The 70420-nt window shown below is 43.0% G+C and overlaps 4 protein-coding genes across 4 annotated transcripts; all 4 read left to right on the plus strand.

The window, feature by feature from the left end:
• Nucleotides 1-11091: 11091 nt before the first annotated feature.
• LOC308081038 (sarcoplasmic/endoplasmic reticulum calcium ATPase 1-like) lies at nt 11092-14809 on the plus strand (the record flags this gene model as incomplete). Its single annotated transcript, XM_080457445.1, has 2 exons — nt 11092-13403; nt 14128-14809. The coding sequence occupies 2 exons, from the start codon at nt 11092-11094 to the stop codon at nt 14792-14794; spliced, it is 2979 nt and encodes a 992-aa protein (XP_080313571.1). The 3' UTR covers nt 14795-14809.
• A 6167-nt stretch (nt 14810-20976) lies between these two features.
• LOC308081036 (sarcoplasmic/endoplasmic reticulum calcium ATPase 1-like) lies at nt 20977-24710 on the plus strand (the record flags this gene model as incomplete). Its single annotated transcript, XM_080457443.1, has 2 exons — nt 20977-23300; nt 24025-24710. The coding sequence occupies 2 exons, from the start codon at nt 20977-20979 to the stop codon at nt 24689-24691; spliced, it is 2991 nt and encodes a 996-aa protein (XP_080313569.1). The 3' UTR covers nt 24692-24710.
• Nucleotides 24711-30760: 6050 nt separating this feature from the next.
• On the plus strand, nt 30761-34594 carry LOC308081037 (sarcoplasmic/endoplasmic reticulum calcium ATPase 1). The gene is made up of 2 exons (XM_080457444.1): nt 30761-33188; nt 33913-34594. Exons 1-2 carry the CDS (start codon nt 30877-30879, stop codon nt 34577-34579), a joined length of 2979 nt encoding a protein of 992 aa, XP_080313570.1. The 5' UTR covers nt 30761-30876; the 3' UTR covers nt 34580-34594.
• A 6933-nt stretch (nt 34595-41527) lies between these two features.
• On the plus strand, nt 41528-45367 carry LOC308081040 (sarcoplasmic/endoplasmic reticulum calcium ATPase 1-like). Its single transcript, XM_080457447.1, has 2 exons — nt 41528-43961; nt 44686-45367. The coding sequence occupies exons 1-2, from the start codon at nt 41638-41640 to the stop codon at nt 45350-45352; spliced, it is 2991 nt and encodes a 996-aa protein (XP_080313573.1). The 5' UTR covers nt 41528-41637; the 3' UTR covers nt 45353-45367.
• The last annotated feature ends 25053 nt before the right edge of the window (nt 45368-70420 follow it).

Here is a 70420-nt window from a genome sequence, read left to right on the forward strand (position 1 = left end):
TAACAAGAAACTTTTATTATGGCGATCCCTGGCACAAATCTGGGGGCCATAAAAATGTTTTTGAACAATTGTGCTAGAGCACTTGGGTCATTCAGAATGGAGCCAACACTGACAAACCTGCTAGACATGGCTGCACTCTGGGGATGGAATCATTCTCCAACTCCTGCCTCATACAAATAGCATCTGATGAATTAACAATGAGCCTAGAGACAGAGAAGCCATCTCTTGTCAAACTTGGACATGCTGTAGGGGGAGGGGGTTAGGGGTGAGATGGTGGTCTGGGACGATGGAGCAATATCCATCTGTCTGCTGAGACAGTGTGCAATGAGCTGCTCAGTACAGGGATAGAATTAAATTATTCTGCATTATTCTCTGTTCCCCATTTTTTTGGACCTTGATTATGATCCCATTAAAAATCTGTGTTAAGCATTCCATTATGAGGCACTATAGGCTTTTGTGGGTTGACTATACACCACTATACATCACTGTACACCACTCACTGTACATCTATTACATCACGGTACACCACTATTACATCACTGTAGATCACTGCACATCACTGTAAGTCACGGTACACCATTGTACATCAGTGTACACCACTATTACATCACTGTACACCACTGGGTGACTACAGTTGGAGTGTAATCAGAGATGAGTGTTTTTTTATTATAATTATTTTGTAGTTATAGTTAATTATTTGGGACAATATATGTCAAGAGTTTGACACCAAATATTCAAAGGTTTGAAAACCACTGCTCAAAACTGTGGCATATTCCATATTCAATCTAAAGACATCTACATTCACTCATATGCTGCAACCCAAGAAGGGCAGAATAGACATCAGGGTCTAATGTACTAGTAGTATTTGCTCCATAGAGATTGCCTTAAAGATATAAAGCAGATGGCCATTAGGTGAAACAGGCTGCACCCCAACCCATCTGTATGATGTGAATTGAGATTAATTGAATAGACTCGCTCTGATTCACTTCTAAACTGTCCTTGTCTAAGACCTCAGGAGGCTCAATAATTACTGGGTGTACTACAACAATGAAGTCTTCCTCCTGTCCGGATGCTATCAGATCTACACAGGGCAGTAAACAGAGTGAGATAGGACCCAAACCACAGGAACTGGAATGAATTAGCAGCTAAAGGACTGATACCTTGGTTCCTCTCTCTCTCTCTCTCTCTCTCTCTCTCTTCCTCCTTTGCAGATAAAAACACCAAAGCTCTAGACTCACATTTTAAATCCTGCAGTGAGCAAAATGATCTCTAAAAGCTTGGTTTTTCAGAATGTTTCATACAGTATATGGCGTGTTTTCCAAAACACTGACACACATGCATGCACAGACGCTGGAGTGTCCATGAGTGTCATTCCAGTACGTGCACGGCTGCATGTCTCCATGTATGGCTGCATGACTGGCTAGCTTCCTCTACCTATGCGAACAAAAGTGTCTCATGCAAATAGCAAACAGGAACAATCGTCTCCTGAACAAAGTGTCTGTTCATAAAGTTTCTGTGGGAACAAGCAGGAATCGATGCTAAAGCATTACAGATAAACATCTATAAAAATACTAATAATACTACATTAGCAATAATGCTACAACCGTATGAACAAGGGAGAGGGATGGGTTGTTTTGCATAGCAGCCAGCTGTATTCTCTCTATAACGCTGGTACCTACAGTGATGCAGGGACCAGGGGAGATTGTGGGCCTGTGAACGTTATTTAAGATGACAGTGTCCTTTTAGCAAACATGGCCCACAGCCTCCCTCCCATGAGCCCTCATATGCAGACATATGAGCGTACGTTATATGATTTTTGCCATAACGAGGATACACATCTATGCATACACATTATGTCTGCACACGCGCGCGCGCGTGTGCGCACGCACACACACACACACACACACACACACACACACACACACACACACACACACACACACACACACACACACACACACACACACACACACACACACACACACACACACACACACACACACACACACACACACACACACACACACACACACACAGAGAACTAGCTGTCTCCTGAGTCATCTTTCTCTGTACAATGATCCTTGTTAAAGATGCAGAGGCGTTGGTTGTACTGTAATGGCGGTCATAACCATTCCGCAGCAGTTAGTCTTAGTGCCACCTCAACCCTCCAGTCTGCTGGGACAGACACTTCACACACTGCTTTATAGCTTCATGACCATTAGTACGTCTGTTATACTGCCTTCAACCTCATCATTTACCTGACAAACACAACCTCAGCACATTCTCTATCACCTCCATCATTCCACCCTCCCCCCCCTCTCTCTCTCCCTCTCAATTCAATGGGGCTTTATTGGCGACAAAACAATGTACTCACACACACACACACACACACACACACACACACACACACACACACACACACACACACACACACACACACACACACACACACACACACACACACACACACACACACACACACACACACACACACACACACAGAGAGAGAAGTTGTTTCTTACTTAATGAATAATGATAGAGGCAGCTGGACGAGTTGTGTTGCAACAGGTGCGGGGGAGACATAAGTACATTAGTACATGTTATGGTCCTTAACCCATCTAGTATTAACCCATTGGTGCATGTACATATACATTATGTGTAGTGCGGATGATGTACTGTGGTAATGGGATCAGTACTGAGCGTAGTACTGAGATCAATACTGAGCGCAGTAGTGTAGAACTGGAATCAATACCGAGTGGTCTTGACGATGCTGACCAGCAACTCTGCTGTTATCTGGACCTTTTGTCTCTGCCTGCCCTGATAAATGCTGACACCAAGAAACCTGACACCTATATTGTGGTTGAGTGTGAGTGTGAATGTGTGTGTGTGTGTGTGTGTGTGTGTGTGTGTGTGTGTGTGTGTGTGTGTGTGTGTGTGTGTGTGTGTGTGTGTGTGTGTGTGTGTGTGTGTGTGTGTGTGTGTGTGTGTGTGTGTGTGTGTGTGTGTGCGCGCGCGGGTACACGTGAGAGGGTGTGTGTGTGCGTGGGTGTGTGTGGGAGTGAAGGTTCACTGGGGTGGATCATGCTGTGCAGCGGTTTGGCTGTCTGCCCTTTGAGACTAGATTAGGGGTCTTCAACAGGGGGTGCGGGACCCCTAGGGGGTCCTCAGAGATAAACACCAAAGCTCCAGCCTCACAAATAAAGTCTCTATATCACACACAGATTTGGCGCCAAATCTGTGTGTCATAGAGACTTTAGTTGTCCCCCTATTCTGGGGGGAACATTGGCTGAAAACAGCTGATCTACAGGCTCACAACGCGTCTGCAACGCGCAGTGACCTTGTAGATCGGCTCTTTTCGGCGAAGAGGAGGTTTGGTGTACAGGTAAAAAAGAGCAGACCAAGTACCGAGCCAAAGGTCAAGTTTACAAAGTATTGACATACATTTAACATGGATCCAATAAGTAGTGGGGGTCCCTGCTTCATCTCTCTCTCAGCTAAGGGGCCCTTGGCCTGAAAAACGTTGAAGACCCCTGGACTAGATACATTACAGATACAGACCTTACAGAAAAATACAATTACACAACCCCATTTTCACCCTGTATTTTCTGTCGAGGCAACACCGAAATACTCCAAATGAGCTCAGCGCCTTATCTCTCCCTTTTTCTCACACGTCCTAAAGGATTAACGCAGTAATCAATTTCCTTCCTCTGAAAACGGTTCTTTCTATAGATCTCAGCTTGTCCTCCGGCTACTTAAGTCATAATGAAGGCCTTTGAAGTTCCATTCAGTCCGCTGGTAGTGGAGCGACACAGTAACGTTGAGAACAGAGCGAACAACAGATCAGAAGCTGAACCAATAATGAGAAGAGTGAAAAGAAAAAGCAGAATGATTGAATGCCAGGATCAAATGGATGCTAAAAGGCTGTGTTCAGAGTGCACACACCACTAATTGTTTGGAATTCATCCAGCAGCTCAGAGCATCTTTAGATCTCCTCCAGCCGAGTCAAGGCCCAATGGAATTATTCATCTGGGCTCTAATAAGCAAAACCAGGCTCAATGCTGCTGCCTCCTTGCAGTGGCAAAACACTGCTGTGCATTCTGACAATCAGTGGCTAATGGTACAATTGGATTGCCCTACTTTAGGTTATAGATTCTCTGCGTCAAAAGTGAATGTTCCGCCATGTGGTTCTCCATCGTGCAGTGTTAAATGTATGAATACCACCACAGCTATACTGAGGATACTATTTCACTGGAGTGGAGCTTTTAAGTGATGTTGTAATACGTCACAACCGGGTCAGCCGACACCTTCACGTTCACATGCTTTATAGTCGGATAATTGAAATAAATTGATTATCTGCCATATGTGTGGCTGCTCATCTGTTATATTCAGTTACTGTTAACAGTTCCTTTGAGAGGACGAAGCGGAGGAGACAATTAAAGTGGATGTACATATTTTGTCTTACTGACAGCGTGCTTTCAATCCCACTCTCAATCTACTGCATATTCTCACTTTCCATCACACCCCACCCCCCTTTCATCTCACTCACACCCCACCCCCTTTCATCTCTCTCTCGCTCTCTCTCTGTTTTCACAACATACACAAGCTATAACAAAACAAATATTAACCAAAATAACATGCTATAAATAATAAATGCATACATTCATCCATACAAAATAAATGAATAGGGGTTTTCTATTTTTTTCTACCAATTCACTCTGCTGCAGGTAAAAGATATTCATATTCACATTATGAGGCCATACCTTATAGGCCAGTGAGTAAAGGATCAAACATTGATGAAACAAGGCCATCGTGTGTTCTCTATGCCCAAGGTAGGCTGGTGACATTAACACACAAAGCTGCATTTCCATATACTGTACCAGGACCTGGTGCGGTGCACCACCTGCATTTGCGGTCTTCCTTTCTTTACTGACGATTATTTTCTTTTGCTCCTTGAGCTGCAAACATGAAGGCCTGCATAAACAACAGTTTCACCTCACTGTTGTGTTACCTGTAATTGTGTTGTAACAATAAAGTTGATTTATTGATTGATGAGCATGACAGAAAGTCTGCAGAAGGGAAATAAAGAAAAGAAAGCAACAGGACAATTTCTTCCATCCACCTCCTATTCCTGTGATGTCTTTGAAGAGAATGCTTTGTTTAGCTGTGTTATCACATTATCAGCTGACAGGCAATTTGTTTGACAACGTTTCTGGCTGGGGAAAGTGTAGCACGCAACACAACTTTGTCTCATTCCCTTTCCATTTTTTTGGTTTTTTATCCATCTTTTCAGAGTGCTCATCAGTGAGTCAAGGACACCTCAATAAAAACCTGCAGAGCTCATCATGAATGTTCTCACACATTAATTGCCCACTGCACTGGAAGTGGAAAATGGAGGAGGAAGAACATTAGAATGATTTCATGAAAGGACACGTCACCCTCTGAGAGTTTAGAATGATTATGAAAGACGTTGGAGCGGTCTCAATAAGAAACTCTAGATGCATGGCTTAAACCAAGATCTATTTCAGCTTGGCCTCTGAACCGCCATTGGACTACTTGCCTTCTGACTCTGAGCCTTCATATAATGTCATTGCAGCTTTGGTGTTATTTTGAGTTAAGTTGCACTATGCTGTTTGTTGATTACTCAGTATAAAATTAAGCATCAGAATAAGTATGAGAATGACCAAAATTACCATCAAGTTGCAACATTGGATTGTCAATACATGCTAACGCAACATTTGTTGTATTCTTATCTCACTGGCAAGTGCAACAACAAACCAACACCCACAGCTGTATTGTTAAAGCATGGTCTCTGGTGTCAATAATGATTATACAGTTGAGTTCATCAGTGGCACTGTGATAATGATTTAGTGTTTGTTTTAACAGCAGTAAAACAGGCAGCCCTTATGTCACAGGGGGGCTGACGTCCTCTGTGGACAGGAACTCAAGGTGCTCTGCATAATGAATAAACAGGTGTTCCTGAAAAAAACACCTGTGGTCATTGCTCACCCCTTCCAACAGAAGGACAAGTGGTGGCATCTATAGATGCAGATCTAGAGTTGCTGTGTAGCACTGTCAATGTATTGTCTGATCTGTCTATGTATTGTGTATTTATGTTATGTTTTGTGATTTTTTTTTGTATCCTGATGGCTGCTTGGTACAAAATGAATTTCAGGACAATAAAGTATCTATCTATCTATTTATCAATTAATGATGACTGTCATTATTGCTTTAATTACACGTTGCAATTTTCAATACTGGAGGTACTGAGCTAAGCTAGTATAATAGACAAACATCTCCAGGCACGGTGCATAAACAAGCATATCTTGACCCTTGTGTTTTAAGACTAATACTATAGGCTACATTGAGCCTATTCAACAATCTATAATTTTTTATATGAATATCTGAAGAGACAGTTGATTTCTCTCATTGACACAAGATTGTGTCATATATTTACACAAACACAAACTGTAGACCAGTGTACACATCTCCATATAAAAGAAAAAAATAGATATATTCCATTCTATTGTAGAAAACTGGCTATGCCTACCCAACATTAAACTGAATTAACTGAAAACTACCAAGTAAAAACTAGTTATCGTTGCTGTCGGGTGGAAACCTTGTATGTACAAAGCAGTTACTTGAAAAAATGACCTGATCCAATGGAGTGTTATTTAGTCACAAGCTCTTCTTAATACTTGTTTTTCATTCACTATTTATAAAACCCACAGACAGACCTGACCACTTTTGGTGAATAACATTTACACAATAGCTAAAACAAGCTCTGGCAATTGCAAGAACACAAACTGTAGACCAGTCTATACATCATCCTCACTATCATCATTGCTGTCACTAGCAAATGTATCTTGACATTCTTAATCATTTTGGCAGTCAGCACTACACTGACATAGCTCCGTACAGAGTAGCTCCACTGATCTGCATGAAAATCTATGTGAAGAACAGTCTGCTTTACAGTGACATCTGACCATCTCAATGATCGCCTCTGGTGCTGGGAGGGATTCAGTTGTAACTGGTTCCAGCTGGCCATCCTCGTCCTTGTAGTAGCCATCTGTGATTTTGGAAGTGGCACCAATATGGAAAACTCTGAGTGCAGAGAGAGAGCCAAAGCTTTGCCGGCATTTCATGCCTTTACAGGAGCAGACAACCCTGAGAGATTTTCTAGGATAGGCAAATCTACCTGGTGGAACAGCTACCTCAAAGCTGGTGATGATGTCCTTGAGGCTCTGAAGATGCTTTCTCAAACCAGTGATGTGACAGAGGATCTGCTATCTACAGTAGCTAAGTTTGTATGCACCGAATGGGATCAAAATGGAAAACATCCCTGAACTGAGATGGCATCTATTCTGCAAACACATGGCAGAAGGGGACAAGCTTCCACCCACACTTGGTGCGCTCAAGCAGCATGTCCTAATAAGAGCCCATATCCAGGCCCGAGTGTGGAGTCAGGCACACATTGCTCAGCAGGAGTTCCTTGACCCACTCAACAGTGACTACTACAAGGACGAGGATGGCCAGCTGAAACCAGTTATAACTTAAGACTGTCAAGATACATTTGCTAGTGACAGCAATGATGATAGTGAGGATGATGTATAGCAGGGGTATTCAACTAGATTAGGCAGGGGGCCACAATTGTAAAATGACTTGAAGTCGGGGGCCACAAGACATACTGTACAAACAAAAAAGGTTCATGGTTTTACCGGAAACCGCTAAGAAATGTGTAACTGGTTGGTTAAACAGTTAATTTATTATGTTATTATTTTATTTACTTTGTGGTGCAAAGGCCCCCCTAAAGTGAGGCCTGGAGGTAGCCGTCCAGCCGCCATGACAGCTGCCCAATTCTGCCTAGCAAGTTATACATAAATAATTAAATAAACTGTGGTTTATAAAGTACTTGAAAGCCATACTTGAGTAAGAGAACATCCAAGATAATTATATATTTTTTGGAATATGGAATGTGTTCTTGGGCCACAAGACAACTCCCTGTGGGCCGAATTTGGCCCGCGGGCCGCCCGTTGAATATCACTGATGTATAGACTGGTCTACAGTTTGTGTTCTTGCTATTGCTGCAGCATGTTTTTGCTATTTGTGTAAAACATATTCACAGAAAGTGGTCAGGTCTGTCTGGGTTTTATAAATACTGAACAAACAAAAAGTATTAAGAAGAGCTTATGACTAAATAATAACTCGGATCAGGTATTTTTTTCCATTTTCTGAGAAGTAACTGCTTTGTACAAGGTTTCCACCCGACAGCAACGATAACCAGTTTTTACTTGGTAGTTTTCAGTTAACTTAACCGATTCAGTTTAATGTTGGGTAGGCATAGCCAGTTTTCTACAATAGAATGGAATATATCTAATTTTATTATATGGAGATGTGTACACTGGTCTACAGCTTGTGTTTGTGAAAATAAATGACACAATCTTGTGTAAATGAGAGAAATCGTCCGTCTCTGTCTCTTCAGATATTCATACAAAAATTCTAGATCGTTGAATAGGCTCAGTGTATATTAGTCTTGAAACACATAGAGATCGATTATTTTAGGCTCTTCTGACCTTCTTTTGACCTGAAAATTCACAAGGGTCAAGATATGCATGTTTACGCAGTGCCTGGAGATATTTATGGCTATTATACTAGTTTAGCTCATTACCTCAGTATTGAAAATTGCAACTTGTCATTAAAGCAATAATGACAGTCGCCATTAATTGATAACTTGTTACACTCCCACAAAGCTACACTGTATACATCAAATGGCTGTGCCATTATTTGTGCCAATATTGACGCCTCTGTATCTACAATAAGGTCATTTCTAGATTTTATATTATATTAAACCACATTATATAGTATATTAACAGAATAGAAGCCACCAGTTGTCCTTCTGTTGGAAGGGGTGAGCAATGACCACAGGTGGTTTTTCAGGGACACCTGTTTGACACCAGAGACCATGCTTTAACAATACAGCTGTGTGTGTTGGTTTGTTGTTGCACTTGCTAGTGAGATAAGAATACAACAAATTTGTGTTTACTTTGTGTTTAGATGTCACCAACAAATGATGGTAATTTTGGTAATTCTCATACTTATTCTGATGCTTAATTTTATATTGAGTAATCAACAAACAACATAGTACTTAACTCATAATAACACCAAAGCTAACTGCAATGACAATAAATGAAGGCTCAGAGTCAGAAGGCAGTTCAGAGGCCAACTGAAATAGATCTTGGTTTAAGCCTAGCATGTAGAGTTTCTTATTTAGACCACTCCGATATCTTTCATAATCATTCTAAACTCTCAGGGTGACGTGTGCTTTCATTTAAAAATCATTCTACGATAAGTGGAGAGAAAATGTCAGAACCTTTTTGACTATCAAATACAAAGTCAAAAACAATTCCTGGGACAATGAGACTGTGATTTTCACCATGTTTGCTAAAGCCAATTCAAACCAATGACTGACAAACATACCTATTAATGAATCAATGAGTGGACTAGACAATGCTCCATGCGTCTAAAGCATAAACTACTCACCAAGAGGCTATTATGATCACAAACTGGCAAAGGAGCTGAACTTTGCTCTTATCTATTTAGCTCTACTTAATCACGTGTCTATCTCGTTCATCACTTATTTGAGATAATTATTTGTTATTTGAGATAATGTTCCAGAGAACATGATCCATGTTGAAAAATGTTCACAGATATTCAAATAAGCAGAAGTAGCAGATCTTCAAGCTTACAACGCGCCACTTTGTGACGTGTTGTAAGCTTGTAGATCAGCTATTTCTGCTATTTTTACATGTATACAATTATTAAATACAGTCAATCATTTCTTTGTATGTTTAAGTTATTTGTCATATCTGCCCTGTGCAATCTTTGATTAAGAAGCCTAAAAATTTCAACATTTCTATTCATATTCCAATGTTTAATGCCAAACACACAATTAAATCGTTAATCACAATTAATTGAGTGACAATTAATCGTCAACTTAAATGTAATCGTGACAGCCCCATCTATGACATACCGGCTCTCTCTTGGCATTCTTGTGCCCCCAGCCCCCCGCCAGCAGTCATTCCTCTGCAATACAGTACACTCACTTTGTTCTTTTATTATTCTCTCATTTCTGTCATCAGCCTGTTCATAAAAGTGTGTCCTCCTTTGACTTATTTATGTTTTCAAATACTTTCATTTAGTTTATTTCAATTAGGTTAGTTGGTGCTTATATTTTTCTTCGTATTGGTATTGCTTTGCTGAAACAATGCTTCTGAATTATACATAATGTGTTGAGTGATGATGATGATGATGATAAAAAAAAGTTAGATTGTGGTAATATGTTGCATGAAGCCTCCCCAAAACCCATTTGAGCCGTGCGTCCTGCTCTTGGCACTCGTGCATGTTGTGTGCCTGTGTACTACACTGGTTTCCCTGGCTGGGTCTGTGTAACCGTGCCCCACTAAGGCTTGTACTAAATTAACCTTCTACCACCATCTCCTTCCTTCATTCTCTCGTTCTTTCTGTCATTTTCTCTCTCTCTCTGGCTCAGCCCCCTCTTCAGCAGCAACCAGTTGAGCCGTCACTCAATGACCCCCACTCCCCTTCCCCTTTGGTCGATCTTCTGTCCTACTCTCTCACCTTCTCCTTTCTCCTTAATCCACTGACCATGCATGTTCCAAAAACAGAACTCATTTACATGTGTGGTATACCCCCCCCCCCCCAAACACACTCCAGTGCCCCGCACCCCACCCCACCCAGCTCTGTCACTAGTCCCCATCACCTCCTCCCCAGACCCACGTCCCCCCCCCCCATATGTCCAAGACTGCCCTCCTCCTCACAGCTGCCTTTTGCTCCACCTCGAGACCCACCCTCCCTGACACCCCCACCCCACCCCCTGTCTATTTGGGGGGCGTGTCATGTGCCCCTCTGGGGTATAAAAGCCTGAAAATCTGCTCTTTCAGTCAGTCAAGTCCTCCAGTGTTTGGAGGGAGCCACACATTCAGGCAACGGTGGACCAAAGGTGTAAAGCTGCAGATAACCGCGAAGAAGTTAAAGAGCACGGCTAGACGCAGTTAGAAGCCCGCTCCAGGAAGGATGGAGAACGCACACACCAAGCCCCCGGCAGAATGCCTGACATACTTTGGGGTGAACGAAGCCACCGGCCTCTCAATTGACCAGTTCAAGAAGAACCTCGCCAAGTATGGCCCCAACGAGTTGCCCGCTGAGGAGGGTAAGAGCATCTGGGAGCTGATCGTTGAGCAGTTTGAGGACTTACTGGTCAGGATTCTGTTGCTGGCTGCTTGCATCTCTTTTGTGCTGGCGTTGTTTGAGGAAGGTGAGGAGACTGTCACCGCCTTCGTGGAGCCCTTGGTCATTCTTCTCATCCTCATCGCCAATGCCGTTGTCGGAATATGGCAGGAGCGTAACGCTGAGGACGCCATTGAGGCTCTGAAGGAGTATGAGCCTGAGATGGGCAAGGTTTACCGTTCTGACAGAAAGAGCGTGCAGATGATCAAGGCCAATCAAATTGTCCCTGGAGACATTGTGGAGGTGTGTGTTGGTGACAAAGTCCCCGCTGACATCAGGCTTGTTTCCATAAAGTCCACCACCCTGCGTGTTGACCAGTCCATCCTTACTGGTGAGTCTGTCAGTGTGATCAAGCACACTGAGGCAGTCCCCGACCCCAGAGCTGTCAACCAGGACAAGAAGAACATGCTTTTCTCTGGTACCAACATTTCCTCTGGCAGGGCCATTGGAGTGGCTGTGGCTACCGGTGTTTCCACTGAGATTGGTAAAATCCGTGACCAGATGTGCGCCACTGAGCAGGAGAAGACCCCTCTGCAGGCTAAGCTGGACGAGTTTGGCGAGCAGCTGTCCAAGGTCATCACTCTTATCTGCATCGCTGTCTGGGCTATCAACATCGGCCACTTCAACGACCCCGTCCATGGAGGATCCTGGTTCCGTGGTGCCGTCTACTACTTCAAGATCGCCATTGCCCTGGCTGTGGCCGCCATCCCTGAGGGTCTGCCCGCTGTCATCACCACCTGTCTGGCTCTGGGCACCCGCCGTATGGCCAAGAAGAACGCCATTGTCAGAAGCCTGCCCTCCGTGGAGACCCTGGGCTGCACCTCCGTCATCTGCTCCGACAAGACTGGCACCCTCACCACCAACCAGATGTGTGTGACCAAGATGTTCATTATCAAGACTGTTGATGGTGACCACGTTGACCTTGATGCCTTTGACATCTCTGGCTCCAAGTACACTCCTGAGGGCGAAGTTTCCCAGGGAGGTTCCAAGACCAACTGCAGCGCATACGACGGCCTTGTTGAGCTGGCTACCATCTGCGCCCTGTGCAATGACTCCTCTCTCGACTACAATGAGTCCAAGAAGATCTATGAGAAGGTTGGTGAGGCTACTGAGACCGCCCTGTGCTGCCTGGTTGAGAAGATGAACGTGTTCAACTCTAGCGTCAAGGACCTGAACAAGATTGAGAGGGCCAATGCCTGCTGTTCAGTGATCAAGCAGCTGATGAAGAAGAACTTCACCCTGGAGTTCTCCCGTGACAGGAAGTCCATGTCCGCTTACTGCACCCCTTCTAAGGGTGATTGCGGTGCCAAGATGTTCGTGAAGGGTGCCCCAGAGGGTGTGATTGATAGGTGCGCCTACGTCCGCGTTGGCACCACCCGCGTGCCCCTGACTGGTGCTGTTAAGGAAAAAATCCTGAGTGTGATCAAGGAGTGGGGTACGGGCCGTGACACCCTGCGCTGTCTGGCCCTGGCCACCCGTGACACCCCCCTGAAGGTTGAGGAGATGATCCTTGAGGACGCCACTAAGTTTGCAGACTATGAGACTGACCTGACCTTTGTTGGCTGCGTTGGTATGCTGGATCCCCCTCGTAAGGAGGTCACTCCAGCCATTGAGCTGTGCAGAGCCGCTGGAATCCGTGTCATTATGATCACTGGTGACAACAAGGGAACCGCCATCGCTATCTGCCGTCGTATTGGCATCTTCACTGAGGATGAGGATGTTGAGGGTAAGGCCTACACCGGACGTGAGTTTGACGATCTGCCCAGCGACGACCAGGGCCCAGCTGTGCGCAGAGCCAGCTGCTTCGCCCGTGTGGAGCCAGCCCACAAGTCCAAGATCGTGGGGTTCCTGCAGGGTTACGATGAGATTACTGCCATGACCGGTGATGGTGTGAACGATGCCCCCGCCCTGAAGAAGGCCGAGATTGGTATCGCTATGGGCTCTGGCACCGCCGTTGCCAAGTCTGCCTCTGAGATGATACTGGCTGACGACAACTTCTCTTCCATTGTGTCTGCCGTTGAGGAGGGCAGAGCTATCTACAACAACATGAAGCAGTTCATCCGCTACCTCATCTCCTCCAATGTTGGGGAAGTCGTCTGGTGAGTGGCCACTGATATAATCATCTTATTTAATTGTGTCTTCTTCCTCTTCTGTACGCTCCTTTCCCATTTTCTTTGCTACCCTTTTGAGTAACAATTTGCTTAAAGGTCGGTTCTATAATGCATGACAATCGTGTTTGTAGTGTGTTATAATGTGCTTATAAGGCATTATAACACTCATTATAAATGCTGATAATTATGCATAACAACTTATAACAATGTTTATAACGTATTATAAGTGCTGGTTAAAATGCATTATTATGCTCAATGCAACAGCACATTATAACTACCATAACTTAGTTATTTATAAAGTGTTTTTGTTATCAGTTGTTATGCATACTTATAAACATTTATAACGGGTGTTATGAAGCATTATAATGAATTAAAGACCCAACCTTTAAGTAAAGTGTTACCTGGTAGTTATAATGTGCTGTTCCACTGAGTTTATAATGCATTATGACCAGCACTTAAAACATATATTATTATAAGTTATAATACTTCAGTCATAAACCTTGTTATAAGTTGTCATGCATAATTATAGACATTTATACCAAGTGTTGTAATGCCTTATAAGTGCATCATAATGCATTATTAATGTGGTTATAACGCATTATAGACCCGACCTTTAAGTAAAGTGTTACCTCTTTGGGTTCATGTCGGCTTTGTCCACTGTGCAATTGTTCCCACGTGTCCTGACATTCTACCCTTCCTCCCACCCTCCCAGTATCTTCCTGACTGCTGCCCTGGGTCTGCCCGAGGCTCTGATCCCCGTCCAGCTGCTGTGGGTCAACCTGGTGACTGACGGTCTGCCCGCCACCGCCCTGGGCTTCAACCCTCCTGACCTGGACATCATGGGCAAGCCCCCACGTTCCGCCAAGGAGCCCCTCATCTCCGGCTGGTTGTTCTTCAGATACATGGCTATTGGTGGATACGTCGGCGCTGCCACTGTTGGTGCTGCTGCCTATTGGTTCATGTATGATGCAGAGGGTCCCGGTGTCTCCTTCTACCAGCTGTCCCACTTCATGCAGTGCCATGATGACAATGAGGACTTTTTTGACCTTAGGTGCGAGGTCTTTGAGGCTGAAGCTCCCATGACCATGGCCCTGTCTGTGCTGGTCACCATTGAGATGTTCAACGCCCTCAACAGCTTGTCTGAAAACCAGTCTCTGCTCCGCATGCCCCCATGGGTCAACTTCTGGCTGCTTGCTGCCATGACCCTCTCCTTCTCCCTGCACTTCATGATCATCTATGTGGATCCCCTGCCCATGGTCTTCCATCTGACTCACTTGAACGTTGAGCAGTGGCTGGTTGTCCTGAAGCTTTCCTTCCCCGTCATCCTTATTGATGAGGCCCTGAAGTTCGTTGCCCGCAACTACATTGAGAAATACTAAATCAATCAACTTTCCATCATTAGCCTGTAACTAAAGCAAGCTTCAGCAGTTTAAATAGACATGTAGAAGAGTCGGCAAAGGAGGAAGATCACAACCAATGAGGAGGGAGCTCTAGTGAGCCAATACAGGAAAACCTTTAAAAACAATACAAAATACATTTAAAAAATCGACATAAAAATAACCTATTTGTAAAGAAATATGTATTGAAATGGAGGTACTTGTCCCTGCCAATTACATAGTAAAGTATTTAAGATTTTATTCTAAGAAATAAAGTATGTATTTTTCAAACTTGGATATTCTCAGCTTGTCCGTTTGATTTTCCATCTCATTTACTCTTGTACTTGTCTATGTTTCTCATGTCTTGTGAACACACTGTATAGTGTGGGGGTGTAAGGTTGCAACATGACTTCATATGGACAGAAAAAGGCACATGCTTCCCAGTTGCCAGTGCTCTCCATAAGCTCTTTGTAGTCAGTGGACACTGTTGTTCTAATTAGAAACCTGAATTTTAATTAGCACCATTGGATTTCCTGAAAATGTTAGATTAACCAACGGAATCATGATTGTATGTGTAATCTATAAGTCAAAATAGTGGGAAAACTTTTTTCCCTACAAATCAAGGATGATCACCCAAATCTGTGGCATTGATAATTTGTAAATATTTTTAATTAGCACCATTAATTACCATTAATTACACCCTAAAAATGTAGATTGTAGAAATGTAGCCACTAGAATCATAATTCTACGTAATGTAGAAGTCGAGATATTGAAAAACGAATATTCAAAGGTCAAAATCCAAGATGGCCACTGTATTGGCTTTTGCGCAAATGGAATGATTGATTTGACTTAATACTCTGAAGTTTCCAAAAACATATAGTTTTCCTAACCCCCCAAAAAAATGTGAACGAACCTTCATATTTGGACATATTGAACTGGATTCAGCAGTTTAACACACAGCAAATTGTTTAGGTGCAAAGCACACAGGGCAACCAACAAAACTGCGACGACTGGCGGGGGATCGTACTGCTATCGATACCATTAAAAGTCTTCTGCAGGATCCTCATAGGCAGAATTGATTGCGCTGTTGGAGAACAGGCAGGATTCAGGAGAGAGAGGGGATGCACAGATCAGATCTACAAAGCCTTGGGACGACGAGGATTTAGCAAACACAGTGTAGTCTGCTGTCTGGAGCACTTTGAGATCTGCTGTTTATGGAAGATATGCGCTATCATCAACATTTATATACAGTGGATAGTAAAAAGTCTGGTTGCCTCTGAAATTAGACAACCATTTCATTAGGTGTGACTGCAGCAGCGAGAGAGAGAGATTAAATCAAATCAGAATGTTACATGCAAGAATAACAAAGCAAGAAATCCAAAAGGATTCTGTTGTATTATATGGCAACTCTAGGTCATCCATTGCAAGTTTGGGTTTATTTATTGTAAGTATTTCAGAAGCCATATTATATTGTGTATACATACAAGTATGTCATGTAAAACCTCTAGGAAAATGGCCATGTTCATGTAAATGTTTTGCAAGGAATGCAGGGGCGTAAATTGGGTATTTCTCTCTTGTTTTAATAAAATCATGCATAGTAGCCCAATGCAGGTGTAAGACCATTGTGTTTGTATTGTGTGGTAGGTATAATGAATAGTTTTCTATGCATTTCTGGGGTTTTGGGGGTTTTGACCTCCCAGCACTAGACACAATCATTGAGATGGTCAGATGTCACTGTAAAGCAGACTGTTCTTCACATAGATGTTCATGCAGATCAGTGGAGCTACCCTGTACGGAACTATGTCAGTGTAGTGCTGACTGCCAAAAAAAGACTGTCAAGATACATTTGCTAGTGACACCAATGATAGAGAGGATGATGTATAGACTGGTCTACAGTTTGTGTTCTTGCTATTGCTACAGCATGCTTTTGCTATTTGTGTAAAAAAAAATCACCGAAAGTGGTCAGGTCTGTCTGTGGGTTTTATAAATATCGAACAAACAACAGGTATTAAGAAGCTTGTGACCAAATAATAACTCCATTGTACATGGAGTAACTGCTTTGTACATACAAGGTTTCCACCCGACAGCAACGATAACCAGCTTTTACTTGGTAGTTTTCAGTTAATTTAACCAATTCAGTTTAATGTTGGGTAGGCCTGTTTTCTACAAAAGAATGGAATATATCATTTTTTTGGGCGGTGAAACCGCCCCTATAAGTGAGGTTTGGAAATTTGTACAATTATCTTGGGCAGTGAAACCGCCCCTATAAGTGAGGTTTGGAAATTTGTACAATTATCCTGCGCTGTGATTGGCCAATCACAATCTATTCAGGACTGTGATTGGCCAGTGTCACATGACACATGTGCATAGCCCTATATAAGAAACCATAACTTTAAAAAAAACATAAATTTGTTTTTTTAAAGTTATGGTTTCGTCCATCATAAAGAGTGTTTCAATAAATGTTTTTATCTTTTGTGATGATTGGTTGACTCCTTTCAGTATTGTGATTAGCTAGCAAGACACCGCCCACTTCACACAGGGTGTGATTTTTTGGGCGGTGAAACCGCCCCTATAAGTGAGATTTGGAAAAATGTACAAATATCTTGGGCAGTGAAACCGGCCCTAAAAGTGAGGTTTGGAAATTTGTACAATTATCCTGCGCTGTGATTGGCCAATCACAATCTATTCAGGACTGTGATTGGCCAGTGTCACATGACACATGTGCATAGCCCTATATAAGCAACCATAACTTTACAAAAAACATAAATTGGTTTTTGTAAAGTTATGGTTTCGTCCATCATAAAGAGTGTTTCAATAAATGTATTTATCTTTTGTACATGATTGGTTGACTCCATTCAGTATTGTGATTAGCTAGCAAGACACCGCCCAGCGGCGCCCACTTCACACAGGGTGTGATTTTTCTATTATGGAATATATCAAAAAATATATATATATGGAGATGTGTACACTGGTCTACAGCCTGTGTTTGATTTGATTGTTTTCTTTATTAAAGTGTCATGCTTCCAAGGAAGCTCAGCCCATATGGACTGACAGGACACTTTTACATTTCATTTGTCATAGACAAAGAACTGGCATAATAATTCACAAATAATGAAAAAACGTGTTTGTGTTTGTGTAAATAAATGACACAATCTTGTGTAAATGAGAGAAATCATCTGTCTCTGTCTCTTCATATATTCATATTAAAAATTCTAGATTGTTGAATAGGCTCAATGTATATATTAGTCTACACAGATATCGATTATTTTAGGCTCTTCTGACCTTCTTTTGACCTGAAAATCCACAAGGGTCAAGATATGCATGTTTACGCAGTGCCTGGAGATATTTAAGGCTATTATACTAGCTTAGCTCAGTACCTCAGTATTGAAAATTGCAACATGTAATTAAAGCAATAATGACAGTCGCCATGAATTGATAACTTGTTACACTCCCACAAAGCTACACTGTATACATCAAATGGCTGTGCCATTATTTGTGCCAATATTGACACCTCTGTAGGCTATCTACAGTAATGTCATTTCTAGATTTGATATTATATTAAACCACATTATATAGTATATTAACAGAATAGAAGCCACCAGTTGTCCTTCTGTTGGAAGGGGTGAGCAATGACGACAGGTGGCTTTTCAGGGACACCTGTTTGACACCAGAGACCATGCTTTAACAATACAGCTGTGTGTGTTGGTTTGTTGTTGCACTTGCCAGTGAGATAAGAATACAACAAATTTGTGTTTACTTTGTTTAGATGTCACCAACAAATGATGGTAATTTTGGTAATTCTCATACTTATTCTGATGCTTAATTTTATACTGAGTAATCAACAAACAACATAGTACTTAACTCAAAATAACACCAAAGCTAACTGCAATGACAATAAATGAAGGCTCAGAGTCAGAAGGCAGTAGTCCAATGGCAGTTCAGAGGCCAACTGAAATAGATCTTGGTTTAAGCCTAGCATGTAGAGTTTCTTATTTAGACCACTCCAATATCTTTCATAATCATTCTAAACTCTCAGGGTGACGTGTGCTTTCATTTAAAATCATTCTACGATAAGTGGAGAGAAAATGTCAGAACCTTTTTGACTATCAAATACAAAGTCAAAAACTATTCCTGGGACAATGAGACTGTGATTTTCACCATGTTTGCTAAAGCTAATTCAAACCAATGATTGACAAACTTACCTATTAATGAATCAATGAGTGGACTAGACAATGCTCCATTCGTCTAAAGCATAAACTACTCACCAAGAGGCTATTATGATCACAAACTGGCAAAGGAGCTGAACTGAATCAATATTCCGGATCCAACACAAGAGTACATCACTGGATGGCAGTCTGTGGTGTTGGATCCTCAAAAAAAGAAAAGAAAAAAAAGAAGAAATAAATGATGATCCCTCTCTATCTGTAGCCGGGGTCTCTCCTCTGTGGTGAGATTGTATGACTAGGCCTGTCACAATTATTACATAATCGTCTATCGCAATTATTTGAGATAATTATTTATTATTTGAGATAATGTTCCAGAGAACATGATCCATGTTGAAAAATGTTCACAGATATTCAAAAAAGCAGAAGTAGCAGATCTTCAAGCTTACAAGGCGCCACTTCGTGACGTGTTGTAAGCTTGTAGATCAGCTATTTCTGCTATTTTTACATGTATACAATTATTAAATACAGTCAATCATTTATTTGTATGTTTAAGTTATTTGTCATATCTGCCCTGTGCAATCTTTGATTAAGAAGCCTAAACATTTTTAAATGTCTATTCATACATACTGTATTCCAATGTTTAACCGATTGACTGCCAGAATGATTTCAGATTTTTTGCTGCAGTCTGCCAGAGATTTTTCATTGAAAAAAAAAAGTACTCAGGAGCCGAGATACAGAATTTTTAAGTTTTAAGTTAACAAGGAAGTGGACAGGAGTCTAGATCTTCAAAAACTCATATCTCCTTGGTCTTTGGATCCAATTTCCGATTTTAAGTAAAAAAAACGCATATATGCGTTATTGGCAGGCAATGTGTTAATGCCAAACACAATTAAATCGTTAATCACAATTATTTGAGTGACAATTAATCGTCAACAAATTTGTAATCGTGACAGCCCTATCTATGACATGCTGGCTCTCCTCTTGGCATTCTTGTGCTCCCAGTCATTCCTCTGCAGTACAGTACACTCACTTTGTTCTTTTATTATTCTCTCATTTCTGTCATCAGCCTGTTCATAAAAGTGTGTCCTCCTTTGACTTATTTATGTTTTCAAATATTTTCATTTAGTTTATCTCAATTAGGTTAGTTGGTGCTTATATTTTTCTTCGTATTGGTATTGCTTTGCTGAAACAATGCTTCTGAATTATACATAACGTGTTATAGTGCTGTGCACTGCAGAGTGATGATGATGATGATGATACAAAAAAAGTTAGATTGTGGTAATATGTTGCATGAAGCCTCCCCAAAACCCATTTGAGCCGTGCGTCCTGCTCTTGGCACTCGTGCATGTTGTGTGTCTGTGTACTACACTGGTTTCCCTGGCTGGGTCTCTGTAACCGTGCCCCACTAAGGCTTGTACTAAATTAACCTTCTACCACCATCTCCTTCCTTCATTCTCTCACTCTTTCTGTCATTTCTCTCTCTCTCTGGCCCCCTCTTCAGCAGCAACCAGTTGAGCCGTCACTCAATGACCCCCCACTCCCCTTCCCCTTTGATCGATCTTCTGTCCTAATCTCTCACCTTCTCCTTTCTCCTTAATCCACTGACCATGCAGGTTCCAAAAACAGAACTCATTTACATGTGTGGTATAACCCCCCCTCCCCCCCCCCACACACAAACTCCAGTGCCCCGCTCCCCACCCAGCTCTGTCACTAGTCCCCATCACCTCCTCCACAGACCCACGTCCCCCCCCCCCCCACATGTCCAAGACTGCCCTCCTCCTCAGAGCTGCCTTTTGCTCCACCTCGAGACCCATCCTCCCTGACACCCCCACCCCACCCCCTGTCTATTTGGGGGGCGTGTCATGTGCCCCTCTGGGATTTAAAAGCCTGAAAATCTGCTCTTTCAGTCGGTCAAGTCCTCCAGTGTTTGGAGGGAGCCACACATTCAGGCAACGGTGGACCAAAGGTGTAAAGCTGCAGATAACCGCGAAGAAGTTAAAGAGCACGGATCCAGGAAGGATGGAGAACGCACACACCAAGCCCCCGGCAGAATGCCTGACATACTTTGGGGTGAACGAAGCCACCGGCCTCTCAATTGACCAGTTCAAGAAGAACCTCGCCAAGTATGGCCCCAACGAGTTGCCCGCTGAGGAGGGTAAGAGCATCTGGGAGCTGATCGTTGAGCAGTTTGAGGACTTACTGGTCAGGATTCTGTTGCTGGCTGCTTGCATCTCTTTTGTGCTGGCGTTGTTTGAGGAAGGTGAGGAGACTGTCACCGCCTTCGTGGAGCCCTTGGTCATTCTTCTCATCCTCATCGCCAATGCCGTTGTCGGAATATGGCAGGAGCGTAACGCTGAGGACGCCATTGAGGCTCTGAAGGAGTATGAGCCTGAGATGGGCAAGGTTTACCGTTCTGACAGAAAGAGCGTGCAGATGATCAAGGCCAATCAAATTGTCCCCGGAGACATTGTGGAGGTGTCTGTTGGTGACAAAGTCCCCGCTGACATCAGGCTTGTTTCCATAAAGTCCACCACCCTGCGTGTTGACCAGTCCATCCTTACTGGTGAGTCTGTCAGTGTGATCAAGCACACTGAGCCAGTCCCCGACCCCAGAGCTGTCAACCAGGACAAGAAGAACATGCTTTTCTCTGGTACCAACATTTCCTCTGGCAGGGCCATTGGAGTGGCTGTGGCTACCGGTGTTTCCACTGAGATTGGTAAAATCCGTGACCAGATGTGCGCCACTGAGCAGGAGAAGACCCCTCTGCAGGCTAAGCTGGACGAGTTTGGCGAGCAGCTGTCCAAGGTCATCACTCTTATCTGCATCGCTGTCTGGGCTATCAACATCGGCCACTTCAACGACCCCGTCCATGGAGGATCCTGGTTCCGTGGTGCCGTCTACTACTTCAAGATCGCCATTGCCCTGGCTGTGGCCGCCATCCCTGAGGGTCTGCCCGCTGTCATCACCACCTGTCTGGCTCTGGGCACCCGCCGTATGGCCAAGAAGAACGCCATTGTCAGAAGCCTGCCCTCCGTGGAGACCCTGGGCTGCACCTCCGTCATCTGCTCCGACAAGACTGGCACCCTCACCACCAACCAGATGTGTGTGACCAAGATGTTCATTATCAAGACTGTTGTTGACTGTGTTGATGGTGACCACGTTGACCTTGATGCCTTTGACATCTCTGGCTCCAAGTACACTCCTGAGGGCGAAGTTTCCCAGGGAGGTTCCAAGACCAACTGCAGCGCATACGACGGCCTTGTTGAGCTGGCTACCATCTGCGCCCTGTGCAATGACTCCTCTCTCGACTACAATGAGTCCAAGAAGATCTATGAGAAGGTTGGTGAGGCTACTGAGACCGCCCTGTGCTGCCTGGTTGAGAAGATGAACGTGTTCAACTCTAGCGTCAAGGACCTGAACAAGATTGAGAGGGCCAATGCCTGCTGTTCAGTGATCAAGCAGCTGATGAAGAAGAACTTCACCCTGGAGTTCTCCCGTGACAGGAAGTCCATGTCCGCTTACTGCACTCCTTCTAAGGGTGATTGCGGTGCCAAGATGTTCGTGAAGGGTGCCCCAGAGGGTGTGATTGATAGGTGCGCCTACGTCCGCGTTGGCACCACCCGCGTGCCCCTGACTGGTGCTGTTAAGGAAAAAATCCTGAGTGTGATCAAGGAGTGGGGTACGGGCCGTGACACCCTGCGCTGTCTGGCCCTGGCCACCCGTGACACCCCCCTGAAGGTTGAGGAGATGATCCTTGAGGACGCCACTAAGTTTGCAGACTATGAGACTGACCTGACCTTTGTTGGCTGCGTTGGTATGCTGGATCCCCCTCGTAAGGAGGTCACTCCAGCCATTGAGCTGTGCAGAGCCGCTGGAATCCGTGTCATTATGATCACTGGTGACAACAAAGGAACCGCCATCGCTATCTGCCGTCGTATTGGCATCTTCACTGAGGATGAGGATGTTGAGGGTAAGGCCTACACCGGACGTGAGTTTGACGATCTGCCCAGCCACGACCAGGGCCCAGCTGTGCGCAGAGCCAGCTGCTTCGCCCGTGTGGAGCCAGCCCACAAGTCCAAGATCGTGGGGTTCCTGCAGGGTTACGATGAGATTACTGCCATGACCGGTGATGGTGTGAACGATGCCCCCGCCCTGAAGAAGGCCGAGATTGGAATCGCTATGGGCTCTGGCACCGCCGTTGCCAAGTCTGCCTCTGAGATGATCCTGGCTGACGACAACTTCTCTTCCATTGTGTCTGCCGTTGAGGAGGGCAGAGCTATCTACAACAACATGAAGCAGTTCATCCGCTACCTCATCTCCTCCAACGTTGGGGAAGTCGTCTGGTGAGTGGCCACTGATATAATCATCTTATTTTGTTGTGTCTTCTTCCTCTTCTGTACACTCCTTTCCCATTTTCTTTGCTACCCTTTTGAGTAACAATTTGCTTAAAGGTCGGTTCTATAATGCATTACAATCGTGTTTGTAGTGTGTTATAATGTGCTTATAAGGCATTATAACACTCATTATAAATGCTGATAATTATGCATAACAACTTATAACAATGTTTATAACGTATTATAAGCGCTGGTTAAAATGCATTATTATGCTCAATGCAACAGCACATTATAACTACCATAACTTAGTTATTTATAAAGTGTTTTTGTTATCAGTTGTTATGCATACTTATAAACATTTATAACGAGTGTTATGAAGCATTATAATGGATTAAAGACCCAACCTTTAAGTAAAGTGTTACCTGGTAGTTATAATGTGCTGTTCCACTGAGTTTATAATGCATTATGACCAGCACTTAAAACATATATTATTATAAGTTATAATACTTCAGTCATAAACCTTGTTATAAGTTGTCATGCATAATTATAGACATTTATACCAAGTGTTGTAATGCCTTATAAGTGCATCATAATGCATTATTAATGTGGTTATAACGCATTATAGACCCGACCTTTAAGTAAAGTGTTACCTCTTTGGGTTCATGTCGGCTTTGTCCACTGTGCAATTGTTCCCACGTGTCCTGACATTCTACCCTTCCTCCCACCCTCCCAGTATCTTCCTGACTGCTGCCCTGGGTCTGCCCGAGGCTCTGATCCCCGTCCAGCTGCTGTGGGTCAACCTGGTGACTGACGGTCTGCCCGCCACCGCCCTGGGCTTCAACCCTCCTGACCTGGACATCATGGGCAAGCCCCCACGTTCCGCCAAGGAGCCCCTCATCTCCGGCTGGTTGTTCTTCAGATACATGGCTATTGGTGGATACGTCGGTGCTGCCACTGTTGGTGCTGCTGCCTATTGGTTCATGTATGATGCAGAGGGTCCCGGTGTCTCCTTCTACCAGCTGTCCCACTTCATGCAGTGCCATGATGACAATGAGGACTTTTTTGACCTTAGGTGCGAGGTCTTTGAGGCTGAAGCTCCTATGACCATGGCCCTGTCTGTGCTGGTCACCATTGAGATGTTCAACGCCCTCAACAGCTTGTCTGAGAACCAGTCTCTGCTCCGCATGCCCCCATGGGTCAACTTCTGGCTGCTGGCTGCCATGACCCTCTCCTTCTCCCTGCACTTCATGATCATCTATGTGGATCCCCTGCCCATGGTCTTCCATCTGACTCACTTGAACGTTGAGCAGTGGCTGGTTGTCCTGAAGCTTTCCTTCCCCGTCATCCTTATTGATGAGGCCCTGAAGTTCGTTGCCCGCAACTACGTTGAGAAATACTAAATCAATCAACTTTCCATCATTAGCCTGTACCTAAAGCAAGCTTCAGCAGTTTAAATAGACATGTAGAAGAGTCGGCAAAGGAGGAAGATCACAACCAATGAGGAGGGAGCTCTAGTGAGCCAATACAGGAAAACCTTTAAAAACAATACAAAATACATTTAAAAAATCGACATAAAAATAACCTATTTGTAAAGAAATATGTATTGAAATGGAGGTACTTGTCCCTGCCAATTACATAGTAAAGTATTTAAGATTTTATTCTAAGAAATAAAGTATGTATTTTTCAAACTTGAATATTCTCAGCTTGTCCGTTTGATTTTCCATCTCATTTACTCTTGTACTTGTCTATGTTTCTCATGTCTTGTGAACACACTGTATAGTGTGGGGGTGTAAGGTTGCAACATGACTTCATATGGACAGAAAAAGGCACATGCTTCCCAGTTGCCAGTGCTCTCCATAAGCTCTTTGTAGTCAGTGGACACTGTTGTTCTAATTAGAAACCTGAATTTTAATTAGCACCATTGGATTTCCTGAAAATGTTAGATTAACCAACGGAATCATGATTGTATGTGTAATCTATAAGTCAAAATAGTGGGAAAACTTTTTTCCCTACAAATCAAGGATGATCACCCAAATCTGTGGCATTGATAATTTGTAAATATTTTTAATTAGCACCATTAATTACCATTAATTACACCCTAAAAATGTAGATTGTAGAAATGTAGCCACTAGAATCATAATTCTACGTAATGTAGAAGTCGAGATATTGAAAAACGAATATTCAAAGGTCAAAATCCAAGATGGCCACTGTATTGGCTTTTGCGCAAATGGAATGATTGATTTGACTTAATACTCTGAAGTTTCCAAAAACATATAGTTTTCCTAACCCCCCAAAAAAATGTGAACGAACCTTCATATTTGGACATATTGAACTGGATTCAGCAGTTTAACACACAGCAAATTGTTTAGGTGCAAAGCACACAGGGCAACCAACAAAACTGCGACGACTGGCGGGGGATCGTACTGCTATCGATACCATTAAAAGTCTTCTGCAGGATCCTCATAGGCAGAATTGATTGCGCTGTTGGAGAACAGGCAGGATTCAGGAGAGAGAGGGGATGCACAGATCAGATCTACAAAGCCTTGGGACGACGAGGATTTAGCAAACACAGTGTAGTCTGCTGTCTGGAGCACTTTGAGATCTGCTGTTTATGGAAGATATGCGCTATCATCAACATTTATATACAGTGGATAGTAAAAAGTCTGGTTGCCTCTGAAGTTAGACAACCATTTCATTAGGTGTGACTGCAGCAGAGAGAGAGAGAGATTAAATCAAATCAAAATGTTACATGCAAGAATAACAAAGCAAGAAATCCAAAAGGATTCTGTTGTATTATATGGCAACTCTAGGTCATCCATTGCAAGTTTGGGTTTATTTATTGTAAGTATTTCAGAAGCCTTATTATATTGTGTATACATACAATTACATGTCATGTAAAACCTCTAGGAAAATGGCCATGTTCATGTAAATGTTTTGCAAGGAATGCAGGGGCGTAAATTGGGTATTTCTCTCTTGTTTTAATAAAATCATGCATAGTAGCCCAATGCAGGTGTAAGACCATTGTGTTTGTATTGTGTGGTAGGTATAATGAATAGTTTTCTATGCATTTCTGGGGTTTTGGGGGTTTTTACCTCCCAGCACTAGACACAATCATTGAGATGGTCAGATGTCACTGTAAAGCAGACTGTTCTTCACATAGATGTTCATGCAGATCAGTGGAGCTACCCTGTACGGAACTATGTCAGTGTAGTGCTGACTGCCAAAAAAAGACTGTCAAGATACATTTGCTAGTGACACCAAGGATAGAGAGGATGATGTATAGACTGGTCTACAGTTTGTGTTCTTGCTATTGCTACAGCATGCTTTTGCTATTTGTGTAAAAATTATTCACCGAAAGTGGTCAGGTCTGTCTGTGGGTTTTATAAATATCGAACAAACAGGTATTAAGAAGCTTGTGACCAAATAATAACTCCATTGTACATGGAGTAACTGCTTTGTACATACAAGGTTTCCACCCGACAGCAACGATAACCAGCTTTTACTTGGTAGTTTTCAGTTAATTTAACCAATTCAGTTTAATGTTGGGTAGGCCTGTTTTCTACAAAAGAATGGAATATATCATTTTTTTGGGCGGTGAAACCGCCCCTATAAGTGAGGTTTGGAAATTTGTACAATTATCTTGGGCAGTGAAACCGCCCCTATAAGTGAGGTTTGGAAATTTGTACAATTATCCTGCGCTGTGATTGGCCAATCACAATCTATTCAGGACTGTGATTGGCCAGTGTCACATGACACATGTGCATAGCCCTATATAAGAAACCATAACTTTAAAAAAAACATAAATTTGTTTTTTTTAAGTTATGGTTTCGTCCATCATAAAGAGTGTTTCAATAAATGTTTTTATCTTTTGTGATGATTGGTTGACTCCTTTCAGTATTGTGATTAGCTAGCAAGACACCGCCCACTTCACACAGGGTGTGATTTTTTGGGCGGTGAAACCGCCCCTATAAGTGAGATTTGGAAAAATGTACAGATATCTTGGGCAGTGAAACCGGCCCTAAAAGTGAGGTTTGGAAATTTGTACAATTATCCTGCGCTGTGATTGGCCAATCACAATCTATTCAGGACTGTGATTGGCCAGTGTCACATGACACATGTGCATAGCCCTATATAAGCAACCATAACTTTACAAAAAACATAAATTGGTTTTTGTAAAGTTATGGTTTCGTCCATCATAAAGAGTGTTTCAATAAATGTATTTATCTTTTGTACATGATTGGTTGACTCCATTCAGTATTGTGATTAGCTAGCAAGACACCGCCCAGCGGCGCCCACTTCACACAGGGTGTTATATGGAATATATCAAAAAAAAAATATATATATATGGAGATGTGTACACTGGTCTACAGCCTGTGTTTGATTTGATTGTTTTCTTTATTAAAGTGTCATGCTTCCAAGGAAGCTCAGCCCATATGGACTGACAGGACACTTTTACATTTCATTTGTCATAGACAAAGAACTGGCATAATAATTCACAAATAATGAAAAAACGTGTTTGTGTTTGTGTAAATAAATGACACAATCTTGTGTAAATGAGAGAAATCATCTGTCTCTGTCTCTTCATATATTCATATTAAAAATTCTAGATTGTTGAATAGGCTCAATGTAAATATTAGTCTTAAAACACAGAGATCGATTATTTTAGGCTCTTCTGACCTTCTTTTGACCTGAAAATCCACAAGGGTCAAGATATGCATGTTTACGCAGTGCCTGGAGATATTTAAGGCTATTATACTAGCTTAGCTCAGTACCTCAGTATTGAAAATTGCAACATGTAATTAAAGCAATAATGACAGTCGCCATGAATTGATAACTTGTTACACTCCCACAAAGCTACACTGTATACATCAAATGGCTGTGCCATTATTTGTGCCAATATTGACACCTCTGTAGGCTATCTACAGTAATGTCATTTCTAGATTTGATATTATATTAAACCACATTATATAGTATATTAACAGAATAGAAGCCACCAGTTGTCCTTCTGTTGGAAGGGGTGAGCAATGACGACAGGTGGCTTTTCAGGGACACCTGTTTGACACCAGAGACCATGCTTTAACAATACAGCTGTGTGTGTTGGTTTGTTGTTGCACTTGCCAGTGAGATAAGAATACAACAAATTTGTGTTTACTTTGTGTTTAGATGTCACCAACAAATGATGGTAATTTTGGTAATTCTCATACTTATTCTGATGCTTCATTTTATACTGAGTAATCAACAAACAACATAGTACTTAACTCAAAATAACACCAAAGCTAACTGCAATGACAATAAATGAAGGCTCAGAGTCAGAAGGCAGTAGTCCAATGGCAGTTCAGAGGCCAACTGAAATAGATCTTGGTTTAAGCCTAGCATGTAGAGTTTCTTATTTAGACCACTCCAATATCTTTCATAATCATTCTAAACTCTCAGGGTGACGTGTGCTTTCATTTAAAATCATTCTACGATAAGTGGAGAGAAAATGTCAGAACCTTTTTGACTATCAAATACAAAGTCAAAAACTATTCCTGGGACAATGAGACTGTGATTTTCACCATGTTTGCTAAAGCTAATTCAAACCAATGATTGACAAACTTACCTATTAATGAATCAATGAGTGGACTAGACAATGCTCCATTCGTCTAAAGCATAAACTACTCACCAAGAGGCTATTATGATCACAAACTGGCAAAGGAGCTGAACTGAATCAATATTCCGGATCCAACACAAGAGTACATCACTGGATGGCAGTCTGTGGTGTTGGATCCTCAAAAAAAGAAAAGAAAAAAAAGAAGAAATAAATGATGATCCCTCTCTATCTGTAGCCGGGGTCTCTCCTCTGTGGTGAGATTGTATGACTAGGCCTGTCACAATTATTACATAATCGTCTATCGCAATTATTTGAGATAATTATTTATTATTTGAGATAATGTTCCAGAGAACATGATCCATGTTGAAAAATGTTCACAGATATTCAAAAAAGCAGAAGTAGCAGATCTTCAAGCTTACAAGGCGCCACTTCGTGACGTGTTGTAAGCTTGTAGATCAGCTATTTCTGCTATTTTTACATGTATACAATTATTAAATACAGTCAATCATTTATTTGTATGTTTAAGTTATTTGTCATATCTGCCCTGTGCAATCTTTGATTAAGAAGCCTAAACATTTTTAAATGTCTATTCATACATACTGTATTCCAATGTTTAACCGATTGACTGCCAGAATGATTTCAGATTTTTTGCTGCAGTCTGCCAGAGATTTTTCATTGAAAAAAAAAAGTACTCAGGAGCCGAGATACAGAATTTTTAAGTTTTAAGTTAACAAGGAAGTGGACAGGAGTCTAGATCTTCAAAAACTCATATCTCCTTGGTCTTTGGATCCAATTTCCGATTTTAAGTAAAAAAAACGCATATATGCGTTATTGGCAGGCAATGTGTTAATGCCAAACACAATTAAATCGTTAATCACAATTATTTGAGTGACAATTAATCGTCAACAAATTTGTAATCGTGACAGCCCTATCTATGACATGCTGGCTCTCCTCTTGGCATTCTTGTGCTCCCAGTCATTCCTCTGCAGTACAGTACACTCACTTTGTTCTTTTATTATTCTCTCATTTCTGTCATCAGCCTGTTCATAAAAGTGTGTCCTCCTTTGACTTATTTATGTTTTCAAATATTTTCATTTAGTTTATCTCAATTAGGTTAGTTGGTGCTTATATTTTTCTTCGTATTGGTATTGCTTTGCTGAAACAATGCTTCTGAATTATACATAACGTGTTATAGTGCTGTGCACTGCAGAGTGATGATGATGATGATGATACAAAAAAAGTTAGATTGTGGTAATATGTTGCATGAAGCCTCCCCAAAACCGATTTGAGCCGTGCGTCCTGCTCTTGGCACTCGTGCATGTTGTGTGTCTGTGTACTACACTGGTTTCCCTGGCTGGGTCTCTGTAACCGTGCCCTAACCTTCTACCACCATCTCCTTCCTTCATTCTCTCACTCTTTCTGTCATTTCTCTCTCTCTCTGGCCCCCTCTTCAGCAGCAACCAGTTGAGCCGTCACTCAATGACCCCCCACTCCCCTTCCCCTTTGATCGATCTTCTGTCCTACTCTCTCACCTTCTCCTTTCTCCTTAATCCACTGACCATGCAGGTTCCAAAAACAGAACTCATTTACATGTGTGGTATAACCCCCCCTCCCCCCCCCCCCCCCCACACAAACTCCAGTGCCCCGCTCCCCACCCAGTTCTGTCACTAGTCCCCATCACCTCCTCCACAGACCCACGTCCCCCCCCCCCACATGTCCAAGACTGCCCTCCTCCTCACAGCTGCCTTTTGCTCCACCTCGAGACCCACCCTCCCTGACACCCCCACCCCACCCCCTGTCTATTTGGGGGGCGTGTTCTGTGCCCCTCTGGGGTATAAAAGCCTGGAAATCTGCTCTTTCAGTCAGTCAAGTCCTCCAGTGTTTGGAGGGAGCCACACATTCAGGCAACGGTGGACCAAAGGTGTAAAGCTGCAGATAACCGCGAAGAAGTTAAAGAGCACGGATAGACGCAGTTAGAAGCCCGCTCCAGGAAGGATGGAGAACGCACACACCAAGCCCCCGGCAGAATGCCTGACATACTTTGGGGTGAACGAAGCCACCGGCCTCTCAATTGACCAGTTCAAGAAGAACCTCGCCAAGTATGGCCCCAACGAGTTGCCCGCTGAGGAGGGTAAGAGCATCTGGGAGCTGATCGTTGAGCAGTTTGAGGACTTACTGGTCAGGATTCTGTTGCTGGCTGCTTGCATCTCTTTTGTGCTGGCGTTGTTTGAGGAAGGTGAGGAGACTGTCACCGCCTTCGTGGAGCCCTTGGTCATTCTTCTCATCCTCATCGCCAATGCCGTTGTCGGAATATGGCAGGAGCGTAACGCTGAGGACGCCATTGAGGCTCTGAAGGAGTATGAGCCTGAGATGGGCAAGGTTTACCGTTCTGACAGAAAGAGCGTGCAGATGATCAAGGCCAATCAAATTGTCCCTGGAGACATTGTGGAGGTGTCTGTTGGTGACAAAGTCCCCGCTGACATCAGGCTTGTTTCCATAAAGTCCACCACCCTGCGTGTTGACCAGTCCATCCTTACTGGTGAGTCTGTCAGTGTGATCAAGCACACTGAGGCAGTCCCCGACCCCAGAGCTGTCAACCAGGACAAGAAGAACATGCTTTTCTCTGGTACCAACATTTCCTCTGGCAGGGCCATTGGAGTGGCTGTGGCTACCGGTGTTTCCACTGAGATTGGTAAAATCCGTGACCAGATGTGCGCCACTGAGCAGGAGAAGACCCCTCTGCAGGCTAAGCTGGACGAGTTTGGCGAGCAGCTGTCCAAGGTCATCACTCTTATCTGCATCGCTGTCTGGGCTATCAACATCGGCCACTTCAACGACCCCGTCCATGGAGGATCCTGGTTCCGTGGTGCCGTCTACTACTTCAAGATCGCCATTGCCCTGGCTGTGGCCGCCATCCCTGAGGGTCTGCCCGCTGTCATCACCACCTGTCTGGCTCTGGGCACCCGCCGTATGGCCAAGAAGAACGCCATTGTCAGGAGCCTGCCCTCCGTGGAGACCCTGGGCTGCACCTCCGTCATCTGCTCCGACAAGACTGGCACCCTCACCACCAACCAGATGTGTGTGACCAAGATGTTCATTATCAAGACTGTTGATGGTGACCACGTTGACCTTGATGCCTTTGACATCTCTGGCTCCAAGTACACTCCTGAGGGCGAAGTTTCCCAGGGAGGTTCCAAGACCAACTGCAGCGTATACGACGGCCTTGTTGAGCTGGCTACCATCTGCGCCCTGTGCAATGACTCCTCTCTCGACTACAATGAGTCCAAGAAGATCTATGAGAAGGTTGGTGAGGCTACTGAGACCGCCCTGTGCTGCCTGGTTGAGAAGATGAACGTGTTCAACTCTAGCGTCAAGGACCTGAACAAGATTGAGAGGGCCAATGCCTGCTGTTCAGTGATCAAGCAGCTGATGAAGAAGAACTTCACCCTGGAGTTCTCCCGTGACAGGAAGTCCATGTCCGCTTACTGCACCCCTTCTAAGGGTGATTGCGGTGCCAAGATGTTCGTGAAGGGTGCCCCAGAGGGTGTGATTGATAGGTGCGCCTACGTCCGCGTTGGCACCACCCGCGTGCCCCTGACTGGTGCTGTTAAGGAAAAAATCCTGAGTGTGATCAAGGAGTGGGGTACGGGCCGTGACACCCTGCGCTGTCTGGCCCTGGCCACCCGTGACACCCCCCTGAAGGTTGAGGAGATGATCCTTGAGGACGCCACTAAGTTTGCAGACTATGAGACTGACCTGACCTTTGTTGGCTGCGTTGGTATGCTGGATCCCCCTCGTAAGGAGGTCACTCCAGCCATTGAGCTGTGCAGAGCCGCTGGAATCCGTGTCATTATGATCACTGGTGACAACAAGGGAACCGCCATCGCTATCTGCCGTCGTATTGGCATCTTCACTGAGGATGAGGATGTTGAGGGTAAGGCCTACACCGGACGTGAGTTTGACGATCTGCCCAGCCACGACCAGGGCCCAGCTGTGCGCAGAGCCAGCTGCTTCGCCCGTGTGGAGCCAGCCCACAAGTCCAAGATCGTGGGGTTCCTGCAGGGTTACGATGAGATTACTGCCATGACCGGTGATGGTGTGAACGATGCCCCCGCCCTGAAGAAGGCCGAGATTGGTATCGCTATGGGCTCTGGCACCGCCGTTGCCAAGTCTGCCTCTGAGATGATCCTGGCTGACGACAACTTCTCTTCCATTGTGTCTGCCGTTGAGGAGGGCAGAGCTATCTACAACAACATGAAGCAGTTCATCCGCTACCTCATCTCCTCCAACGTTGGGGAAGTCGTCTGGTGAGTGGCCACTGATATAATCATCTTATTTAATTGTGTCTTCTTCCTCTTCTGTACGCTCCTTTCCCATTTTCTTTGCTACCCTTTTGAGTAACAATTTGCTTAAAGGTCGGTTCTATAATGCATTACAATCGTGTTTGTAGTGTGTTATAATGTGCTTATAAGGCATTATAACACTCATTATAAATGCTGATAATTATGCATAACAACTTATAACAATGTTTATAACGTATTATAAGTGCTGGTTAAAATGCATTATTATGCTCAATGCAACAGCACATTATAACTACCATAACTTAGTTATTTATAAAGTGTTTTTGTTATCAGTTGTTATGCATACTTATAAACATTTATAACGAGTGTTATGAAGCATTATAATGGATTAAAGACCCAACCTTTAAGTAAAGTGTTACCTGGTAGTTATAATGTGCTGTTCCACTGAGTTTATAATGCATTATGACCAGCACTTAAAACATATATTATTATAAGTTATAATACTTCAGTCATAAACCTTGTTATAAGTTGTCATGCATAATTATAGACATTTATACCAAGTGTTGTAATGCCTTATAAGTGCATCATAATGCATTATTAATGTGGTTATAACGCATTATAGACCCGACCTTTAAGTAAAGTGTTACCTCTTTGGGTTCATGTTGGCTTTGTCCACTGTGCAATTGTTCCCACGTGTCCTGACATCCTACCCTTCCTCCCACCCTCCCAGTATCTTCCTGACTGCTGCCCTGGGTCTGCCCGAGGCTCTGATCCCCGTCCAGCTGCTGTGGGTCAACCTGGTGACTGACGGTCTGCCCGCCACCGCCCTGGGCTTCAACCCTCCTGACCTGGACATCATGGGCAAGCCCCCACGTTCCGCCAAGGAGCCCCTCATCTCCGGCTGGTTGTTCTTCAGATACATGGCTATTGGTGGATACGTCGGTGCTGCCACTGTTGGTGCTGCTGCCTATTGGTTCATGTATGATGCAGAGGGTCCCGGTGTCTCCTTCTACCAGCTGTCCCACTTCATGCAGTGCCATGATGACAATGAGGACTTTTTTGACCTTAGGTGCGAGGTCTTTGAGGCTGAAGCTCCTATGACCATGGCCCTGTCTGTGCTGGTCACCATTGAGATGTTCAACGCCCTCAACAGCTTGTCTGAGAACCAGTCTCTGCTCCGCATGCCCCCATGGGTCAACTTCTGGCTGCTGGCTGCCATGACCCTCTCCTTCTCCCTGCACTTCATGATCATCTATGTGGATCCCCTGCCCATGGTCTTCCATCTGACTCACTTGAACGTTGAGCAGTGGCTGGTTGTCCTGAAGCTTTCCTTCCCCGTCATCCTTATTGATGAGGCCCTGAAGTTCGTTGCCCGCAACTACGTTGAGAAATACTAAATCAATCAACTTTCCATCATTAGACTGTAACTAAAGCAAGCTTCAGCAGTTTAAATAGACATGTAGAAGAGTCGGCAAAGGAGGAAGATCACAACCAATGAGGAGGGAGCTCTAGTGAGCCAACACAGGAAAACCTTTAAAAAACAATACAAAATACATTTAAAAAATCGACATAAAAATAACCTATTTGTTGTCCCTGCCAATTACATAGTAAAGTATTTAAGATTTTATTCTAAGAAATAAAGTATGTATTTTTCAAACTTGGATATTCTCAGCTTGTCTGTTTGATTTTCCATCTCATTTACTCTTGTACTTGTCTGTGTTTCTCATGTCTTGTGGACACACTGTATAGTGTGTGTGTGGGGGGGAGGGGGGGGGGGTTGCAACATGACTTCATATGGACAGAAAAAGGCACATGCTTCCCAGTTGCCAGTGCTCTCCATAAGCTCTGTGTAGTCAGTCGACACTGTTGTTCTAATTAGAAACCTGAATTTTAATTAGCACCATTGGATTTCCTGAACATTTTAGATTAACCACCGGAATCATGATCTTATGTGTAATTTATCAGTCAAGTCAAAATAGTGGGAAAACTTTTTTTCCCCCCAAATCAAGGATGATCACCCAAATCTGTGCCATTGATAATTTGTAAATATGTTTAATTAGCACCATTAATTACCATTAATTACACCCTAAAAATTTTGATTTAGCCACTAGAATCATGATCCTACGTAATGTAGAAGTCGAGATATTGAAAAACGAATAGTCAAAATCCAAGATGTCCACTGTACTGGCTTTTGCGCAAATGGAATGATTGATTTGACTTAATACTCTGAAGTTTCCAAAAACGTATAGTTTTCCTAACCCCACAAAAATTTGAACGAACCTTCATATTTGGACATATTGAACTGGATTCAGCAGTTTAACACACAGCAATTTTTTTAGGTGCAAAGCACACAGGGCAACCAACAAAACTGCGACGACTGGCGGAAGATCGTACTGCTATCGATACCATTAAAAGTCTTCTGCAGGATCCTCATAGGCAGAATTGATTCCGCTGTTGAAGAACAGGCAGGATTCAGGAGAGAGAGGGGATGCACAGATCAGATCTTTGCTTTGAAAAACATCATTGAGCAGTGTATAGAATGGAACACCACACTGTACATCAGCTTCATACTACAAGACAGGTCCCGATGGAGGCAGATCGACAAAGCCTTGGGACGACGAGGATTTAGCAAACACAGTGCAGTCTGCTGTCTGGAGCACTTTGAGATCTTCTGTTTATGGAAGATATGCGCTATCATCAAAATGTATATACAGTGGATAGTAAAAAGTTTGGTTGTCTCTGAAGTTACACAACCATTTCATTAGGTGTGACTGCAGAGAGAGAGAGAGAGAGATTAAATCAAATCAGAATGTTACATGCAAGAATAACAAAGCAAGAAATCCAAAAGGATTCTGTTGTATTATATGGCAACTCTAGGTCATACATTGCAAGTTTGGGTTTATTTATTGTAAGTATTTCAGAAGCCATATTATATTGTGTATACATACAGTATGTCATGTAAAACCTCTAGGAAAATGGCCATGTTCATGTAAATGTTTTGCAAGGAATGCAGGGGCGTAAATTGGGTATTTTTCTTTTGTTTTAATAAAATCATGCATAGTAGCCTAAAGCAGGTGTAAGACCATTGTGTTTGTATTGTGTGGTAGGTATAATGAATAGTTTTCTATGCATTTCTGGGGTTTTGGGGGGTTTGACCTGCCAGCACTAGACACAATCATTGAGATGGTCAGATGTCACTGTAAAGCAGACTGTTCTTCACATAGATGTTCATGCAGATCAGTGGAGCTACCCTGTACGGAACTATGTCAGTGTAGTGCTGACTGCCAAAAAAAGACTGTCAAGATACATTTGCTAGTGACACCAATGATAGTGAGGATGATGTATAGACTGGTCTACAGTTTGTGTTCTTGCTACAGCATGTTTTTGCTATTTGTGTAAAAAATATTCACAGAAAGTGGTCAGGTCGGTCTGTGGGTTTTATAAATATCGAACAAACAAAAGGTATTAAGAAGCTTGTGACCAAATAATAACTCCATTGTACATGGAGTAACTGCTTTGTACATACAAGGTTTCCACCCGACAGCAACGATAACCAGCTTTTACTTGGTAGTTTTTAGTTAATTTAACCAATTCAGTTTAATGTTGGGTAGGCATAGCCTGTTTTCTACAATAGAAAGACTATATACATTTTTCTTTTCTATTATATGGAATATATCAATTTTTTTCCTATTATATGGAGATGTGTACACTGGTCTACAGCTTGTGTTTGATTTGATTTGTTTCTTTATTAAAGTGTCATGCTTCCAAGGAAGCTCAGCCCATATGGACTTACAGGACACTTTTACATTTAATTTGTCATAGACAGAGAACTGGCATAATAATTCACAAACAATGAAAAAACGTGTTTGTGTTTGTGTAAATAAATGACACAATCTTGTGTAAATGAGAGAAATCATCTGTCTCTGTCTCTTCAGATATTCATATTAAAAATTCTAGATCGTTGAATAGGCTCAATGTATATATTAGTCTTAAAACACAGAGATCGATTATTTTAGGCTCTTCTGACCTTCTTTTGACCTGAAAATTCACAAGGGTCAAGATATGCATGTTTACGCAGTGCCTGGAGATATTTATGGCTATTATACTAGTTTAGCTCATTACCTCAGTATTGAAAATTGAAACATGTAGTTAAAGCAATAATGACAGTCGCCATTAATTGATAACTTGTTACACTCCCACAAAGCTACACTGTATACATCAAATGGCTGTGGCATTATTTGTCGAAAATATTGACGCCTTTGTATCTACAATAAGGTCATTTCTAGATTTGATATTATATTAAACCACATTATATAGTATATTAACAGAATAGAAGCCACCAGTTGTCCTTCTGTTGGAAGGGGTGAGCAATGACCACAGGTGGTTTTTCAGGGACACCTGTTTGACACCAGAGACCATGCTTTGACAATACAGCTGTGTGTGTTGGTTTGTTGTTGCACTTGCCAGTGAGATAAGAACACAACAAATGTTGCGTTACCATCCATTGACAATCCAATGTTACAACTTTGTGTTTAGATGTCACCAACGAATGATGGTAATTTTGGTAATTCTCATACTTATTCTGATGCTTAATTTTATACTGAGTAATCAACAAACAACATAGTAACTCAAAATAACACCAAAGCTAACTGCAATGACAATAAATGAAGGCTCAGAGTCAGAAGGCAGTAGTCCAATGGCAGTTCAGAGGCCAACTGAAATAGATCTTGGTTTAAGCCTAGCATGTAGAGTTTCTTATTTAGACCACTCCAATATCTTTCATAATCATTCTAAACTCTCAGGGTGACGTGGGCTTTCATTTAAAATCATTCTACGATAAGTGGAGAGAAAATGTCAGAACCTTTTTGACTGTCAAATACAAAGTCAAAAACTATTCCTGGGACAATGAGACTGAGATTTTCACCATGTTTGCTAAAGCCAATTCAAACCAATGATTGACAAACATACCTATTAATGAATCAATGAGTGGACTAGACAATGCTCCATGCTAAAGCATAAACTACTCACCAAGAGGCTATTATGATCACAAACTGGCAAAGGAGCTGAACTTTGCTCTTATTTATTTAGCTCTACTTAATCACGTGTCTATCTCGTTCATCACTTATTTGAGATAATTATTTGTTATTTGAGATAATGTTCCAGAGAACATGATCCACGTTGAAAAATGTTCACAGATATTCAAATATTAAAAAAAGCAGAAGTAGCAGATCTACAAGCTTACAACGCGCCACTTTGTGACGTGTTGTAAACTTGTAGATCAGCTATTTCTGCTTGAGCCCCCAGTCATTCCTCTGCAGTACAGTACACTCACTTTGTTCTTTTATTATTCTCTCATTTCTGTCATCAGCCTGTTCATAAAAGTGTGTCCTCTTTTGACTTATTTATGTTTTCCTACTCCCTACTGATTGGAATATTTATAAACTTTTAGGGAACACTTGCACAACCAAAACAAGAAATGCCAAATCCAATTTTTATAAAGACTGATTAAATAATGATTTCAATAACCCCAAACAATTTTGGAACAGAATTAACAGTATTCTCAACAAGACAAACAAAAGCCCCAATCTCATTAGGGTCAATGATGGCTTAACTGCTGATCCCTCCAAAATTGCCAATGCCTTTAGTCAGCACTTCTCCTCTGTTTGCAGCTCACAACCATCAGTCCCTCCTTACTCTCATGCTCCTCTGAATAATCTGAGAGGTGGTAGCTCCTTCTCCTTTGCCAAAATGACTCCAGCAGCTGTTGAACGGGCTATCTGTGAGTTAAGTTCAGGTGCTGCCGGGCCAGATGGTCTTGAAATTAAGTTTTTGAAAATTGCACCTCACATAATGTCATATCCATTGTCTGACTTATTTAATTTATCCCTCTCCACATGTGAATTTCCTTCAATCTGGAAAAGTGCCAGTGTCACCCCTCTGCATAAAAGTGGGGATCCTCAGGATGTCAATAATTACAGACCTATTTCAATTATCAACAGTATAGTCAAGGTATTTGAAAAGTATGCTCACTGGTGCAATATTTATAGATCTCACCAAGGCATTTGATTTGGTCGATCATTACCTTCTGCTTGACAAACTGTACTCCATTGGTCTCTCAAAACAATCCATACTTTGGTTCAACTCATATCTCCACCTTAGACGTCAGTGTGTCTCGTATCAGGGTAACCATTCTGAATTCACAATCATGGAAAAAGGCGTACCTCAGGGCTCGTCCCTGGGGCCTCTGCTATTCTCCATTTTCATCAATGACTTGCCCACAATTTGCTCCGATAGCCTCATCCAATTATATGCCGACGACACAGTCATCTATTCCTCTAAGCCTGATCTCTCTCAAATGCTCTTCTCCATGAGACCAACTTCTTTACTTTTACCTATTTCATTTGCAGATGGCACACCACTTGAAAAAGTGGATGAATTCAAATATTTAGCTTTCATTCAAGTCCCATATTACTTCTGTTGTGCAGAAAATAAATTGCAGCCTGAGAGTACTATATCGTTCCATCAACTGCTTCACCCTACAGGTCAAAAAAAGAATTATCTCACAGTTAATATTACCTATATTAGACTATGCTGACATTGTTTACCAAAATACCTCTGAAACAAACCTCCATCCTATCTATGTAATTTACAACAGTCTTTGCAGATTTATCTTGAGGTGTCCTTATATAACCCACCACTGTGTTATGTACGAGTCACTTAACTGGCTAACACCTAAATCTAGGAGACAGTCTCATTGGCTGATATTTGTTTTTAAATGCATACACTTTAACTATCCTCACTATCTAAAACAATATTTACATCCCTACAGCTCACCATACAACCTAAGGCATACAGACTATCCTTACTTCACTATCCCCACCAGAATCAGTAAAGAAGTTGGTCGACGTGCTTTTAAATATAAAGCCCCATCGGATTGGAACGATCTCCCCAGTTCCCTTAGAACTATTAACTCCTTTAATATTTTTAAAGCTTCCATCTTTACTCATCTTCAAATAACTTGCTCTTGTTTCTAAAGGCTTCTGATTGACTTCTGATTAACCTTTGACTGTTCTCTGTTGGTCTTATCTGTCCTGTGATTTATGAGGAATATACTGCAATTTAATTTCCAAAGTGCATGTGCATGTTTGTTTTATGTTTACTTGCATGTGCATGTCATTGCTTGTTACCTGTTATGTGCATGTATGTAAAGGTCTGTAGTTGCTACTTGTGTTTTTGATTAGCTAGCTCTAAATGGGTACATCATTAATGCATGTAATATGTTATTTCGTGGGTGTTCAGGTGGGGTGGGAGCAGACAGTTTCAGGAGAGCTTTTGTTCTGTTTTGTTTTGTTTTGTCAAGTCTGATTTGTCCTGTTTATGTATAGTATGCATGGTTGTACTTATTGTATTGTTTTGTCTTGTACTGTTTGTATTTTTGTCATAAGGACCCTCTCGAAAACGAGATGACTCATCTCAAGGGGTTGATCCTTCTAATAAAGGTACTATATATTTTCAAATACTTTCATTTAGTTTATTTCAATTAGGTTAGTTGGTGCTTATATTTGTCTTTGTATTGGTATTGCTTTGCTGAAACAATGCTTCCAAAAAATACATAATGTATCATAGTGCTGTGCACTGCAGAGTGATGATGATGATACAAAAAAGTTAGATTGTGGTAATATGTTGCATGAAGCCTCCCCAAAACCCATTTGAGCTGTGCGTCCTGCTCTTGCCACTCGTGCATGTTGTGTGTCTGTGTACTACACTGGCTTCCCTGGCTGGGTCTGTGTAACCGCGCCCCACTAAAGCTTGTACTAAATTAACCTTCTGCCACTGTCTCCCTCCTTCATTCTCTCACTCTTTCTGTCGTTTTCTCTCTCTCTCTGGCTCAGCCCCCTCTTCAGCATCAACCAGTTGAGCCGTCACTCAATGACCCCCACTCCCCTTCCCCTTTGGTCAATCTTCTGTCCTACTCTCTCACCTTCTCCTATCTCCTTAATCCACTGACCATGCATGTTCCAAAAACAGTTCTCATTTACATGTGTGGTATACCCCCCCCCCCCCCACACACACACACACAAACAAACACTCCAGTGCCCCGCACCCCACCCCACCCAGCTCTGTCACTAGTCCCCATCACCTCCTCCCCAGACCCACGTCCCCCCCCCCCCCCACATGTCCAAGACTGCCCTCCTCCTCACAGCTGCCTTTTGCTCCACCTCGAGACCCACCCTCCCTGACACCCCCACCCCACCGTGTCTATTTGGGGGGCGTGTCATGTGCCCCTCTGGGGTATAAAAGCCTGAAAATCTGCTCTTTCAGTCAGTCAAGTCCTCCTGTGTTTGGAGGGAGCCACACATTCAGGCAACGGTGGACCAAAGGTGTAAAGCTGCAGATAACCGCGAAGAAGTTAAAGAGCACGGATAGACGCAGTTAGAAGCCCGCTCCAGGAAGGATGGAGAACGCACACACCAAGCCCCCGGCAGAATGCCTGACATACTTTGGGGTGAACGAAGCCACCGGCCTCTCAATTGACCAGTTCAAGAAGAACCTCGCCAAGTATGGCCCCAACGAGTTGCCCGCTGAGGAGGGTAAGAGCATCTGGGAGCTGATCGTTGAGCAGTTTGAGGACTTACTGGTCAGGATTCTGTTGCTGGCTGCTTGCATCTCTTTTGTGCTGGCGTTGTTTGAGGAAGGTGAGGAGACTGTCACCGCCTTCGTGGAGCCCTTGGTCATTCTTCTCATCCTCATCGCCAATGCCGTTGTCGGAATATGGCAGGAGCGTAACGCTGAGGACGCCATTGAGGCTCTGAAGGAGTATGAGCCTGAGATGGGCAAGGTTTACCGTTCTGACAGAAAGAGCGTGCAGATTATCAAGGCCAATCAAATTGTCCCTGGAGACATTGTGGAGGTGTCTGTTGGTGACAAAGTCCCCGCTGACATCAGGCTTGTTTCCATCAAGTCCACCACCCTGCGTGTTGACCAGTCCATCCTTACTGGTGAGTCTGTCAGTGTGATCAAGCACACTGAGCCAGTCCCCGACCCCAGAGCTGTCAACCAGGACAAGAAGAACATGCTTTTCTCTGGTACCAACATTTCCTCTGGCAGGGCCATTGGAGTGGCTGTGGCTACCGGTGTTTCCACTGAGATTGGTAAAATCCGTGACCAGATGTGCGCCACTGAGCAGGAGAAGACCCCTCTGCAGGCTAAGCTGGACGAGTTTGGCGAGCAGCTGTCCAAGGTCATCACTCTTATCTGCATCGCTGTCTGGGCTATCAACATCGGCCACTTCAACGACCCCGTCCATGGAGGATCCTGGTTCCGTGGTGCCGTCTACTACTTCAAGATCGCCATTGCCCTGGCTGTGGCCGCCATCCCTGAGGGTCTGCCCGCTGTCATCACCACCTGTCTGGCTCTGGGCACCCGCCGTATGGCCAAGAAGAACGCCATTGTCAGAAGCCTGCCCTCCGTGGAGACCCTGGGCTGCACCTCCGTCATCTGCTCCGACAAGACTGGCACCCTCACCACCAACCAGATGTGTGTGACCAAGATGTTCATTATCAAGACTGTTGTTGACTGTGTTGATGGTGACCACGTTGACCTTGATGCCTTTGACATCTCTGGCTCCAAGTACACTCCTGAGGGCGAAGTTTCCCAGGGAGGTTCCAAGACCAACTGCAGCGCATACGATGGCCTTGTTGAGCTGGCTACCATCTGCGCCCTGTGCAATGACTCCTCTCTCGACTACAATGAGTCCAAGAAGATCTATGAGAAGGTTGGTGAGGCTACTGAGACCGCCCTGTGCTGCCTGGTTGAGAAGATGAACGTGTTCAACTCTAGCGTCAAGGACTTGAACAAGATTGAGAGGGCCAATGCCTGCTGTTCAGTGATCAAGCAGCTGATGAAGAAGAACTTCACCCTGGAGTTCTCCCGTGACAGGAAGTCCATGTCGGCTTACTGCACCCCTTCTAAGGGTGATTGCGGTGCCAAGATGTTTGTGAAGGGTGCCCCAGAGGGTGTGATTGATAGGTGCGCCTACGTCCGCGTTGGCACCACCCGCGTGCCCCTGACTGGTGCTGTTAAGGAAAAAATCCTGAGTGTGATCAAGGAGTGGGGTACGGGCCGTGACACCCTGCGCTGTCTAGCCCTGGCCACCCGTGACACCCCCCTGAAGGTTGAGGAGATGATCCTTGAGGACGCCATTAAGTTTGCTGACTATGAGACTGACCTGACCTTTGTTGGCTGCGTTGGTATGCTGGATCCCCCTCGTAAGGAGGTCACTCCAGCCATTGAGCTGTGCAGAGCCGCTGGAATCCGTGTCATTATGATCACTGGTGACAACAAGGGAACCGCCATCGCTATCTGCCGTCGTATTGGCATCTTCACTGAGGATGAGGATGTTGAGGGTAAGGCCTACACCGGACGTGAGTTTGACGATCTGCCCAGCCACGACCAGGGCCCAGCTGTGCGCAGAGCCAGCTGCTTCGCCCGTGTGGAGCCAGCCCACAAGTCCAAGATCGTGGGGTTCCTGCAGGGTTACGATGAGATTACTGCCATGACCGGTGATGGTGTGAACGATGCCCCCGCCCTGAAGAAGGCCGAGATTGGTATCGCTATGGGCTCTGGCACCGCCGTTGCCAAGTCTGCCTCTGAGATGATCCTGGCTGACGACAACTTCTCTTCCATTGTGTCTGCCGTTGAGGAGGGCAGAGCTATCTACAACAACATGAAGCAGTTCATCCGCTACCTCATCTCCTCCAACGTTGGGGAAGTCGTCTGGTGAGTGGCCACTGATATAATCATCTTATTTAATTGTGTCTTCTTCCTCTTCTGTACGCTCCTTTCCCATTTTCTTTGCTACCCTTTTGGGTAACACTTTGCTTAAAGGTCGGTTCTATAATGCATTACAATCGTGTTTGTAGTGTGTTATAATGTGCTTATAAGGCATTATAACACTCATTATAAATGCTGATAATTATGCATAACAACTTATAACAATGTTTATAACGTATTATAAGTGCTGGTTAAAATGCATTATTATGCTCAATGCAACAGCACATTATAACTACCATAACTTAGTTATTTATAAAGTGTTTTTGTTATCAGTTGTTATGCATACTTATAAACATTTATAACAAGTGTTATGAAGCATTATAATGGATTAAAGACCCAACCTTAAAGTAAAGTGTTACCTGGTAGTTATAATGTGCTGTTCCACTGAGTTTATAATGCATTATGACCAGCACTTAAAACATATATTATTATAAGTTATAATACTTCAGTCATAAACCTTGTTATAAGTTGTCATGCATAATTATAGACATTTATACCAAGTGTTGTAATGCCTTATAAGTGCATCATAATGCATTATTAATGTGGTTATAACGCATTATAGACCCGACCTTTAAGTAAAGTGTTACCTCTTTGGGTTCATGTTGGCTTTGTCCACTGTGCAATTGTTCCCACGTGTCCTGACATCCTACCCTTCCTCCCACCCTCCCAGTATCTTCCTGACTGCTGCCCTGGGTCTGCCCGAGGCTCTGATCCCCGTCCAGCTGCTGTGGGTCAACCTGGTGACTGACGGTCTGCCCGCCACCGCCCTGGGCTTCAACCCTCCTGACCTGGACATCATGGGCAAGCCCCCACGTTCCGCCAAGGAGCCCCTCATCTCCGGCTGGTTGTTCTTCAGATACATGGCTATTGGTGGATACGTCGGTGCTGCCACTGTTGGTGCTGCTGCCTATTGGTTCATGTATGATGCAGAGGGTCCCGGTGTCTCCTTCTACCAGCTGTCCCACTTCATGCAGTGCCATGATGACAATGAGGACTTTTTTGACCTTAGGTGCGAGGTCTTTGAGGCTGAAGCTCCTATGACCATGGCCCTGTCTGTGCTGGTCACCATTGAGATGTTCAACGCCCTCAACAGCTTGTCTGAGAACCAGTCTCTGCTCCGCATGCCCCCATGGGTCAACTTCTGGCTGCTTGCTGCCATGACCCTCTCCTTCTCCCTGCACTTCATGATCATCTATGTGGATCCCCTGCCCATGGTCTTCCATCTGACTCACTTGAACGTTGAGCAGTGGCTGGTTGTCCTGAAGCTTTCCTTCCCCGTCATCCTTATTGATGAGGCCCTGAAGTTCGTTGCCCGCAACTACGTTGAGAAATACTAAATCAATCAACTTTCCATCATTAGACTGTAACTAAAGCAAGCTTCAGCAGTTTAAATAGACATGTAGAAGAGTCGGCAAAGGAGGAAGATCACAACCAATGAGGAGGGAGCTCTAGTGAGCCAACACAGGAAAACCTTTAAAAAACAATACAAAATACATTTAAAAAATCGACATAAAAATAACCTATTTGTAAATAAATATGTATTGAAATGGAGGTACTTGTCCCTGCCAATTACATAGTAAAGTATTTAAGATTTTATTCTAAGAAATAAAGTATGTATTTTTCAAACTTGGATATTCTCAGCTTGTCTGTTTGATTTTCCATCTCATTTACTCTTGTACTTGTCTATGTTTCTCATGTCTTGTGAACACACTGTATAGTGTGTGTGTGTGTGTGTGTGTGTGGGGGGGGGGGGGGCACATGCTTCCCAGTTGCCAGTGCTCTCCATAAGCTCTGTGTAGTCAGTCGACACTGTTGTTCTAATTAGAAACCTGAATTTTAATTAGCACCATTGGATTTCCTGAACATTTTAGATTAACCACCGGAATTATGATCTTATGTGTAATTTATCAGTCAAGTCAAAATCAAGGATGATCACCCAAATATGTGCCATTGATCATTTGTAAATATTTTTAATTAGCACCATTAATTACCATTAATTACACCCTAAAAATGTAGATTTAGCCACTAGAATCATGATCCTACGTAATGCAGAAGTCGAGATATTGAAAAACGAATATTCAAAGGTAAAAATCCAAGATGGCCACTGTATTGGCTTTTGCGCAAATGGAATGATTGATTTGACTTAATACTCTGAAGTTTCCAAAAACGTATAGTTTTCCTAACCCCCCAAAAATGTGAACGAACCTTCATATTTGGACATATTGAACTGGATTCAGCAGTTTAACACACAGCAAATTGTTTAGGTGCAAAGCACACAGGGCAACCAACAAAACTGCGACGACTGGCGGGGGATCGTACTGCTATCGATACCATTAAAAGTCTTCTGCAGGATCCTCATAGGCAGAATTGATTCCGCTGTTGAAGAACAGGCAGGATTCAGGAGAGAGAGGGGATGCACAGATCAGATCTTTGCTTTGAAAAACATCATTGAGCAGTGTATAGAATGGAACACCACACTGTACATCAGCTTCATACTACAAGACAGGTCCCGATGGAGGCAGATCGACAAAGCCTTGGGACGACGAGGATTTAGCAAACACAGTGCAGTCTGCTGTCTGGAGCACTTTGAGATCTGCTGTTTATGGAAGATATGCGCTATCATCCAAATGTATATACAGTGGATAGTAAAAAGCTTGGTTGCCTCTGAAGTTGCTTAAATCAAATCAGAATGTTACATGCAAGAATAACAAAGCAAGAAATCCAGAGGGATTCTTTTGTATTATATGGCAACTCTAGGTCATACATTGCAAGTTTGGGTTTATTTATTGTAAGTATTTCAGAAGCCATATTATATTGTGTAACATACAGTATGTCATGTAAAACCTCTAGGAAAATGGCCATGTTCATGCAAATGTTTTGCAAGGAATGCAGGGGCGTCAATTTTTGGCTCCAGAAAAAAAAAAATAAAAAAAAAAATTCTCTCTTTTATTAAATAATAAAATAAAAAAAAGAATAGTAAGTAGCCTAATGCAGGTGTAAGACCATTGTGTTTGTATTGTGTTATAGGTATAATGCATAGTTTTCTATGCATTTCGGGGGTTAAAAAAAATAGGTGTCCCTTATTTTGATCTCTGGTAGTTGGCAACCCTACCCTTGCCATACCTTAGCTTTTGCTGAACTGACACCACTGAAGGAATGGGCTACCTTCACCAAATAATGTCCCATTATTGTACTATGAGTGCATGGATCAATGAGATATCCATGGCAGATATGTCAAATGAATGTCAAAGCAGTAGCTATACTCCTCTACCTTCTCTACGATCAGGTTTGAGGAAATAACACTTTTCCCCTTACTATTTCCATTCCTGGAACCATACAGGAGTAGAAAGTTTCATTATAATTAATGAGAGTGCGAACACTTTACAGGGCTAGCCTCAATTCTCAAATGTTATAGGGTTCATGTGGTTAAGTTGGCCCACAGCATTAGATGTTCCCCTTACTGAGCTCTGGAGTTAAGACAATACAATCACAGAAAACCTTTATGATGTCACCTCACTGAAAGTTAACCAAATCAATAATGAGCTAGCTGGTTTGTAATCATTTTGCTGCAGGCTACACACTTATTCATGATGTAACTGTGTGAAATGATATCCAATGTTAAAAGCTAGTTAAACAGAAAATGGAATGTTGTACCGCATTGTAGTGTGTACCGCACGTCTCTCTCTTTATTGTCATTGCACAAGTACAAACAGAATTGAGGTAGCAGCTCTCAGTGCGATAAAAATACAGATGTGTAATAATAGCAAACAAGCAACATAGGATAACAAGCGTATGCAGTGCACATTATAAACAGATGGCACAGCTGCAATGCTGCCTATCTTTTGTGTCTCTCTCTTCTTTCCTCCTTTTCTAAACTAGGCTTTCCTAAACCTTTTCTCTTATTATCCATTTTGTATGATGATAGTGCTATATAATTACATTATATAATTATATTAGACAGTAGAAATGGTTATAATATTGTAATTGCTGTATTGTTATATCATATTATATCATAACATATTATATTAAATGATGTGTTAGGATATGTTGTGTTATATATTTACAATTATACTATATACTATTATATTGTTACTATACTATTGCTATTGTAATATTGAATTATATTATAATATACAACATACTATTGTATTATATTGGAATGTATATACCACATACCATGTATATATGTATATATATTATATGTATATATGAATAACGTATACGTAAGTAAGTACGCCATGGGGCGTGCTTTGTGACTAAAGAAATAATGAAGAAAAGAGAGTTGTAAGACTACAGGGCAGGGCCCGACAAGCCTAGTGCTTCTCCCTAGCCCCTTTTCGGAATCTTGGACACTGCTGAGAAAATAATTATAATAATGAAATGTTATTTGTTACTATGTATGTGCCCATTATCCGAAAATAAAAAAAAACTGAACTGAACTGAATGATGGTATCAGTATGAATTGAGGTTTATTTTGTAGCATTCAGTAGTGTGACTGATTTTAATGATTGCATTAATACATGTACAAAGTTAGAGGTGTGCCATTTGCCATTTTATTGGGGGGGGAGGGGGTTCCTTGCATTCATTGATAGTTAGAGTGTAGAGAGACAGGAAACAGGGAGAGAGTGAGATGCAACAAATCTGTTGCCTGGCCCGGGAATGGAACCAGGGAATAGCTGTCAGGCATCAGAGCCTATGTTGTGCATGATACCGTAAACACTCGGCTATCAGCACTCCATATGGTACTTCTGAGTAGCAGTTCTTCCAGACAGTGGCCCGTCTAGCTTACAAACTAGAATCAGCGTGTTCACGCCAACAGGGTTAAGTGAAACACACGGTGATGTGATGTGCAAATGATGAGCAATCGAAAATCTATTGTGAAAATGTCACAGTTCCAAATTGAAGAAATTGAAGAAACACATGTATATATATTTGGCAAGGCTGACATATGTCACCTATAGGAAGATCCGGCCTGCACGCACGTGCACACACACAGGTTTGTACAATGCGAATGGGATCAAAATAGAGATAGTGCAGTCAGATAGCTGGGGATATTGATGTCAACAGACAAGCATTCAAACAAGGGAGTGAGCCTCTCTCTCTCTCTCACCCACCCACATGAAACCCCTAGTTCAGAGAGAGAAGAAAATAGAAGAGCGAGTCTATTACTGGAGTATGCTGAAGAGGCTGGATAGAGAAGGGTCCATTCATGTTTCTGGTGTCCCAGTACAAGAGATAAGAGAGAAGTGGAGTTCAGCCAACTCTGCACTGCACTCAAGTCTACAGAGCTTTTACCACTGTGATTTGACCACTGTCACACACTTTAACAAACACATGTTTGATACACATAATTTAGATTTCCAGAATAGATCACCACTGTCATCAGAGTTTGGATTTCAAATATTTCCTGTACAAGCAGTACATTATATTGTACAAACAGTATGTACAAGCACAGTACTGTATATTGAACAAGCAGTATACAGTATATTTGGAGTCCATGCTTTAGCCTCAATGTTAGTGAAAACATGAAATGTGGCAAAGCAGACTTTTGGGAGGGCAGGTGCCCTGAAGAAGAAAAAAAAAAAGAAGTCTAAAATAGCCTTTTCATTACTGGAGGATAGTAGCAAATTTTGAAACCAGAGATGAATCAGTGTATACACTTGATATATTATAGTTACAAATATTTTGTGCTGACCAATTAACCTGTGAAAACACATATCAACAGAAACTGTTACAGTAAGTTCACACTGTTGGGCATGATGTGCAAGAGATAGACATGCTAGGAACATGTCCTAAAACCAGGCTAAAACCAGGCTTAGTGAAATGGATATAGGATTGGGGATTGGATCATGACAGATTTCTCTGGATTTGAGAACGTAATTGCCTTTATAACCTCAGAGGATGCACTAACAACAGTACCGTAATTAATACAGGCAGCTTTCTTTATATCAGCATGATTGCATCACGTGTTCTTACTCCAAGCTAACATAAATTATCCTAACTTTTTGACATTTATGAAAATAAACAAGGTAGAAAAAGAAGTGATGATGATGATGATTATTAAATTGTTTTTATTGATTTTTCAACACCAACAATACACACATACATACATACATCACAGGACGAAACATAATCATACATTAACAATACCTTACGTAAACAGACAGTAATACAAAAATTCAAAAATAAATAAACCCAAAATAAATGTCGTTCTCATGCAGATTGTCACTTGTCATACAAAATTGTCAAGTTATTAATTCACCGTCCTATACCTAAGTGTCCCCAGCCGGGAATTTTTGATCGAAATAATCCAAAAATGGCTGCCAAACCCTGTAGAATTTCTGGACAGAGTCCCTGGTAGAATATTTAATCTTCTCAAGTTTTAGATGAGCCATCACATCTCCGACCCAGCGTCGATGCGATGGAGGACTGGCTGATTTCCAATTGAACAAGATAAGGCGTCGAGCCAATAAAGAGGAGAAGGCCACAGCATCAGACTGAGTGCCAGATACTGTCACTTCACTAGGGACCACTCCAAAGACCGCAACCAAGGGGTTAGGGCAGATCTCTTTGTCACAGATAAAAGAAAAGGTCTCAAAAACAGAAAGCCAAAATTGTGATAATGATGGGCATGACCAGAACATATGGTAGAGAGTGGCTGGAGCTTGATGGCACCTGGAGCATGTCGGGTCAACATCCGGGTAAATCTCAGCAAGTCTGCTCTTAGAGAAGTGTAACCTATGAAACACTTTGAATTGAAGTAGTCCATGTCTGATGCAGACAGATGATTTATGTATTCTTTTAATTGCCAGCTGCCAAGAAATATCGGGGATTTCAAGTCCCATATCATTACACCAGGACTCCCTAATGCGGTCCAGTGATGGGGATGCAATCTCTTGAATATCGCTATATATTAAGCTCACCATCCCCCTCTGATTCGGGTCTCCCTCCAGCCACTCATCAAGCCATCCGTCCGGTTGAAGTAGAGAAGAAGCAAAATATTTCTTAACAAAACCCCGCACCTGTAAATACCTAAAAAAATGTGAACGAGGAATGTCATATTCGCCTACCAACTGCTCAAAGGACATAAGCGACCCTTTTTTAAACAGATCCTTCACCCGCCTCAACCCCTTCATGGCCCATGACTTGAATGCTGCATCCATGAGTGAGGGCGGAAAAAGTGCATTAGACATTATTGGGAGACAGTTCAAAGCTTGCTTATATTTGAAGTGTGTCCTAAACTGTGCCCATATACGGAGTGAACCACTCACCATGGGGTTGTTTGTGAGGCGCTTTTTGCCGAGTGGCAATGGAGCACACACTAATGAGGATAGTGACACAGGGTGAGCGGAGTGTTGCTCCATGTCAACCCACACCATTCCCCCTCCCCCATACGATGCAGCCATCCAATATGTCAACTTATGAACGTTTGCCGCCCAATAATATTGCAAAAAATTGGGAAGTGCTAATCCTCCATCCTCTTTCTGTCTTTCCAAAAATGCCCTTCTAATACGCGGGGTGGTCTTATTCCAAATAAAGGTTGAAATAGATTTGTCTAGGTCTTTGAAAAAAGATTTGGGGATAAAAACGGGCACCGTTTGAAATAAGAATAGGAACCTGGGCATAATTGTCATTTTGACTGAATTAACCCTGCCAGCCAGTGATAGAGGCAATGTTGACCAACGAGCAAGATCCTGTTTAGCCCTATCTAGGGCTGGTTTAAAGTTTAGCTTAAATAAGTCACCATATTTGCGCGTAACAGTCACTCCCAGGTACGTGAAAGAGTCAGTAGTTACCTTCAGTGGATACACCCCTAACGACATCTTTCGACCTAAGTCATTAACCGGAAATAGCAAGCTTTTAGAGAGATTGATCTTGTATCCAGAGAACTTGCCAAAATTTGAGATAATATCCAGTGCTTTCGGGATGGAAACATGGGGATCGGACAAGTACAGGATCAGGTCGTCTGCATAGAGTGATAATTTATGCGTTTGGCCCCCCCTAACAATACCTGTAAGGCCCGTGTCGTCCCTTAGAGCGACCGCCAGTGGTTCGATGGCGAGATCGAACAGTAGGGGACTCAGTCCGCAACCTTGTCTAGTGCCCCTCCCTATCTGGAAGTAGCCGGAGATAATCTTATTAGTACGAACTGAGGCCTGTGGTGAAGTATATAAGACCTTAATCCATGCTCGAAAAGTGGGCCCAAACCCAAACCTCTCTAAAGTCGTGAAAAGATATTCATATTGAATACGATCGAACGCTTTGTGCGCATCGAGAGATAATAGAACCTCAGCTGTGGGAGGGGCTTCAGGGGAGTAAATAATATTGAACAGCCTACGTACGTTGCCAAAAAGCTGACGTCCCAAAATAAAACCAGTTTGGTCTGAATGCACCACTGTATGGATAACTGACTCCAGTCTACTGGCTAAAGCCTTGGTCAAAATCTTATAATCGCAGCAGAGTAGGCTGACTGGCCGATATGATTCACACTTCAGAGGGTCTTTCCCTTTTTTAAGAAGAACTGAGATTGTGGCCTGAGTCATAGTGGGGGGAAGTGACTTCCGTTCCAATGCCTCTGCATACACATCTTCCAAAATAGGAATTAGTTTGGGAGAGAATGTTTTGAAAAACTCAATTGGGAAGCCGTCTGGCCCCGGGGCTTTGCCACTCTTCATCTTCCTAATAGCTTGGCCAATTTCGGCCCCAGATATATTACGATCAAGATCAGACCTGTCCTGTACACTTAGAGTCTGCCACTCGAGATTATCCAAAAACTGAGACATCTGTACCTCTTCACCCCTCTCGGAGGAGTAGAGGTCCTCATAAAACTTCTTAAATTGACCGTTAATGATTTTTTGATCAGTGGCTATTCCATCTGGAGTATCAATTTCCGCAATAAGGCCAGCCTCCGCAGACTGTCTTAATTGGTGACAAAGCAATTTGCTGGCTCGCTCGCCATGCTCATAGAATTCCTGACGAGATCTAAGATGGAGCTCTTCTACCACCCCGGAGGACAGGATATCAAACTCTGTCTGCAAAGTGACTCTCTCCTTGTAGAGGTCAGCGGATGGCAAAGCTGAGTGTCTCTGGTCAATATCTTTTAGTAGAGATGTCAATTCATTAAGGCGTGCCGACCGTCTCTTATTCACCCCGGCACTGTAAGCTATTATCTGACCGCGCAAATACGCCTTCATCGTTTCCCAAAAGTTACAGTGGCTTGTATCTGGATTTTTGTTTGTTTCCACAAAAAAATCTATTTGGGAGTTGATAAAATCAACAAACTCTTCATTCGACAATAGTTGTGCATTTAGTCGCCATACTCGCTGCGGAGGCTCATTGTTTGGAAAACCTAAGGCCATTGTAACCGGACCGTGATCTGAAATAACAATGCTCTCACAATCGCTTGACTTTAGAAATGGGAGGAGCCTCTTGTCCATCAGAAGATAGTCAATCCTGCTATAAGACTGATGTGGTGCTGAGAAGAAGCTATACTCTCTAGACCTCGGATGTTTGTACCTCCATGCGTCAATCACTCCATATGCCTGGAGAAAAGCATTAATAGTCTCTGCTGATTTACTCAATGTTCCAGGTGTTGTTCTGGATCTGTCCAGCAGGGGGCATAGGACCGTATTCAGATCCCCCCCCAAAACCAAATGATGACTATTCATGTCTGGAAGCAGAGAAAACAAATCACTAAAGAATTTAGCATTGTCCCAATTGGGAGCATAGACGCATGTCAGTACTACCGGTATGTTAAACAGGTGTCCCTGAACAATAATATAACGACCATCACTGCCGGATATCACCTTTGATTGAACAAACTGCACCTCTCTACGTATAAGAATGGCTGTACCGCGGAACTTGGCATTGAATTTGGAATGGAAGACCTGAGAGAAGCCCCCCCTCTTCAACATGTTATGATTCTTATTAAGCAAATGTGTTTCAGTCAGGAAGGCTACATCTGTTTGCAACTTAGATAGGTGTGCAAATATTTTACTGCGTTTCACTGGATGATTAATCCCTCTGGCGTTCCAAGTCGCAAATTTTGTAGTCACCCCCCCAATTTTAATAGGATTAGGTACAGCCATAGCTTGGTAAAGAGCATAATAAAATTACCTCCTGGTCAGAGACAACACAGGCACAGGCCCCTTTGGTGGACAGTAACTCTCTGCAAGAACAATGCATCATTAAAGACATGAGCGATAAACATAAAGGAAAACAACAAAACAACCACAAAACACAAAACATCACAAAACCCTTCTGCCGGCCCCTCCCCAAACGAGAGACTGCATAGACCCCTCCTTGTCTTTCCTGAACTAACAAAAACATAATCAAAGCTTACCCTGTGGGGCTGAGCCTCACCAGAACCGTGCAATACAAAAACAAAAAATAATACAAACCAGTCTAACCACAATCAATTATTGACTTCTATAGTGAACTGAAAACACTCTTGTTCAAATTCAACCACTGGATTACCAGCAGCATGACGTGCATGTTATTGCATACAATTTTTTACAAAAAAAAAAGAAAATGGTACAAAAAAAAAAAAAAAAAAAGTATTTTTTTTTTTTTTTTTTTCAAAATAATTATTGAATGCCCCAGCAGGGGGCGCTCCAACGGTGTCCGAAACGCCCTCTTGGCAAGAGTCTCTTTGGCCTGACCCCTGACCCCGGAAGCCAAAGCAAAATATCTAAATAAATGAGTTCCCCAGCAGAGGGCACTCCAACCATAGATATGACTCCAACACCATGGGTGCCCTCTTGCCAAGACTCTCTTCAGCCTGACCCCGGAAGTCAAAGGTGTAGGGAAACGTCCTTCAAAATAAAACGCTGCATGTGAATGCAACAACAACATACGAGCCGACCGTGTCTACATAACAGACACGACCCGCTCTGTTCAACACCGTACAAATAGACCGTTCCTCACAAAGAAAAGTAAAACTACAGCCTTCAGAGCAGAGTGGTACCATATTTAGCTAAATGCAATAAAATTATAAAATTATTATGGGCTGGCCGCGTCCATACAAGATGAACACAGCCAGCCTCATTCCCAGCACGTCATATTATTCAGATGTTTACTTTACATCCCACGAGACAAACGACACTGTCGTGTAGCAACAGAGCATAGAAATAAAAACAGAAACTGGGGCGTGAAAATACCTCTCTTTTTCTTTTAGCAGCTACTGAACAATACTTAAAAAAATAAAACAGCACCCCTTTGTTAGCGTCACTCACTGTGTAGTAGCAACAGAGCATAAAAGCAGAAATAAAATAGAAATTGGGGCGTGATAAACACTTTGTTAGCAGCTACTGAAAATTAATTAAAAATAAAACAGCACCCCCTTGTCAGCGTCACTTTCACTGTATAATTTCCGTAAAATCTCTAACCCAGCCCAAAAAAAATAGACCAAACAACATGAATACAAAGCACAGCGGACCAGAGTCACAGTAGTGTTTAACAAAAATCTCGCCAGCTCTCAATTGGACATAAAGAGCAAATGTAAAACAAAATAAGTAAAGTGCGCACCCAAATGCCTCTTGCTGGCGTTCATTACAAAATAGAAAATAAAACAAGCATATAGATACACACCTTTAGCTGCCGGGAAAAAAGAAAGTGTCCATGGAGCTTAAGTCCTTCTGTACCGTCCACTGAGCATAAAATCCGTTGGGCTTATTGAAAAAAGAAAGAGACGCTAAATCATCGTAACAAAACATCCATTATTCCTCGTCCCGTCGTCGCTACTTGGGATTCAAGTTCTTCTGTATGAATTCCTTCGCCTTTGCAGGATCCTTGAAATTGTATTCGCCTTCCTTTGTTGTTATTTTTAATTCTGCAGGATACCACAGGCCAAAGCGGACCCCTTCACAGGACCTGAGCAAGCCCCGTACCTCGTTGAATTTAGCCCGCTGTTTGGCCACCTCATGCGTAAAATCTTGATGCACTCGGATTGCGTCGCCGTCGGCGGTGGTCACTTGGTTCCTCTGTCTGGCTAGCTTCAAGATTTCCTCTTTCTCTTGGAAGTAGTGGCACCTGACGACGAACGCTCTCGGTGGACCGCGGTCTCCATCACTCGACCTCTTGCGTAACGTACGATGAGCAATATCCAGTGTGGGTAGCTTGGAGAGGCCAAACGCGTCCTTCAGGCACTGAGATACAAAATCGGTCTGTCGCTTGCCGTCCTCTCTTCCTTCTTTGATACCAGTGATGCGTATATTAAAGCGGCGCCCCCTCGATTCGAGCTCCTCGGCCCGGGCTTTCTGGGTTGCCAGCTCTTTCAGAACCACGACCAACTCTCGCTCCAATTCAGTGATCCTATCCGACTGGTCGTTAACAGCAGTTTCCAGACTCGCGAAATGCGTCTCCAGGGCCACAATCTTAGCGTTGGCGTTATCGTTAGCCTGTTTAATTTCCGCCCTGAGATTATCAACCTGGGTCTTGATCTCGACCGACTGGGCCTCCCCCTTGTCGAGCAATTCCGTCCTCAGCTTAGCGATAGCCTGGAGGATAGACTCCAGCCCAGCCGGTGTAGCATTAGCATCCGAGCTAGCTTTGGTCGGTGTAGCATTAGCATCCAAGCTAGCCGCAGTCGGTGTAGCATTATCATCCAAGCTAGTTCCAGCCGGTGGAGCGTCATCGTTTGAGCTAGCTTTAGCCGGTATAGCCTTAGCAATGGAGCCGGCTTTAGGTATTTTAGGCATCTTAGGCTGCAGTTTTTACAACGAAGGCAAAACAAAAAGATCTCAATGTCTCTGTTGAGTGTTCTCACACACTTTGTGGCAGATTCGTGGTCAAACTGGTAAAATATTTACAATATGCACAATACTGGCACGGAGCTCAACCAAAACGCGTGCTCACATGGCGCTGCCCCGGAAGTACTCCGATGATGATGATGATGAAGATGATGATGATGGGGTCTTAGCAGTTATCTGACAAACACAGCGATCCACAACAAAATAAATTATGACATGCACGCACGCGCACACACATACTGTACTGCAGATAACAGATGAATGAGTATATACTCTCATGTTAACTCGCAATACGGTACAAAGCTTTGAACGTTTGTGTCATTCGCTACACTGTCACACTCTCTATCTTTCTTTTTTGCTCCCTATTTCTTGATCGGGCATGAGAAGAGACAGTGACTGGAATCAGGCGGTTCTTTGTGAATCCCCTCGCCTCCTTCTCTGACTATTTCCTTATATGAAATATGCAAAGGAAATTCAGCAGCGGCGATGGATGGAGAAAGATCCCCATGGGTATTTAGAGACTACAGAGAAGCGAATGAAGTGAAAAGAGATGATCGCATTCTGAGGGCATGTTAAAAAGCATAACTACTTCTAACGTTAGTGCTCAACCACAGAGACAGAAGAAGAATTTGTTCCATTAGCCTACTTAATTGTCCTGAGACTTCCATGGGAAGAATAGCCACAGAAAGAAAAAGAGAAAACTAAAAACCACACTAATAAATGGAAAACATTTACAGAGATAAAGTGCTTAACTTTTCAGGAGAGACAAATGTCATCTTGCACTCTTTCATCCATGTGTCTCTCTGTCTTCCTGTATAACCTTTACAGAGGCCATTTGACAGGCCTCAAACTGCCCACACCAGGGCCAATATCGGCTAACCATTCTGGCAGCTAACCTTTCCCTTCCCCGCTTCAAATAGGAAATCAAAGAGACAGAAGAAACGATATCTGGAAGGGCGGGTTGATGGAGGAAAGAGGAGGATCAGACGTAGAGAGGTGACAGATAAGGCCAGTTAAAAGGGGCGGTGTCGGATGGGTGAGAGAGAGACGCTAAAGAGCGCAGTGAGAAAGGTGACAGCTGTTAAGAAGCTGAAGGTGACACAGGGGAGGTGGGGGGTCAGCTCAGCAGGAGGGCAGGGGAACTGGCAGAACTGAGTTGACCAATTAGTGTCAGTACTGTAGCTCCATAGCAAATATGTTCAAGCATCATTCAGTGATGGTTGGGTGCATTCACGTTCATGTACAATATGTATATCTATTATCACACACACACACACACACACACACACACACACACACACACACACACACACACACACACACACACACACACACACACACACACACACACACACACACACACACACACACACACACACACACACACACACACACACACACACACACACACAGTACACTAATAATAATAATAACCTCAATCAAGAACATTGCAGTGGCTTTGGGTGAGATGGAGATGGCAGGTAATCATAATTAGGGGATCAACTTAAATATGTTTATTTCACGTGGCATCAGGACTAAATCAGGATTAAAGTGTGTGTGCACTCAGCAAGCAGTGAAGCACCTCCCATTTCACTCATTACACACCATCGTCTCCTCATGCTTTGATCTTCCAATATCACTCACTATACATTTCTGTCCAACAGGCCAAGGCCATACACTATATAAGACATATACTGTACGTAAATACATATACAGTCATACATACTTTCACCTGTAGACCCCAACCCTCCCCACCATAAGTAAGTTTCTGAAAATAGCTAATGTTATAGTAAGGTACATATGGCAGATTATTATTTGCCACCCTGGTTGTAGGGGGATGGTGTTAGCTTGCAATTTCACACTTGTAATTGTATTCTCAACATTTATATCACAACTGCAGCTGACAATGTGAATATGGAAAGACAAGTTTGATTCAACAGCAGCAGAGACAACTGTTCTCATTCGCTAGGCTGAAGAGAAGACGAGGTGTCAATTTTGATCCCATCTGTGTGTGTGCGTGCGTGCGTGCGTTCGCATGTGTGTGCATGTTTGTTTCTGTATGCATTTGTGTGCAATGCAAGCATCTCTATGCATGTGTATACCTTGCTCTGCACATCTTTAAAGCCACTAAATAAAGAACAAAAATGGACGGTCACATGATACATGTGGACTCAAAGCAGACACTAACTGCAGTCCTCATTAAAATGTCCATGGGTCCTGTCCATAGGTAATGTTGTCCATCAAAAGGGGTTGGTACACTGTGAGTATGCTTCAATACGTATGAAGGCAAAACTCTGCTGGACTCTACTTCTACATACTGTACATGTGTGCTCCCTGTTTTCAAGACTTTGTCAGCAGCACCTTAAGGTTAGGTTTAATTTACACAATAAATCATTTCTGCCTACCGATTATGGTCAGACAAAGATATAAATGAGCCTAGGGGAACTACAATACATTGGAGATGTTGGGAGCTCTTCTCTTTAATGAGGATGTCTGGAGATGGCAGGTGCATGTTCAGCCATTGCTTTACAAGCTCAGCAACAACCAGGCCAGCATTCTCTCCATCCCACTGCAATTACTGCTGTCATTAGCAAAATCACATTATCAACAGCACCAAACAAGCAATATTGCTAATAAACCCAGGCAAAAACGCTCCTGAACTCCCAGCGTCAGCACAACACACCAAACATCTGCCACGGGAATTACCATAATGACACAAATAAGAAATGAAAAATGAAAACTCATGAAAGAAAAAACAGATTAGGATTTTGTTTTCCTCACCAGGCCCTTTAGGAATGGCTAGTATTAGATTTTAATACGTGTTCAGTCAGCCCACCATCAAACCTCTGGCTGAACTTGTCGACACTGTTAAACAAAACGGGTAAGAAACAATCAAATATTTTGGTGTGACTGACTTCTCCATTCCAGACTGCCACACAAGAAGCTGCGTGGGGCTGTGTTCTCCATAGTAATAAAGAGGGTTGACTGGGCCAGCAGTAGGTGAGAACCATTATTATGTTTACTCTCTAAAGCCAGAGCGACAGCTGGTTGAAATCATCTGCTCCTCTCTTTCATCCCAAATATCTCTCTCTCCCTCTCCCTCTCTCTCTCTCTCCTTTACATTATATTGTAGATAATAAACGCCCCCTGTGAGGTGAACAAAACAATAAACAGGTCTAAGCTCTAAGCAAGGGATGCAAATCAGCAAGATACCAACAGAACTACTGATTTAAGTTTCAAGGTTGAACTGAATGAGAGCACAATATGGGATAATTATCTACTGTGTGTGTGTGAGAGAGAGAGAGAGAGAGAGAGAGAGAGAGAGAGAGAGAGAGAGAGAGAGAGAGAGAGAGAGAGAGAGAGAGAGAGAGAGAGAGAGAGAGAGAGAGAGAGTGAGTGAGTGAGTGAGTGAGAGAGATGTCTGTCTAGATAGATAAAGAGCATCAGCTGGAGGCAGCATGTGGGTGGTGGAGATGGGGTTTTCTGCCACTAATGGCAGATTGATTTCTGATAGAAGTCTTGTGTCACGTCCGTGGTCACCTGCGCTGAGCTGAGCAAATGAGGAAACAAAGTAGAGCCCAGTGTCCAACCTCCTCGTGCTGAAAATAACTTCTTGCAATGGACAGAGACAAGGCAACCACAAGGGTAGACGTGGGATAAAAACGGCCCAGAAAACAATCAGTCATGCCATGTCCTTGACATCCCGTTTGGCTTGATAATGAGCTCACACAGTTGGAGATGCAAAGAGCCTGGAGACTATTGGACTCACTGGGTGGTCACTTCTAGATGGAAGATCACACAGTCAATGATGCTGCCCTTCATCATCACGTAACACACGCACACACACATGCACACACGCCGCCCGCCCAGCACCCCCACTAGGCACAATGATTCATCCCAGCAGGGAGGTTCATCTCTTCAAATTCTATGGACGGCTGGAGTTGGAGTGGAGGAGTGAATTTAGAGTTTTTATCTGGCTTCTCCTGCCGTGGTTGGTTCACCCGAGGCAGCAGGGAACCTTATTTACTGGAACTGACATGCCAGGGGCAGCAGAGAGCTCTAATTCCTTCATGGCCTTGATGAGTTGCGCGACACATTAACACCGAACGTGGATATCTGGGCGTGCGAGATATCACGTTTACGGACAACCCTTACATGCGGCAATGCATCGAAAACAGGTTGTGCACACAGAATACTGTACATGCATGTGCACACACACACACACACACACACACACACACACAATCTTTATTTGCGTTCACATTTAACTCTTAAAAAACATTTAAAATTCCTGAACACAAACAATAGTAGATACTCAAAAACTTGGGAAACTCAACAATAAGTGTTTCAGGATACAGATCACGGATACAGGAAGCATCGTCTCCTCCGTATGTGGCAACTGCCAATTATCACAGAGCAGAATTTAGCCAATGCCTTAGCTCTCGGCTTGGGCATTCCTGCAATCTGCAGGCCTCTCACAACACAGTTATGGACATTACCGAGACTTCCAAATATGAACACAAGCAGTTTACATTTGTAACCGCTGTATGGTGCCGTGTCATTGTTCCCACGGCGCATTATTCAGTTGGTCTGACTCGCCCCATTACTAAACCTATCCGCACGCAAAGCCATATATATATAGATATTCAGAGAGATTGTCGCACTTCGGGCACACACACACACACACACACACACACACACACACACACACACACACACACACACACACACACACACACACACACACACACACACACACACACACACTACATAATATCCTGTGCCAGGGAGCGCTAAACCATGCCATGCTACTCTGGCGGCAGATGGATCTGTATACACAAGCTAACTTCCAAAATAAAACAGAACTGCATTGCAACAACAACAAAAATCTATCTCACCCAACCTGTATGTCAGGAGGCTCCAGTAGATTCCTTTGTTCTTTTCTGTTTTCTGTTTCAGTCCATATCCACCATCAGGATATTCACATATTTAAATAGTGCTTCCCTTCTTTAGGACACATAGTTTTTGTTTTTTGGCCAAACACACTCTTTCACTCCCAAAATGGAAGATCTTCCACCCACCTCTGATCACTTCCTGGAATTATCCAAGGTAAATAAAAAGAAGGTACGGTCATCCAAGTAATTTTCGCTTTACAGCTATTCCAGCCGGCAGATTTGTCGCACTGGGAGGCAAACTGCAGCCGTGGAATACGTTGGAGTCAATGAGAGCCAGGTGGCCCAGCTTAGACAAACACTATTTCTGAACGACTGCGACTGTGACTCACACAAATGGAAAACATTATTTTTTAACAAAAAGGATATGTGGTCGACTGTCCATCATTGACAGCATGACAACCAAGTCTCGCGATACCGCTGAGCCAGAAACAATACAAGCCGCTGTTTAGATGCCTCAATAAAATTAGACAGTGTGCACATCAAACAACAACCTGTGATGTGTCTTCTTTTATATTCCTGAACCGATTAACTGACAAAGGTCCCAATCGTTCAGAAATAGTGTTTGTTTGTTCACAAGCTGGTCCAGCCAGCTCTCATTGACTACAATGTATTTCACGGCTGCAGTTTGCCTCCCAGTGTGACAAATCTGCTGGCAGGAATTGCTGTATAGCGAAAATCACTTAGATGACTGTACCTTTTTATTTACCTTGGAAAGTTCCAGGAAGTGATCAGAGGTGGATGGAAGATCTTCCATTTTGGGAGTGACTGGCCAGGGGAACGGCGCTACCTTCTTCTATCATAGCCTTGGAACTTTCATACACTCCCCTGCATTATCTGTTCCTAGTTACATCACTTCCTGGAACACAGCTACCCCTATTATATGAACCGTTTACAATACTGAATGGATGGATGTGTGCCAAAAAAAACACATATTATAATTATTTTCCTTACACTGGGGCTGTTCACAGCCAACTTATCAGACAGCGGATGGAATTTAATGATCCAAAAAGCCAAATTATGCTGCTGTGTACATTACCATTCTGCACTTCTCTCTATCTGCCTCCTTGGTCAGTTTATGTTTTATACAGGATATGTCCACAGTTCTACATAAACTTAGTGTAGAACTGTGTCGATAGAAGGCTTCTTTATTCAATAAAGAAACCTCCACATTGTTTAATGTTGACATTTTATCCAAATGTTGAACCTTTGGGCTATTTCCTTTTTAGCTCATCTTTTAGGAATTAGATCTTGCAGACGGAGTGGAAGAGCATCAATAATTGATGCACAAGGCTTTTTATAGAGCTTAGCCCATGATATTCATAATTCTGTTCACATTAGGCCCTGGCAATAAGTTCAAGTTTTAACAAATAGGTATTAAAACTTTAACTGATATTAATAGCACCAATTAAACGGCAGACTGTGGCGTTATGCATCATTTCTGCACTGGTGGGCTAGAAAACCCACTTGGTGCCTCCTGTGGCTGTCTTTATCTCTCACTCTTTAACTCTGTGTCTCTCTCTCTCTCTCTTGCTCTCTTTCTCCACAAACTCACACGCTGCTCTGTTTAAACTCACTCCATCATTGTCTTCTTCACCCAGAAGAGGCAGAAACATGTGTAGAAACATGAACATCTGTGCAAAACCTTTTATGACTACGATAAATATAAGAGCACCACTATAAACATCTAGGATGCAGCACTTTGGTCCACATTTAAATGCCATCATTATTTCTGTGAAGATAACTACAATGAGATGAGATCCATGACTTTGATTGATGAGCAATTTTCCTGGTCATCTATATATTATGTAATGATGCGTTAGTCAGGTAAAAGTCATTAATTTCACTTTATGAAGTTAACCCACTCAAACCGGGAACACATCTGTGTAACCCACTTTATCCATTATGTTACACTTTGGCTATTAAAAAATAGCAGATATACAAGCTCATAGCTTGTAGATCTGCTATTTTTTGAAAAATCTTGAACATTTGTGCAAATATTTGAATATATATATATTTATTTTTTAAAGGGAACATTTGTAACTGTATCTTTCTTTCTAGGGGGTCCCTGGAACAACATATTTTGAGATGGGGGCCAAATACATTTTGGGTGGTCCTTGACATGAAAAGTTTGAGAACCACTGATATAGAAACATACATTTTTCAAAATACTGTTAGGATTTAGAATACATTTGTAGAATCCCCAGAAGCAAAGATTTTAGTAAAAAATGTTATATATATTTAACAATATATATATATTCAAAGATTTGCACTAATTTTCAAAAAATAGCAGATCTATAAGCTCATAGCTATGAGCTTGTATATCTGCTATTTTTTAAATAACCAAAGAAGTGAGACAGATGCGATAGCGGTCTTAATGGGTTAAGATAGATAGGTCGGGAATGATGCAAGTTGGGAATTGATGCCCTACCTGGTTATACAATACTTGTACCCGTTGCACCCATTGTCATGTTACTGTCTGCCTGTGTCCCTTATATGCCCATATATGGAGATCTCTGTAGCTACAGGACCAAATTGGATTGGTTTCATTATACTTTGTGTCTATCCTGGGTAGTTATACAGTATTGTGTTTGAACTTGTACATTCTTTTACAGAATAAAATCAATCAATCAAATGGCTTTCTGGAAGGTAGGAAAGTTAACATCCAAAAATCTAAAAGATGGTATAATGCATATGAGTCGTAGTCGATGGGCTAAACACGCAAAAAAAAAACACTGGCATGGTTAAGTTAGCACTGTATATGTCTTTGCAACCAGTCCCATGACTGTGAGGGGCATGGATGTTACTTCCTGTTAAACAGAAGCCATTCAAGGTCTTTGTATGTATTGACCTTATTTTAGAAGCACCAGTAGGACAATCTCTACAAGCTTCTGATCTCTGTTTAGTTTGCTCTGATCTACTTCTGTGCCAAGGAGGGAGAGATGAGGTGGGGGGGAGGTTCCTTTGTTCTGCAGCGCTACACACATGACTGGAACCAGGAGGAAGGGTTGACTTAAATAATGGCTTCTGTGTTCTAATTTATGTAGGGATTTTGTTCTAATTTATGTAGGGATTATGTCGGGCCCACTGTGCTGCCAGAGTGTCTTCAGAGTTGATCACCACCAGGAGGCACAGAGAAATGAGGAAGAGGAGAAAACATCTGAGATGGAGAGGGAGAGAGAGAGGGAGAGGTTCTGCTATTTGCTCCTGTGATCCCTGGTGAAATTGATTGTCTTACCTCCAGAGATCTGCCACCATCCTCCTGTCTGTCTGTCTGTCTGTCTGTCTGTCTGTCTGTCTGTCTGTCTGTCTGTCTGTCTGTCTGTCTGTCTGTCTGTCTGTCTGTCTGTGTGTGTGTGTGTGTGTGTGTGTGTGTGTGTGTGTGTGCATCTGTCTGTCTGTCTGTCTGTCTATCTGTCTCTCTACCTACAGTATCTTACATACCTGGATGAATGATTTACACAATACCAATGAGTATCGCTGACCGGTATACGCATCAGTGACTCTCACTGCTCAGACCTCAAAATACAGAGGGAGTCAGAGAGGGATGAGATAGAAGGAGGGCTGAAGGAAGCAGATAGACTCGGGCGCTGAAGAGAGATGATGAGAAAGGATGCAGGAGAGAAAGGAGGGGAAAGAGAGCAATGATGAGAAAGGGCAGGAGACAGAGATGAGGAGCAGGTGATGGCGACGTGTGAGTGGGATAATGGAGGTGATGTGCGTGCGTGCGTGCGTGCGTGCGTGCGTGCGTGCGTGCGTGCGTGCGTGCGTGCGTGCGTGCGTGCATGTTTGTGGACGGTGGTCGTGAGGCCGGGCTCCGATTGAATGGCCAAAGAGGAAGAGCAATCAGCGATGGTGAAAATTGCCTGTAGCGGCATCACTGTAGTTCACTAGAGAGAGAGAGAGAGAGAGAGAGAGAGAGAGAGAGAGAGAGAGAGGAGGTGCTTTAATACACTGGGGTCTTTATCTGAGTACTAGTTTATTACGTACTGAGCAGATAGTATGGAGCAGGCTCTCTTCCTATTGGCTCTGCTCCTCATGGGTATGGAGGAGGAGGTGATGGGATGAAGAGGAGGCAAGGAGTTTGATAAATTGCCCTGACAAGTCTCTCTGCCAAAACAGAGCCCCAAAGCATGGATGAGCATCACTGATGTTAGTTAGTTAGTTATAGTTTATTTCGGTCATGAGCCATATACAAATATGACATTTCATACAATACAATTATTGGTTGTATGTGAGTGCAGCCACACATATAGGTATGCACATACTGTATGACAGGGGTGGGCAACTTTGTAGATGGTGAGGGCCTCTAAATTTCCACACTCACTCTGGGGGGCCGCATTGTTTATCGGCACTCTCGCCAGTAGTACCCCATTACTCAAAAAGCCCATAATAATCACATATGTGATAAATAAGGGATATTAACAATTATTATTCGTTGTAACTTTGTTTTTATTTAGCATTTAGTAATGCTTCTATCAACTTACTACAGCTGTACTGCTTAACAAAACTAGAATTATAGTTAATAAGGCTTCTATTAAAATAAACGAGAGTGCGCTCTACTGGTGGTCTGTTGTAATTAAAATGGTTCATGGAAAGTTGCATGTTTGGAACAGCTGAAGGCAATAGTTCACCATTTCGGATATGTTTAGATTACCTTGTTTTTCTTTGTGATTTCAAAAGTGAAAAAAAAGTTTTGGCCTGGGGCCGCATTGAGTGACGGTGCGGGCCGCATGCGGCCCGCGGGCCGCCAGTTGCCCATCCCTGCTGTATGACACTTAAGTAATATGAATTCAATATCGGCAACATTATTCCTATATGATCCAGTAATGCACTATGCCCCCTGATGGTCCCATGAAGCTGCTCATACGTCTATCTGCAGGCAGTGCAGATTGGATCCAGGAGGACAGTGGAACTGCAAACCCACTTCTCTCCAAGCTCCAGGGGCTCCGAGAGCAGCTCAGCTCCCATCACGGTTCCTGATGGCTTTAATTGGCCTCCCCTGGCTGGGAGCTGAGCACAAGCATCACTACCCACTGATAGAGTGAAGTGTGAGAACACACACACACACACACACACACACACACACACACACACACACACACACACACACACACACACACACACACACACACACACACACACACACACACACACACACACACACACACAATAAGTACAATTTTGAGGTACTTTCACTTTACTGGAGTATTTCCAATTGTCTATACTTTTACTTCTACTCCACTACATCTCAGAGGCAAATATTGTACTTTTACTCCACTACAATTATTTTAAATCTTTAGTTACTAGTTACTTTTGAGATATAAATTATGATATTATGAAACACACATTAACCACTTTAGCCCTATTTTATAACTAGGCTATTTGAAAATAGCCGATCTACAAGCTCACAACGTGTCGCATCGCGACGCGTTGTGAGTTTGTAGATCTGCTATTTTAGTACTTATACTTTTGGTACTTTAAGTACATTTTCATACTTTTGTACTTTTACTCAAGTACATTTTAATTCTGGACTTTTACTTGTAACAGAGTATTTCTATATTGCAGTATTGGTACTTTTACTTAAGTAAAGAATGTTGTTCTCTGCATTGAAACATAAATCCATATGCCTCGAAACCTGCGTTTAAAAATGTGAACACCATCTTCTGCCACATACAGCAGCAGAGAGGTTTGCTACTCCTTCTAGGAAGATTTGTACCTGTCGGGTGGAAGTGATTCGGGGGCCTGTCTGACACAGATCTCCGTTCAGATCTCGGCAGTGGGTAATGGAATGGAAAGAGTGTCACCTGGAATAGTTATGACTAAAATTACGTGTCTCCTTCTCCTGCAGGGACGGAGAGTAGGACGATAGAACTATTAGCATCCCAACAACTGCCCTGATGGGAAGATCTGCATTTAAAATGATCTGTGCTTGCACGCCAAGGAAGAGCAGTTGTTCGTACTTGACAAAAAGTACAACCGTCCTAAAAACAACATTCAAGCCTTAAAGTCAAACTTGTGCCACAAAGTCACATAAAGTTCTCTATTTCACTGTTGGGAATGATTATAGATGTGATTATTCTCCTGGACAGATGCTGTTTGTACCAAGTTAGCTGTCTCTGGGGCACCAGTGTCTCCAGAACTGAGTGGAGAGAAAGAGAGAAAGACAGAGTCTCTAGGGCACCAGTGTCTCCAGAGTAGAGAGAGAGTCTGAAGACAAGTAATCTCTCAAGAACAGATTCTGCACTGCGTTGGAATCTGTCGGGGAGGTTCGTCATAACATGTGCGCATGGGCGTGCCTTCAGATCAGGAAGCAGGCCGCGCTTTACCCAATCAAATGTAGTGGGCGGGATTCACGTGTCCGTCGATCCTTCCCCCCTCGAAACAAACCGAAACTAATTTAACAATAGCGTCCGCGGAGCAGACAAAACCACGGAAAGATATTCACATTTTAACTTACTCTTTCATCATAGAAACAAGTGGGCTTATAACCAAAACGATCCATGTTCTCTGGGAGAAGTGGTGTTAGTGTTCCGTGTAGAAATATTGTTAGTGGGAATGAAAACATAATCGCACCAACCGGAAGTGATGCGCTGAAGGCAGACCACAAACACCGGTTTCCTTGCGCTCTGGTGTTACGTTTTCGTCCGCCCAGAGCCAACAGACATAGAACAAACAGCAGAGGGCACTGTTTTTCATTTTCAGTTGGCGATGGGTTCCCAGATTGGAAGACAAGCAATAAGCATACAGTGAGACAGCCAGGCGTGGATGGGAATAGGAGTGCTGAACTCTGGGAATAGCTAAATTTGTGTTCGCTAAATAGGTATCCAACACAAACCTCCAACACCAGCAACACATCTTAAAAAGAACAACAAAGGAAACGCTGGTGTAAAGTACATGACTGGAAATTGAGGAAATGGAAAGAGAAGGGATGCGTGCATGAAAAGCAAACATGAATAGCGGTACATACGGTGGAAGCATGATCCTCTTTGGCGTTTAAGCTCGAAGCGCTAACAGAGGAAATGACATAATTTCTCCCTAGAGGTGTGAAAAATGCACAGCAACAAACTGACACAGGAGATCAATCCACATACTGTAGCTCAACACATCCCAGCAGCAGTCTTCATTCTAATTGCCTCTCTCTACTGTCATCTTTAGCAGCAAGTCCACGCTGATGCTGCACACAAGGTAATGTGCTGCTTATGGGGGGATGCATGAACTTCTACTTTCTCCTAATGATCGTTCTATTTCCATATTGACTATAGAGAACCTCTGCATGTGGAGGTAAGGTGCATGTGCACAGAGTCTGCGTGCCACCATGGCCCCGTGCCAGTCTGGATTCTTAACTCTTTAAGACCGGGAACGCATCTTCTGTGTGTCATTTTTTGATTTCTTTGGGCTATTCAAAAAAAAAAAAAAAAATCGTGAAAAGTTGTTTCTGGGGGTTCCTGGAACTAAATATTTTACAAATGTTCGCTTTAAAAAATATATAATCCAAGATTTTGCCACATTTTTTCTTTCTTTTTAAATAGCAGATCTACAAGCTCATAGCGTGGCACTTGGTGCCACGCTATGAGCTTGTATATCTGCTATTTTTGAATAGCCCAAAGAAATCTAAAAATGACACACAGATGCGTTCCCGGTCTTAAGGGGTTAATGGGCTCAGCGGTGTTTACTTTTTCAAAGTCTTTCGCGTGAATTATTGATGGTTGAGAAGCTGATTTGTGCTTGGAATTAGCCTAGGATAATCCATCTGGGTCTACCTCGCTTCTTAGGTGCCGTGTCTGTCTCCGGGGCAAATGGGGCAAATGGGCTGACTGGAAACTCTTCTAGCTCTATAATTTGTTATTCTGATTTCTGCTGAGTGTAAAATGGTTAAAAGTGGCACAGAAAACTGAGCTTTAGTAGGCAGGAGTGTGTGCAGCGGGGAGGCGCCCCCAGCGGCTCTGTGTTTTGTTCCGTATTATTATATAGCCTATAACACAAACAATACTAAGATCCCTAAGTAACAGCAAAACAACAGAAAAAGAGGAGGCAAATTATTTTAACCCCCACAAAGCTTCCTTTACAGCTACCTAGACTAGTTCAACAAGACACCTCTGCCAACTAGAAAAAGAGAAAGGGAGTGCTCGTCAGTTGAATAGTTTACAGTTCACGTTTATCGGGTGCACGGTTCTGGCAGGAACAATAGCTTAAAATGACAAGTCAGACAGAGGTGCCACTTATGAAGAGGCACCTAGGTGCATCGCACAAAGCGGTCCGGGTGGACTCACACGTCTGGTTGTCACATAATTGTTTAGATTTTTCCACATAAATAAGAGAAAAAAACAAAAAAAATAACTGCTGGGGTTTTTCAATAAATAAGAGATCCTAAAATAACCAAATGAGTGCTGGTGATCTTTTTAAGACCTCTACCAACTAGTGGATAAGCTAAACAGAGCTGCATCAAGGTGCTATCAAACAGAGTTTTAGCATCGCAACAAAAAGCTCAGTGGTTCTGGGGGTTCGTATATACTGGTTATAATGGTTGGTATACAGTACTGGGGAATTGGTATACAGCTACTCTGAGAATCATGTGTGGGTGATCCAGACAGTCAGAAACCTGAAACATTTAGATATACAGCTCTCCTCCAAAAAGAGGCCCTAGGAATATAATGGATGTAACAGTATTATAGCACACAATGTCATCATAAAACACTGGGTT

Source organism: Gymnoscopelus braueri, assembly GCF_963280865.1.
Source record: "Gymnoscopelus braueri genome assembly, contig: SCAFFOLD_146, whole genome shotgun sequence".
In the NCBI taxonomy this organism is placed as follows: domain Eukaryota; kingdom Metazoa; phylum Chordata; class Actinopteri; order Myctophiformes; family Myctophidae; genus Gymnoscopelus; species Gymnoscopelus braueri.

Coding starts and splice junctions, on each gene's coding strand:
- LOC308081037 (XM_080457444.1), top strand. CDS start 30,877: ATGGAGAACGCACACACCAAGCCCCCGGCAGAATGCCTGACATACTTT. Junction 33,189..33,912: donor AACGTTGGGGAAGTCGTCTG/GTGAGTGGCCAC, acceptor CCACCCTCCCAG/TATCTTCCTGACTGCTGCCC.
- LOC308081040 (XM_080457447.1), top strand. CDS start 41,638: ATGGAGAACGCACACACCAAGCCCCCGGCAGAATGCCTGACATACTTT. Junction 43,962..44,685: donor AACGTTGGGGAAGTCGTCTG/GTGAGTGGCCAC, acceptor CCACCCTCCCAG/TATCTTCCTGACTGCTGCCC.